The 72,089-nt window shown below is 24.4% G+C and overlaps 1 protein-coding gene across 1 annotated transcript; it reads right to left on the minus strand.

Annotated features, from left to right (window-relative positions):
- Positions 1-3,431: 3,431 nt before the first annotated feature.
- On the minus strand, positions 3,432-51,641 carry LOC147067691 (ubiquitin-like). Its single transcript, XM_085953444.1, has 2 exons — positions 51,306-51,641; positions 3,432-3,437 (listed from the first exon to the last, which is right to left on the minus strand). The coding sequence occupies exons 1-2, from the start codon at positions 51,639-51,641 to the stop codon at positions 3,432-3,434; spliced, it is 342 nt and encodes a 113-aa protein (XP_085809570.1).
- Between the last annotated feature and the right edge of the window lie 20,448 nt (positions 51,642-72,089).

Consider the following 72,089-nt stretch of genomic DNA (forward strand, 5'->3'; position numbering starts at 1 on the left):
TTCATATATGTAATTAAAAACCTTTAAAATTTTATAAATCCAATCTTCACATAGGCTAAAATAATAATAGAATGGCTAAATGTACAGTTGGGAAAAAATGTATGGTATTTTTAAATACGAAGCAATAATGAGTTTTTCCTGGCTATTAAATATTATCAGATATTGAAAAAATATATTACGGAGCATCACAAAGAAAGAATTGAGTTTATGTGTTAATTTTATCTAATCTTATTATATCAGTTCAATTTGCGGTTATTTAAGTTAAAAAGGTATAATTAATTTTTTATTTAGAATATTAGAATTAGTAGAATTCCATACATTTAATTTTAAAAAAGCTTTTCATTCTGATAATAGAATTTAATTTTGTGATTCATAAAATTTTAATGTCTTTTTTACAGTTTTAATTTCAATAAAAAAAACTATTTGTTGTAGATCATACAAATTTATTTTTAAACTAAACAAATCTTATTGTAAACTTCTTTTCATGCTTACAAAAAAAGTCAAAATTAGAAATTGTTTTTTACACAATCGTTTTTATTATGAAATTAAATACAAATACGCATGTCGTAAAATAGAAATTCAATACATTATTATAAATCTTCATGATATATTTATACTATCGAGTGATACAAATAAATTGTTCGAAAAATGTATTAATATTTAGGCTTTATTATAATATATCTTACTACCTGTTTTTAAATTATGAAAACTATAAATTATTGTATAGAATAAATGTATATTTTCGGATAAACTAGTTTAATATATATTTTTAAATATCGGGAACCTTATTTCTTTATTTTTTTTTTGGAATGATTCAATTTTCTGAATATTTAGAAGTTCAATTTTATAAACTTTAAAAAAAAATTTATATTATCTTTTCTTGATTATTTGTTATAGCATATACTACCGGTAATTTTTGGTACTAGATAATATTTTTTTAAAGATATATTAATAGACAATCTAAAGTTTTTTTCATTATAAAATTCATACTAAAATGTGTATTTAGCAGAATAGTAAACATTTAATGCATTTAAAATTTATATATCCAATTTCTTGATATTTTTTTTATTTTTATATTGCCAAATTATTCGATATAGGCGAATTTTTAAAATAAATTTTCATTAAAATATTCAATAGTTTATTCAACAGTATACAGGATTAGGAAAACCATTGAGCTAATAGGTCTTGAAAAAAGAGAGGTATCGAAGAAGATGTAAGGGAAGAGGGGATACCCAAGTATATAAATATAATGTGTGCACAGGAAAACCATTGAGCTAATAGGTCTTGAAAATGGTGAGGTATCGAAGAAGATGTAAGGGAAGAGGGGATACCCAAGTATATAAATATAATGTGTGCACAGGAAAACCATTGAGCAAATAGGTCTTGAAAAAAGAGAGGTATCGAAGAAGATGTAAGGGAAGAGGGGATACCCAAGTATATTAAATATTGTTTGAGCACAGGAAAACCATTGAGCAAATAGGTCTTGAAAAAAGAAGAGGTAATGAATGAAATTTAAGAAAGAGGGTATACCCAAATGTGTAAATATAATGTGTGCCAGGAAAACTATTGAGCTAATAGGTCTTGAAAAAAGAGAGGTATCGAAGAAGATGTAAGAGAAGAGGGGATACCTAAATATATTAAATATTGTTTGAGCACAGGAAAACCATTGAGCAAATAGGTCTTGAAAAAAGAAGAGGTAATGAATGAAATGTAAGAAAGAGAGTATACACAAGTGTGTAAATATAATGTGTGCACAGGAAAACTATTTAGGTAGAAGGTCTTGAAAAAGAGAGGTATCGAAGAAGATGTAAGAGAAGAGGGGATACCTAAATATATTAAATATTGTTTGAGCACAGGAAAACCATTGAGCAAATAGGTCTTGAAAAAAGAAGAGGTAATGAATGAAATGTAAGAAAGAGAGTATACACAAGTGTGTAAATATAATGTGTGCACAGGAAAACTATTTAGGTAGAAGGTCTTGAAAAAGAGAGGTATCGAAGAAGATGTAAGAGAAGAGGGGATACCTAAATATATTAAATATTGTTTGAGCACAGGAAAACCATTGAGCAAATAGGTCTTGAAAAAAGAAGAGGTAATGAATGAAATTTAAGAAAGAGGGTATACCCAAATGTGTAAATATAATGTGTGCCAGGAAAACTATTGAGCTAATAGGTCTTGAAAAAAGAGAGGTATCGAAGAAGATGTAAGAGAAGAGGGGATACCTAAATATATTAAATATTGTTTGAGCACAGGAAAACCATTGAGCAAATAGGTCTTGAAAAAAGAAGAGGTAATGAATGAAATGTAAGAAAGAGAGTATACACAAGTGTGTAAATATAATGTGTGCACAGGAAAACTATTTAGGTAGAAGGTCTTGAAAAAGAGAGGTATAGAAGAAGATGTAAGAGAAGAGGGGATACCTAAATATATTAAATATTGTTTGAGCACAGGAAAACCATTGAGCAAATAGGTCTTGAAAAAAGAAGAGGTAATGAATGAAATGTAAGAAAGAGGGTATACACAAGTGTGTAAATATAATGTGTGCACAGGTTATAAATCAAGTTAAGCTGGAAAAAAAAGGAAAAATTTTATACAAGAATTAACCCATGACTAAAAATGTTTTTTATTCACAGTGTAAAATTCCATCATTTATTCTAAACTAAAGGGGAAAATTAACAGCGTTAACCGCTCTTATCAGATCACCACTACGGAAAAATCCTTAGCATACCAATTTTTTTTGATTACATGCACTTACGTTCGAGAATCGAGTTAAGTCGTTATGGCGATACAATCAAGGGTATATTTTAGAGTATGCTATATTTTATTATGTATTTGCCTATTAGTTTAGCTGGATAAATACAGCTAGACGTTATTCTTTAGGTTTTTGGTAATTTATTAATTCCCTTGCGTGATAGGGCTGTAACCTTTGTTTATCATAATCCAAAATTCTAGATTATATTTGAAAAACTTACTCCAAACTACATTTATTTTCTAATTAATGATGGTTCAATGTATATTCATTGAAATTAAAATGTATTTCAAATTCATTTATAGGTTAATTTAGTTCTAGCTTTTTATAGTTGTTCAATCAAAGCTTTTGCTCTATATAATAGATTTGGCCGATACTTCTTTCCAACTCTACATGTTTACAACATTGCTCCAAATATATTCGTTAAAATTGAACACAAATTATTTATAGATGCTCTGGCGATTTCCTAGCTTTAAAACATATCTATAAAAAAATTATGCATTGTATTTAAATCATAAATAGTGTATATTAACCGTAAATTATTAAAATTCCATGAACTAACCATCAAAATATTTTCCCAAAGATTACAAATTGATATTTATTTAAAAAAATGGTTTTGATTGATGCAATTTAAACATAAATCTTTGCATTTTATATTTTTTTTTTGCATCAAACCTATTATTTACACCTGTAATCAAATATATATAAACTTATTAAAAATTAGTATTGGAAAATCATAGATAAAAAAGTTATTTTTATGTGCAAATATGTATTTTAATGAATTAATACAGACATATAAATGTCTTTGATTTATGAAATTTTATTTTTAATCCACCTAAACTAATATTTACTCCTTAGTCAAATATAAAAAATAAATAAATAAAACCACAAACTTGATGAAAATCTTTTGGATATAAATTAGTATTGTAATTCAGTTATACATAATTTTAAATATATTTTGAGAAAGAAATTATATTTTTAATACATCAAAGCTAATATTTGCTGCACCATGAGAAAATATATAAAATAATAGCATTATAAAGTATTTTCCTTCAAAACTGTTTTTTTATCAAAAAATTTGTCTTATAATGAATTAATATTTGATATTATTGTTTTTTATTCAAAATTTCATTTAGTAATAAAGCCCAACATTTATTCATCCAAACTAAAAAAAAGCATAAGTATCAACATTATAAAATCATTTTTCCAAACACGATTCTTTTTTTAAATTAAATTAAAATTGACCCTCTCTAAAAGAAAATGGAGCAATCCACGCAAATACTCAGGTCAACAAAGATAATACTATTTTTATCAATAGCAATACCATTAACAGTTTTCATATCTCCACGCCTAGTAAAGTATCTCTACTATGATTTCAAATTTCTCAAAACACTACAAATTCACCGCTTAATAACTGGATTATTCTTAACTACATTCGACATTAATATAATTTTTAGCCTATTAACACGATATCAAATTTGTTCAAACATAGAAAAATCCGATATCCAGCTTAAATCGATCGACGAGCGAGAAAATAGAAATAATAGACCACATGTACGAATATCAGACGAACTATTGTTTTTTACTATGACATTTATGATACCTCTTTTCTTTTCCAACATCATTCAGGAACTGACTACGTTTTCTGAATCGCTGAATATGGCATACATTAAGTTTTTTTGTAGTTGTATGCCAGTTGATTCGTTTATTAATTTCTTTGGATTTGATATTCGTGCTAAAACTTTTCCGTACTATTATTTTGCATGTGAACTCGTTATGACCAAAATGCAATCAAAATGCTATTATGGCTTTATTTATGCTGCATGCTATGTTCACTTAAGAAGAGAATATTGTACCGTTCCTGATTTTTTTGTTGACTTTATTGTGTATCTTGAAAATGAATACGACAAGTTTTATAGCGAATTTCATAGGCGTAGACGATTTGGAGGGCCTGGAAGACGCCTTCGAACTAAAAATTAGTAATAAACCAGTAAATTGCAAGATCAAAAATTAACATACTTATTTCTATATTTACTCATATTTATTATTGAATTTATATTATGTACCTAAATTTTAAAAATAAATCATGTCACTTAATTTTAAATATATCAAAAAAATATTGTATTCCTAAATTTAAAACATAACTATAAAAAAATAAATCATGCCGCTTAATCTTAAATATATCAGAAAAATATTGTATTCCTAAATTATAAAAATAAACAAAAAAATAAATCATTCACTTAATTTTAAATATAACAAAAAAATTATTGTATTCCTAAATTATAAAAATGATCAAAAAAATAAATCATTCACTTAATTTTAAATATATCAAAAAAATATATGTATTCCTAAATTTAAAACATAACAAAAAAAATATTGGGTCACTTATTTAAATATAAAAATATATATAATGCTGCAGGGTGGTATGGTTGAGTGGTTTACAAGTCGGACCCCAAAGTGAGGTGTCGCAGGTTCCACTTCCATCCACCCCACTAATTTCCGAATCAAATTTACTCTAAAGAAAAATACCCAAGGGGGCGGCCAGTGAACAATAAAAGATAAACCATAAAGCATCGACAAGCCATGAGAAATAGGAGGTTGCTGTGTAAGCCGTTGAACTTTGCCTCCAGAATGAAAAAGATCCCATACCGTTTAGCAAGGATATAGGTAAGTGTAGAGTGTGGTTGTAGCTTGTAACTCTTGGCGATGAACAGTAGACAGAAATTGATTCCCTCCACATAATGACTGCCGCCTATGAGAAAGGGCCCAATCTACGGTGCTTACGGGTGACAACGAGTACTGGGGGAGTTCCACAGAGAGACGCTGCAGTTAAGCAATAGTTCCTATTAGTATAAAGCGAACTTCCTAAAAAGTAATAGAAGTAAAACATAAATAAATAAAGTAAATTCGATTAGAATTTAAATGCTGCATAATTTTGTTTATAAACAAAAAATTTATCGTTCCCCTTGCCTAAATACAAACAACAATCTATTGTGCTCCTTGTCATAACATAGAATTAATGGACACAAAATGCCTCAAGTCGTATATTAAGGAATATGAATGCCAACTTAAACGGAAGTATCTGCACAAACAATGACATTGAGAAAAACACTTGAATTTATAAGTCTTAGACAAAAATGTATTAAGTAGGAACAATGAGCTTGAAAAGAGCGTGCTGAAAATTTGTAATATAGAGCAATCTAAAGTTTTACACAAGCAAACATCAAAAATTAAAAGAAAAATTAGCCCAATAAATAAAAGTTCATTATATTGCGTTGCTATATCTTAAGTATAAACAAAAAATATAATCCCCCTTGGTAAATAATAAACAATAAAAAAGGGATAATATAAAACACTTGAATTAATAAGTCTTTAAATCTGGAATAAAAAATACACAGGGAATCTTGTTTTAAAAAAGTATAAACATGATGCACATAATATATAAACATTTTTTGCGCTTGAAAAACCTTTGAATATAAGATTACCCCAAAAAATGTTTATTTTTATTGTATTTACGTTTCTTAATTCATATTTTTTTTATTACTAAAACGTGATTGGGCGAGTGCAAATATTGCAAAACTTCTTAATGCATCTTTTGATATCTTCCCCTGATCTATCCTCATCATTGATATTTCTTTTCTTCAATAATTTGGGTCAAAGTGTTTCTGAAGAGTTTGAGATTGCTGAATACGCCTAATATATCTGATATTTATGACACCTTAAAATATTTTAATACGATTCGTCAACCTCAATCCCAATTCATAGCACATGGTATAGTTTTTGTTTAGATTTGTAAGTTAACCTGATGAATCTGCCAAAATTGATGCATCTAATATTTTTTATTATAGACTACAATTAATTTTTAAGGCTAGTTATACTAGCTACACCAAAGGTAAAAAAAAATCTATTCTATTAATAAGGAAAAACCGGTCCATTTTGTTTACTTAATAAATCTGTTATATTTCAGTATAACAACTATCATCACATATAGATATTTTAGCTGATTTTTGTACTGTGTGGGCTCGGATGTTTTTGGGTTTCTTTGAGTAAGTAACGACATCTAGCAATGTAATTGTATCACTCCATAAATAATAATATAATCATTATAAATAATTTAGAGAACTAAATTTCCTACACTATAGAATTTTTATGGTTTTATTGTATTTATATACCGGATTAAGGAAGTTATCCTAAAATACCACAACGTTTTTGAAAAATAAATAATTTTTATCGATTTTGTTTAATTAATCGAAAATATATATAATAATAATCGATTATGTAAAATGAAATTCAAATAAATCTGAGCTTCAGATAAAGTAAGACTCTACTCGCCTTCGTTCACGTTGGGATGTAGAAAACTTTAATAAGATGTATAAAAAAGAAGCTTAAGGTATATAATTAAAAGATTAAGATAAAATAGAACATGAAATTACACAAAATGAAACCTTAGTAGGGATTAAAAACCGCGATTATTTATGCTGAATTGAAAACCAATACTAATTTATGAATAAAATCTAACATAAATTGTATTTAAAATCAGTAAGAAATTGAATTTTTATATAAAATATCAGTTATTTCGTGTAAGAATGATATTTTCTTGTGTTGAAATTCCCCAAAACCATATAAACATGTACCTTGCAGAAGGAATAGAATGAAATTCTGAAAGATCTAAAAACTTAATAACACTTATCCCATAGAAAATTTTAAATAATTTTGTTATAAACACTTACTCTGTAGGGAAAAAACAATAATAATGAAAGATCTCTCACTAAACACTTATCTTGTAGAAGAAAAATAAAATATCTTGAAAGGTTAAAAAACACAATAAACACTTACCTTGTAGAAGAATAAAATATATATTGTAAGATCTAAAAACGCAATAAACACTTATCCTTTAGATGAAAAATAATGTAACTTGAAAGATATAAAAACCCTAAAAACATATTCCTTAAAGAATAAAAGAAAATTAATTGTATTATATCTAAGCACGGCTTATAGAAAAACATAAATTTTATATTTATAACAATTATATGTATTTACTAAAAGATGACCAGACTCGTTTTTTAAGATCATTTATCTTATTTATAAAAATTAATTTTAACTTTTGTTATTCAGAAAATAGAGCATGCATCTTAATTCCTGACAGAAATCCTGAACTTTCTTTAGTATGTACTCATGTTTCTGAATCACATTAATCTTGGAGTGATTAATTGTTTGATGTCCTGCGAACTCTTTTTAAAGATCGCTATAACATTTCCACAATCAGAATAGATAATATAATCCTTATTCACATTTTTATTATGTTTATTCAACAATATAATTTTATTCCGGTCATCAACAACAGCTAACCGCACCTTAACCCTTCCAAAACGTTCAATCATACCAAAAAAGCATACTTTATAAACTGATTATCTTTTATAATATTTTCTCTCTATAAATTTACTTGCCTTATTATAGTATCTCTGCTTTAGAACCCATCGCTTCTATTTATTTTGATATCTTAAATAAAACCAGCAATAATATCTTCATAAGCATCCATACACTCTTTCTACCCATCTTAAAAACATATTTTATTAATTAAAACATACTTTTTTGCGCGAATAGCTCCAGCATATGGCTAATCCATATTTTATTTAATCAGGGCTTGGTATTTACATATTTTTAGCATACGGAATATCTAAAATCACATAATTTTTTTAGAACTATGATTCTAGGACCTTTAAAATTTATTATAATTTTCGTGGCACGTATTTTGCACTTTTTTTATAAATATTCAATTAAATTCACTTGGTTGGCATATTTTATGAAGAATTCAAAGTAAATATAAATTTAAATATCCAGAATACATAAAATATACATTGTAGAATACTCAAACATTATTTGTGCACATCAAAAAAAAATATTTTGATGTTTGATTATATAAAGCAGAGAAGATAATATTGTCTTTCTCCTCTATAATTTTGAATATAAATAAATCGATTGATATGTTCTAAAAGTATCTTGTTATAGTGTATTTAAGTGAATATTAAGCTTATTAAAGCAACATATATAGAGCAATTCTCAAATCGAGAAAAAAATGTACAAAAGACCAGTATAAAATTAAAAAAGAAAGCACAAAAAATATTTAAAATAATCAAAGTAAGCGAATCAGAATCTATATATTAGAAATAATTAAAGAGGAAATCGATTATTTGTTTTTTTATATTAATTTCATGCCACACACTGTTTTATTTACTTTTTAAGTGTGTTTTTTTATATTAATTTCATGCCACACACACTGTTTTATTTACTTTTTAAGTGTATTTTTCCGTTTCTATACAATCCAATGAAGAAGAAATGCAGTGATACAACATCAAATTAATATAAATTGGAAATTTCCTTAAATTAAATAGATAACAATTATAAATATAATAATATTATAAGGGTATCGAGAATATCAGTTATATATCAAAGGGGTGTAATATAAGTGAAAATAAATTATTCATTTATCATTAATATCAATTAATATAAAATATTCGTGCATTCCATATGGTTTTTAGGGAAATTCACGAGAAAAACAGAAGGTTTATGGTATAATTAATGATATGTATATGTTATTTAACCAATATAAGATTTTTGTAATATTAAAAATAAGAAGTCCCCATTTTTTTAATAATATATTCAAATTCTTAGAATGTATATTTAAAATATTCTATCTTTATAATATTGTAAAATATGACACAAAGAAAATAAAATTGCAACTAGAAAAACAGTTTTTCAAATATAAAAAGCCACAAAAAATAACCATCCTAGATATCCGATTCAATAAAGCCACATTAATAATTTATGTTCATATTATAAAATGGGTGGCCGAGTGATTCCCCACACTATTTTTGAATATACTGATTCGGCTTTTTAAATGAATTAAATGGCTTACAATATGTGTATTAAAAAATAAGAAGCTTTATTGCGATAGTCTACCAAGCGAAGCCAATAAACCATTTTATTTATGATTCTATCGAGTAATATAACAATAGACCGAAAAATTACAGATAAAAGAAAACCAAATAAAATGTGAATTTTAGGAAATATATTTGTGCCATTTCTTTTCTAACTTTAAATAAAGGTAAACCTGTCTAGCTTTTTTATCTAAAATTTATGAGTTAAGTTTATTTTTATCATTTTATCTATTTTGACGTGGTTATTCCGTTGGGAATATTTCACAACACCATGATACATCTTTTGTGATCTCCCCCTGATATATTTCATCAACTGATCTTCTTCACTCAAATGTGATGAGTTCAAGTGTCTTGCGTTTTTATCGAATAAATGGAATTTTAAGCAATTGACCCCAAATTTAAAAGAAAAGAACTATCACGATGTTTGAAAAAGAAGATGACTGTAGCGATTTAAAAGTGAATGTCTTAGAAACAGTACCAAATAATAGCGATAAAGGGGAAGAATCGTCTGTAAATATCGAAGATTCCATTCGAGCTCCAAATAATGAAATTGACATTCAGAATGAAGATGAAATGTCTGAAAATATATTAATAGCACAACCCAATAATTCAACAAAAGATCCCAACCTAATTTTGGAAAATGTATGTGAATCAAACAAATCAGAAGAAATAAATAAAGAAAAAATATGTGATACTGATGAGAAATCGGATGAAGATAGCGATATCACAAAATTAAACGAAATTCAAAAAGAATTATCGTGTAAAAATACCTTTAATGATTCAAACTCAATTGTAGTTAAAAATCTTGATTTGAAAACAACAAAACAAGATATTATTTCATTATTTAAGTCTTGTGGAAAAATAGAAAGAATAAATTTTGTTGTTAATAAAAAGAATAAGAATCATAAAAATACTATTTTGGCTAATGTGGAATTTGCAAAGAAAACTAGTTCTAATCTTGCTTTAACGCTGAATGAAACCGTGCTTAAAGGTAAAAAAATTTTCATTAATAGAAAGAAGATTAAAAGGTCCAATAGTGGTAGAAGAAATGTTTAATCGTTCTGTAAATAAACAGTTTCTGTAAAATTGGTATCTTTTTTTAAAAATAATATACCCATTTTTATATTACTTTTTTTATTTTTTATAGGAAAATTAATAGATCCAATGAATTATCATGTTGTTGATTTTATCAGTTAGTCTCGTTGAATTAATTTTTAACAAATTAACATTGTAATTTTAAGAATAATAAAAATGCAATTATTAAAGGTATACAGTGCATAAAATCAACCACATGGTAAATATTCATGGCATCTATTTATTTTCATATAAAAAATAAGATGAAAATAAAATCAGAGGTAAATATATATATTTATAGGAAAAATCAAGTAAATAAAATATCTTCTACTAGCGATCAATATATATGCTTGCCTAAAAAATTCATTAAATTACATCAGAAATAAATTATATATAAATGAATAGATATTACATAAATACCTTTAAAATTATACTTTCACAATTTTTATTCATTTTTTAAGAATTCGCCGCCTTTTTATTGTTATATTTCTTTCACATGATACAAATAATAATATTTATGCCTATAAAATTTTGCTGGACTAACCAGATTTATTTGTGCATGATAAAAAGAAAAATACGATCTCTTTGATGATAATACGAATAAGAATTAACGATAACCTAACCAATGTTGAAAATGTGAAACTGTAAAAATGCAATTTATTGACAAACGAACTCATATTCATCTATAAATACAGAACAAAAATAGCATTATATGCCAAAACATGGGATGACATGGTCACAAAATACCATAAGCCATATATTAAGGAACCGGGTATGCCGCTAGAATTCGAAGCATATGCACAAACAATAGTATTAGAAAATACTTGAATACATAAATATTGAGCGTAGAAGATATTTTGAGAAAGACAGTAGAGATGGTTTGATTGAAAATAGTATGCACAGAAAATCTGTAATATACAGCAATCCACGGTTTTCGCAAGCAAACATGAAATTTTTTTAAAAATTAGCCATTAGTTGAATAATAAAAAAATATTTACGTCAAAATCTAGGATAACTAAAGATAAAAGCCATCAGTATGTAATCAACACTATTAATAAATCAAAAGCCATGTATCTTAATTTTTTATTACGAATTCTTAACCAATAAACCTTTTCTTAAGTACGATAAAAATTAATAATTCAAATTTTCTTTTTTTTTGTAAAAGAGGAATTTAAGACAATTTAAATTCACTGGTTGTTGAATTCGATGCACTAAATCTTTTTGACAAGTTATGGTAAGGATAGTGTATATTGATTAAAAAAATATTAAACAAGATATTGTATTTATTCTTGCTGAGATGGAATTTATGTAGTATAAAAAGGTTTCATCGTCATTGTTTTCTTTTCTTTTTTTCATCTACATCCTGATTCTATAAAAAAATATCTCTGGTATTTTTTTATAATATAACAGAGCTGGTTTTTTGACTAAACTCATCGAAATATCTATTTTTTTGGATTAAATATATAATTTATATTTACAGGTGAGAGGAGAAGATAACCGAAAGTATAAATAAGCTGTGCGCGCAGAGAATTACGCAACTTGTGCACAAGAACAAAACTAAAGTATAACTATAAAATAACCCTGTAAAAAAAAATTCCTATATTTAAGGGTTATTTTGATATGTAATTTTAGATTTCTTCTTTAAGCACAACGCAATTTTTATATGGATCTGATCCTATCTATCCTATATACTAAATCCTCTTCTCTTTTCAAGACCTATTAGTTCAAGGGTTTTCTTCAATCCTATATTTTTGTATAAATATTTTTATTTATGGGTTAATTTTGGTATTGTAATTTTAGATTTTCTCTTCAAGCATAACGTGATTGATTTATCCTGGGTAAGTCATATCTATACTTTCAGCCATATCCTCTTCTCTTACATCTTACTCGATACCTCTTCATAGTCCAAGACTTTTAGTGTCTGGATTAAAGATAAAAAAATATTCATGGGCTAATTTGTTTTTAGCCATCTAAATTTGTTTGAACAAAACTTTAGATGACACCGTAGAGTAGACCATACTTATATTACTCTTTTCAATATCATCCTCTTTACAACCTTCCTACATGCATATCCACTTTTCAAGATTTATTAACACAAGTGTCTTGTTAAAACCCATTGTGTGTGGGTTTTAACTCTACTCATCTTGGAATTCTCAAAAAGAGTGGCCAATATAACTTATTATGCAAGCAAAATTAATTTACGATGATTCGGAACAAAATTAGACATTAAAAGAGTAAATTAAATTTTATTGTGAATATTTTATTTATCAATTGCGTTTAATAACAATATCTTTGATTTTAATTTTTAAAAAATAACAAGAAGAATATAACAAATATAAACTAAAACTATAGGATAGCCAACAATAAACTTCTTATCACATAATTCAAGATATCCACAAAAAACAACACTAGCAACATAACTACTCCAAGACAATGATGCAATAGCCAAAGGAACTTTAATAAAAGGAAAAAATATATTGATAAAAGAAAAAAGAACAATCGGCAAGAACGAATAACCCAGAACACTAAAGCATTTCGCAAGCTCAACCTTTTTAGCATTTGTTTTTAAAACATTTAACAAGAAACAAACCATGACACTGGAAAATATCGTGATGAAATATACATAGCCAAAATGAACCTTTCCATTAAATAGTAAACAAATGCAGTATAGGATCATAAATAACGCAGGTCCAGCAACATCGGATCTTTCTACTTGAATGTGGGGGTTTAATACCATCTTTGTTTCGTTATAGATCGTTTGAAAGTCTATTCCAAGTTCTTGGAGCAATGGTTCGTCTGTTGGAAGTCTTCCGATTATTGCTGATTTGAAATCTATTCTATCAATATAAATATCATGAAAATCCGACATGTTCATTTTTAAAATAGGGCTGGAATTTTAATAATTTTATGCGGATTAAAAATAGAATATGCAAGAAGCATATTATTTATTACTACTGCAGACGATATTATAAAAGTTAGCAGTACTTTAAAAAATATATGAAAATATTTTAAACACAAGAATAAAAATTCTATCATTTAAAAAAAGGAATCAAATACAACATTTTAAACACATGCAACACACTAAATCATTACAAAAACTAAATTTGACCTAAACAACCACGCAAATATTTTAAACATACGCATTTAATGATCAATACAAAAAAATATAATATATTTAATGCTCCGTGTGCTAAATTCTATATTACTCACCCAAAAAGCGAATAAATCGATAAAAAGCTTAAAATATATTTAATTACGGATACTAAAACCTTAATTATCTCGTTTTTATTAATAATTTATCTTGCTAAAAATAATTTTACCTTATTTTTTGTTCTGCCCAGAATGGAACACAGATTTTTATACCAGTCCAATATTATTCAATTGATATCGAATGAAAATCGTCTCGTAATCCTTAAATCTACTGAATAATAAATAGTTTTGATTTTAAAGAAACATCCATAGACAACGTTGAAATCCTTTTCAGTGGTCAGAATAAATTATTATGTTCTAAGTTGTGCCGGAAACATTTATTATTTTTTGATTCCTTTTTTTATTATTTATAATCCTAACTAACTTTATTCTTTTTTTTTACTAGCCATCTCCAACATTCCGAGAAGAAAAATACCCCCCTGAATGGACCTTATGCTTTCTAAACTTAATTTCATCTATTTAAATCACATCTCCTTCACCACTTATTTGATTAAATTTTCTATAATACTTTGGGCTGCTATTTTTGTAATTCTATCAATATTTCACATGCTCCTTATTCATCAATTTTTAAAGTTCATATACATAAATTTTTTTTGAGCTTTTTGTATTCACATTGTAATTATTATAAGAATGTTAATCTAGCCTTATATGAGATTTTTTTTCCATAAAATTATAGCTATTTTAGTTTTCACACCTCAGACAAACTACTCGATTCTCGTCACACCCCCAAATTTTATATTCACAACAACAATATTTGTAATTCTTTTTTCTTTGTATGCTTATTATTTAAAAAATAAATCACATTTATTCATGTTTTAGTCTTTTGTGTTACATCAAAATAAAAGGTAAAAAAAGTGAATATCCCAAAATGGCAGTTAACACACGATCAGCTTTTATTACAAAATAATATTCTCATCGATAGGTATATCTAAAACAATTAAATTTATATCCTTGATATTTTTTTTTACTCTTGAAATTTTTTAAAAAGTAGATCTCATCAAAAGCTATACAACATTCTTATTACTCAGAAGCACCAAAAATCGACTCGGTAATTGTAAAAAAAAGAAGGAATTACATGATATATTCGAATAAGAAGTACCAACACGTTATTATATTTTTTTGTATTTTTAGATGCGATTAAATTACCTACACCAATTTACCAAGATAAGATATAAAAAGGTATTTAGACATTTTTTATTTGCATCGAAAAGTAACTTTTTATGTATTTTTATATTAAAAAGTTGTAAGCTCATTTATTTATGAATTTTATGAATATAATAATATTTTTAGTCTGTATCTTCACTGTTAAGAATAATAATTTAGATTTTTTTTTAATTATGATGCAATATAATCACTATTTTTTTCTGCTATGGGTTAATGACATCGTCGAATTCTAATCATAATAACTAAATTTTATTTTATCTTTTGTATACAAAGGAATTTTTGGCTCGTTATATTCCTAAAATATTTATAACGATACCGAAGAAACATATTTCATGTATTAATACGATAAAAAATACTTGTGATGATGAAAAAAATTATTTAATGACCTTTAAAAACAAATAAGTATAATACTAAAAAGATCAATATTTTGTTGAAATTCCTGTTTGCTTCTATTTTTAAATGATAATTTTTAAAATTTTCAAAATTCAAGGTACACCAGAAATATTTTATAGACGAATTTATGATAAAAAAATTTAGGAATGTTTTAATATGAATATAAATAACATAAAAAATTAAAACCCTATAAAAATCGAGAATATATTATAAAAAACCTTTCGGAATATCCTATACATAACAAAATACAATACATATCTCGGATTCTACTTCATATTGTTAAGAAAAAATTGGGGAAAATCTTTTCTATCTTTTTAAATAACCAAGAACAATGAAGTGGCTCAAATTTATTTACGACCTCATTTAAAAAGCTTTTTAAATACTAAAAGTTTTTGGTGTTTACTTTTGGTTCTTACGATAAAGTTTTAAGCGATCTATAATTTTTTCTAATAAATAAATATTTAATCCTATATAACGATAATTGTCGCTTTTTTAGTAAAAAAAGACATTGTCAATAACTTTTTAGGGTTATTTTTGATAAATCGCTTCTTTTTATCACGTAAATTTTTTTAAATCAATTATATTCGTCTCTTATATCCTAGTTTTTGATAACTAGAACTCATATCCATCGATGATATATAATATAATGGGAAATAAATGGATAAAATCAACTCTATTATTTCCTGGGATAGCATAGCTTATACTCTTTAAATTTTTTTAAAGTTACCTATATTATTAATCACAGAAAATCCAAGTGTATAGCTGCATTTTTCAAATAAAAAAATTAGGAAGACATATGTGAAACGTTTAGGGAATCTTCAAGACAAAATTCAAAAATATCTCTAACAAAATGAGAAAAATGTATTTAATTTATATTGTGTTTAAGGATAATTGTTTTATATGTTGAAAACATATATAAAAAAATATTTATAAAACCAAAAATACTGTACAATACTTTCTTTGGCGCAAAATAAAGCGAATACGATAAAAATTTATTATATAACACCTTTAAAAAACTTTCAAATAAAACACGCTACATTTTTTTTAAGTTTTATTTTAAAAAAGATCATGTTTAAAAGCCGATCTTAAAGTTAATAATTATTTATATTTATGGGTTAAGTTTTTTATATAAATTTTATCGTTTGAGACGTATTCAACCCGTTGAAAACATTGAACAACTCTTTAATACATCTTTTGACACCCTTTTCTAATCTATCTTCATTAACTGCTCTTCATCTCTCAAATAAGATGTGTTCAAGTGTCTTGCCTGATCTAAAAGTAATTTAAATTATATAAAAATTATAGCATAAAAATATTATCATTAAACAGTACTTTCTTTTTTCACATCTTTCAATTATTGATATATAATAGATCAAAGAATGCATAGGCTAGATTTATCACATGATATAATGATTAAAAATTTCAAACCGTCTGTATTTTTTTTAATATTTACAAAATATCAAATCTTAAATATGATCATTCCGAATATTTTCTGCATAAATTCAATGCAAAAGTTTTATATTCAAATTAAATAATGAATTAATTCAAATCCAATTGCAAACTATTTATTTTTATACTCTTATATGGTTATAATAAATTAATAAGATTTTATCTATTCTTAGCAATTGAATACGGATAATTTTATTTTATATGTTTAATAATAATGCAGAAAACAATTTTTTTCCCAAACTACTCGATAGCTAGTAAAAACGATGTACAAACGTAAATTTATCTTTTGCATTACAAATTATAATAATTTAAAGATAATTTACACTTACTCAATACATAAGAAATTGGGCGTGAATACATATATATACATACATTCAATAGTTCAAATAAATAAATAAAACGAACTGATTTACATTGGTTTTACTTCAGATTTCGTCTTAATATAGTATACAATTTTATTATTCCTTGCTAATTTTTTTTTTGTATTTTTATTTATAATATGCAATTATTTTTTCCTAGTTGAGAAAAAAAATTAGCGATATTTACGATCAATTTTGAAATGATTTTTGACGGAAGAAATATGGTTAAATGGGCTTATATGAGAATATTTTTTCAAAGATATAAAAAATATATTTTATGAATCTTAAAAAGATATTCGCGCTGAAAAAAATAAAGTTTTTCTACGAATTTCGGCAGTAGAAACTTGTTTTTATTAGCCCAGAAGTGTATTTTAGAACTTTATCTCGCGAATAACTCTAAAAAACCAATAAAATACAAAAAGGTAAAAAATTATAAGCATTTAATTTATGCATTGATCTGGTGGTTAAAAAAACTATGCAGCAAAAAAATTGTATATTAAAATTTGATAATTTTTATTTCTTTAATAAATTGATAATGTTGAATAATAAAAAGAAACTGCTTTTATAGACGTTTTAAACTTAAATAATGCAAAGTTATGGCATTACTGACAGTTAAAAACATTAAAGAGGATATAATTTTACATTTAAATGACGGAGAAGACAGTTTTAATTAATCTTTGATCACTTTTTAGATGTACAACATATAATATGGGATGTTTATATATATACTTTGTGTGTTACCTATGTCTAATATTTAAAAGCTGCGATTTATTCATTCCCCAAATTTTACATTTTTTTAATAATGAATAAACCTTATATAAATACTATACCAATTTTAGAAAATTCAAGGACAAATCGTATGCTTTTTTTATTATGTAATACATATTATATATATATATTTTTAATTTTTATCTCTTTACGTTACTGACTATTCTTATAAAAAATTCTTTTGATTCTTGTAAAATTCTATATATCATTTACAATTCGTATTTTTTTATTTTTAATGTTGTATTATAATTCGTTGAAATTACATTAATCCTAGATGCCAAGTGCTGATATGTACTCGATTTAATTTTCATTTCATAATATATTATTTTTTGATTTGGTTCCTTATAATACTCGATCTATAGCATAAAATTTATGTCTTTTTAAAAATTCCCCATTTTTGTGTAAGCTTTTCAATAAAGCGATATTATTCGTAAATTTTAAAGCATTAAAGCCTTCTCAAATTTATATCTACTTTATTCATTTACAACGTAATAAGGTGTAAATAAAAAGCATGCAAAATACCTTTATTTTCAATGGTGTGATTACATGTTCGTTTTTTATTTACCATGTAATGTTTTTAGGACTAATTTAATTAGAAATAAAAAATAAGATCAGCTTAAATATAAACATCTAATGATTTTTAGAGCCAAATTTTGTTTCTTGTAGCTTCTTACCGTGTGATTTTTCTATATTTATATTTAAAATAGATAGACGAAGTGGAAACATGCATGTAAGCTCAAACACTATGCAAGACACCTGAGCAAATCATATTTGAGAGAAGAAGAGCAGTCGATTAAGATAAATTTGGAAAAGGTATAAAAAGATATATCAAGGAGCTGTGCAATATTTCCAATGGGCCATTCACGTCTAAAAAAAATAAAATTGATAAAAAGATACATAATTCATAAAAATTAAGATGTATGATTTCTATATTTACTTTAATTTAATTTACTTAGGCTACATTTTAATTCTGATTCGTCTAATGCATTAATATTATAAAAATTATAAGAAAAAATTAATTGTATGATGTAAAATCAATATAAATTCACAATGTTTTATTTTTTTGATTGTTACATTTGTATTTATAAAAACTCATACAAATAGCATCTTTTTTTGTATGTTTCTAGCATTGTGATATTTATAAAGTTCAAACTGTATTTTCTGATGAAAAACCGAATTATATTGATATTGGTAGGAAATTTATTTATGCTTTTCAGGAATTATGAATGTAATCAAAATTTTTATGTACCTAAATGGTCAGCTATAAAGCATAAGAACATATTATGCGATTAATGAGTTTCTTCTTCAAGCTTTAGTTATTTGCAGAATTTGTTAACCAACTATTCATAATTTCCTTATCAATATCTATATAAATTCGTTAATTTCAAACAAAAATAATTTTATTAACTGATCGAAGAAATTACTTAATCCTTTGTCATAACATAATTTTTACATAATATTTCAACTTATTATTAACATTCCCTCAATTAACAAGTTTGATAAAGTTTAATGATGAATCATGTTTTATCAGAACGAATTTGCAAAAAAATAGATAATATATGATTTCATAGGAACAAGTGAGATCAATGTCGGATTTTTATTCATGTAAAATTAAACCCTGTACGAAATATTTTTTCACATTATATGTTTTTAATTGATTCAAAATAAATATATTAATTGATTTTCAGTGATATTTAGCTTATATAAGCACCCCAAAAAATAAAACCCCATCTACAATAATTTTGACATAATAATTACTTGGATTCTATGATCCTGTATCATCCATTTTCATAACTTTATAAAAGGTGACTAAAGTGGTATATAAAAAAAATTACATAGTTCTACCTTTTAATATCATTGCTAAAAATTTTTGTTGATGCATATTAAAAATGTGTATACGAAGTAATCATACATAATATTAATATAAATGACAATTTTTAAGGTGGGTTTGAACCCATTTAAAAAATTATTTCTTAAAGAAAACACAACCAGCTTGCCATTAGACCAATTAACGATATTATAGATATATACATGGTTTAATATAAAAAAATCAACGGTCAACCATATAATAGATATTAAAGATCGTATTTTATGAATTCATATATTACGAGTATTTAAAAACTAGGATTATTATGGTTACTTATTGCTTTAGAACCATTTGAATAGCTCAAAACAACCAAAAGACGCAATAGTTATAATTCCAATCATATTTTTACAAAAATATCCTTGTTTTCTCTACAGTGATTTTTTTTGTTTTAATTTCATACTTTATCCTGTATTATTTCTACTAAGAGAACCTTTTTTTTTCAATTTTCTTCAATAAGTCAAGATAAAAATATCCGTTGTTTCCTATTTTAAAGATTTTTGCCCGTAAAAGATTTTGAATAAGACTTTATCATCTTGCCATTAGAATTTATGTAGATTTTTTGCCATTTTTAACTGTAAGAATGAAATATTATCTCACGCAACACCCTTTGTTCGATAACAAAAATCGAAAAGTTAATTCAAATATATAAAAAGATATTTAAATTCTGCTTCAGCGACTCATTAATAAATATTATTCTGGAATGCCTTAAATAAGACCCGTGTTTTGATAAAAATATAGACTTCAAATTAGTGATCCTCGTAATACGATAAGAAAAGAGCTGGTAAGAGTCCGCAAATATTTATTGAATAAAAGATTTATATAAAACAAGTTATGGTTATGCATATTAAGACAAAAGTAATAATTTCGAAATAAATATTTTTTCCATAAAATCTTGTGGGCAAAATAAAAAAACAAAAAGCAGGAGATAAACATAAAATCTGATTACCTATTGTCTGCTTTTGAGAATTTTTTTCGCATAAATTCTTCTGAACATATTTCTAAAATGTCAATTTTTTCTAATGATAGTACAATACGTCATAATTAATCACACAGATAATTCGTAAAAAAAGCATTTATAAGGTAATTATGCAGAATTTATGTTATACTCATCATATAATATACACATCATTCTCTAAAAATATAAATTCCTATAAACCAAGAATTTTTTTAGATAAATTGTATAAATATATATAAAATATATTTTTTTATATTAATTACAAGATATATTAGTACAAAAAAAAGAAGAAAATCTAGATATCATTGATAGAGTAAGAATTCAAAGTATCTATCTACCGAACAATATTAAAAAAATAATTTTAAAAAATATAATTCTAGGCAAAAATACCCTTATTTTACACCCGCGAAAAAATCTAACATCATATGTCATGCATGTGATCGTGTGGTCACCCGAAAGTGGTATATAAGATAGTTGTGGGTGTCAACAGAAGCTTAATTATATGGAAAAACAATAGCTAAGATAACTAAACTTAAATATATCAGCTATAACGCAGAAATGTGTTAATAAAGATCGTTAATAGAATTAAAATGAAAATCGTATAAAATACACCCTTTTTATTAAAAATGTAAATTTTTTCGAATAGAAAATAAAAGCAGAAAGAAAAATTCACCCTTAAATGAATATTTTATATGGTCCTATACCTATCTGTTTGTAAAATACCTTATTTCTTTTCTATCTTCATTATATTTTATTTTACTTAATGTTTTTATAATTTTGCATTATGTTTTTTCAATTTTTTATAAATTGTCATCTCCATTTATATTTTTTAAATTAGATTTTTCATATTTTATGATCTAGTAATTATTAGTCATTTATATAAGTTTAAAACAACAATTTTCGCTTCTCTAGACAATTAACAAAAAAATATATTTTAAATGTGTTTAAACAAAGTTTGACTGTTCAGATTATCAAAAGAGACAAATTTAAGATGCAAAATGCCAAAAGTCTGGCTAATAATAACATTTAGAATTTATACAAAGAAGTACTATAACACGGTTTAGCATAATACACAATTAAAGTGATTTGATTGTATGATAATCCAGTTCATTTGTGTTGTTTAAGTTAAAAAGTTATTTTATATATAAATCTATTAATTTTTTGCATTCTATGGTATAGTTGACACTTAAAATACATATGGAGTTTGGAATGTAACGGTTATACGTTAAATTAAATAACGTGTTCCTTTTTAGGAATATTGCTGAAATTTAATAATTGACACCTCAAAATTTATGTTTGATTTCCATGCAAAATAGAAAAAAGGTGAATGAAAAGATCAAATCCTATAATTTTATAATTTCGATTTGATTGATTTTACACACAAAAAAATAATGCAATTTATAGGCGGGTCTACATCATATTTTAGTTTTATTTTTACAAGATCCATGGTAAAATGGATAACTAATTATTAAGGATATATTCGAAAGGGGATTATTTTATAATTACCCAAAATGACCATTTGATATATTGAATCCATTCATAACTTTTTTTGCATAATCAATATAAAAATCATCAAGAAAACTTATATTATATTCTTATTTTATAGTTTAATTGTCCTAAATATAATAAGCAAAAGAAAATGTTTAAAACGAAAAGGTTATATATAGCAGATTTGGTATTCTCAAGACTTCATACGTTTTCTATTTTATTTTTTATGGTTACTAGTTTATATACATGAATTAGTAAATTTAAAAATTTTGTAGCTTATATTAATAATAGCAAAATTCTTTTTTTATCAACTTCCTGCTTTCTAGAAAAAAAATACAGTTTAATCATAAAATATCTCTTATTGTCATTTTAGAATTTAAATTTACTAAAAAAACTCGGCTAATGATAAAAATAAAAATTTAGAATCACTTGTTTATGGTTTTTAAACAAAATTATCGCATTGAATGGTTTATTTCTTATATTTTTAGTGATCTTTTATTATTAATTGTGTTATTCATAAAACTAATATCTTATCTTCAAAAAATACCCTTTTCATTTCGTAGTAATAACCAAAGCCTTCTTTTATTAAAGAAAGCGGCATTTAATAAAATTTTTTATACACATAAATTCTTTTACTAGTTTATACATGGAATTATAAAAATTCTATATTTCAAATTTAAATGTGATATAATAATGTCAAATCATCATAAATTATGGGTAAAAAATGCATAGTATTGATCTTTTCTAATTTTATTTTGATATTTTTATGATATTATACACTATTTCAGGGTTTTAAAACAAAAATTTTAGAAATTTTCCTATTCAAATTGATATTTGTTTCTATTTTTTATGTTGCATAAAGATACCATATTCACCAAAGACATATGCAACTTTTAATTATCTTCTTGATATGATGCTTAATGTTATTTTCTTTTCAAGCTATCACTTTGACCATTTTTTAGAAAGCTTGTTTTTGAAAAAACCTGGTGTATGATATCAGATCACAGCTAAAAACAAAAAAACATTTTCAAACAGCATTTTTTTGTAAAAAAATAGAAGGAAATGAATACTTATTTATTTTAAATGCATAATTATATAGTTAATATGGTCTTTGAAAGAATATTTTGTTCCTTTATTAATCAATAGCCTATTATTTAGAGAAACTTGTATCACTCCTGTTTGGAAAAACATGATAAACTAGCGCTACAGTTAAATTGACCTAAACAGCGTTATCAATATTTATAAGTTATTAAAGTTAAAGATTTTGTATATATGTTTTAAAGGCAAGTATAATTAGAAGTTTCTTCTTATATTAAATAAAAGATGGGGATTTTGCAAAGAGAAATAATTAGGTTTTTATGCAGATTATCTTCACTAGTTTACAGGTATATAGTATGTATTTTTATCATGCGAAGTTAAAAAGATACATTTTATGTTTCTAAAGAAACTACATACAGGTCAATTCTACATATCAGAATTAAGATAGACCACCCTATCTAGAAAAATTTTTGCATAGAAATTTGGTGGGTTATTGATAATCAAAAAACTTTGATCATTTATGGTTAATATGTTCTATAGGTAAAAAAAGAGTAATTCGCCAGAAAATAAAACCTTTTCTTATTTATTTTTTTTATTTTGGTTTTTACTGCAGTTAATATTAAATTATGCACATCTTTATGATTTTCATCGTATGTTGTTTATAATCATACGTGAGATAAAATTGTAATAAAAAGCTAAAATATTTTAATCTGTTCGATTTTAAGATATGTATAGAATCGCATTAAATGAAGAAAATCTATTTCTTAATGGCATCAAACTAATATTCGCATAGATTATTATTTTCGTGCAAGATTAGGTTATTGAAGTATAGAATAAGAGCAAGATTTTATACTTATCTTTCAAAACAAATACATAGTTTCTTCCAGCGTCAATTTTAATATTTTTCTAGCTTTTTTTCAATTAGCGTTCTTTCTGCAACTTACTAGTATTTTAATTATAAATTCAATACTAAACACCATCACTTGCAAATAAAAATTTCTTTGTTGATATAGACATATTATATCAAATCAAGCTTTTATATCGACGTCTTAAGGGCAACCAGAACATTGATATGATTTCAGTTACGAGACGTTAGTTTATAGGGTTTAAAAATTTGAAGCGAGAGTATATATTAAACAGTTATGAATTTACAGCTTAATAAGCGATGTTCTATTTTAGAAACATAGAAATTACACTTTAGAATTCGATAAAAAAATATTCATTTTTTATGTTCCCATCTATACCACTTTTAGTAAAATATATTACCCATAATTTTTTATTTATGGGTTAAGTTTCTTTTATTCAATTTCATGTATTGAGACGTATTCAGCACATTGAGAACATTGCACAACTCTTGATATATCTTTTGACACCTTCCCTAAATCTATCTCATCAACTGCTCTTCTTCTCTTAAATGTGATGAGTTCAAGTGTCTTGAAATATATTACCGTTATTAAATTTATATGTTCCAATATCATGTATATTTGATAATCCCAACTAAATTGACTTTTTTTCCCATAAATATCTATTATTTCGGATAAAATACATCTTCTAACATATTCCCGTATTATAAGTTGTATTTCGAATAAATAATCCACGCTTGTTATATATATTTTAAACTTTTAAGCTGATTTTTCAATGATTATTATATCAATATTTACTATTTGAAATAATACTTTTAGCTAAACAAAATCAATATTTCCACGTAACATTTGTAGAAATTAACCCTTTTTTGATACATATTATGAAGGTATACCAAGTGATCATTAATTTCTAGTTTTTAATCGTTTATTACATTCGTTTTCTTATATATAACATGATCCACAAATTGTGGCATAAATTCTTTGTTAGAGCATAAAACAGAAGCTTCTATCCAAACTTTTGCATTCTTAAAAATTATAAAAAATATTTTAAGCTATCTTTGTCTTTACAAATGTTGGTAACAGAAAAAAACTAGCATTTGTGTCATTTTCGCAAATAAATATTATCCTCAAAATGAAAATAAAGTATTATCAATATAATTACTTGTAGCGATTTCGTAAATTGCTCGTAATACCAAGTTTTATAATTTCATTTTTTATAATTGGTTGCATCTATATATATATTATGCTAGAATCATTATATATTAAGTTCTATTACTTCATATACTTCTTAAATAAAGTTTAATAGGTCAAAAAATGTAATTAAATATTTATTTTTTATAAAGCCGTTAACTTTTGTATTTGTATGTAATTACTGATAATTTTAAACATGACAAGCTTTCTTTAAATTTACTGTGATTTAGAGAGCATCTAATAATATAAAAATCATCTACAATTTTATGATACCCTTTTATTTCTTGTATTAATATAAAGTCAATTCTCGCGATTGAGGTATATTTTCGAATACACAAAACATTGATATTATACACATATGTTAAAATATATTTGCGGATTTGATGATTCTCATACAATATATATATAAAATGTGTGTGAACAATGGGCTTATGATAAATGAATTTTATTATTGTTTTAAATGTTATTTTGTTATGTATATCGTTTTTTTTATAAAATCGGTATAGTGTAATAAAAAAATTTTCTTGTCTTTATTTTGCTTTTTCGATGATTTTTTACAGAACGAACTTTTCATTACATGATAATTAACATTTTCCCAAAAACATTATTATAATACTTAAATTTCCACCATACAGAATTTCAGGCGATAAAATACTTATTTAAACAGCAGAGACAAAGTTATGAAGTTTTTAGAATTTAGCATTTTTCTATCATTATATCGATTTTACTATTTATCAGGATGTATTAGGGCATATTATTTATTCAATTATATTACAAAAGCTTTTATATATTTTTTTTTGCAAAATCTAGTTTTTTATATTCCGCTTAACACTCAAAATTTGTGTTGTTAGGGAATGAAATACAAACCTGATTTATGAAATTATTATGACTATCATATATTCTTTTTATTTTAACGGCGCTAAAATACTAAGTTATGGCAATAAAAAACGAGTTAAAAAATTTACTAACAAATACAATGTCACCATGAAAATTATCTGAAAATTTTTAGAAAAATCACTGGATTTTTATTGCGTTCATACTTAACATAAACAAAAATGACTATCTTTGTGTGCATTATGCCACATTTTTTATGAATTTAAATCATAGGTTTACTTGTGAATAGTATTCACTGTAAAATTGTTCAATAATTTCTGTTCACATAATATCGAATGAAAAAATTTGTTTTCATAAATTGTAGTAATATAAAACTGGGTCTGTGTGTTCGTTTTGTGCTCTTAAATCTATTTGTTTTCGGTATAACACACAATGTGCATTCTATTTGAAAAATAATCATATTTCTAGATGTAAATATGATTTTTTTTGTTTTTAAAGATATAATTCTTGTGTTATATTTAAATTAAAAGGTCAAACAGTGCTTCTGCGCGTGATTTATTTAATACAGTGGCATTTCAATACAGCGGGAAAATTTATTATATTTTCATAATATAAACCTGACTCTTACACATATTCTACGTATAAATTTTTTTTCGAATTTTGGCATAGTATTTATAAAGGATACAATAACGTTTGCATTATTATGAGTTTCTGCGTAAGATTTCATTCTTTTAAGTCAATACCACAAAATTTTACATGAATTTTGTCACTCTTCTTATTTGAATTTTAGACTTGCGAATTTACTCTGCTATGCATTTATTCAGCTAATAAAGTATCGAATTTGCTTTTAAAAATAGTACTAACATATTATAAATTTTGACGGGTTCAAGCAAAAATAATTTCGACTTTTCTTTATATTTACTGTAGTAAAGCAAGATATGAAACACTTGATCAAAATTTTTATTTAATATAACTTTTTCTGATTTTATTGCAGAAAAATAAAATAAACATTTATAGTTCATGGATGAAGGCTATCAAATATAGCTTGTGTTGCTCCTGTACTATAGCAATAGATCTTAAAAGTTTTTTCCTGAGCCGCGTTAAGCTTAAAATATATAATTATTACAATAAGTACATCAGAATACGTATGTTTTTATCACTAGACATTTTTTTGGGTTTTCTGTAACCATTAAGATTAATCTATAAAGCCAAGGTACATTTTAGTATATTAAAAAATACATTTTGCAAATATATTGCAGATCTTGCCCCCAAAACAGAGTTTCTTATAAATTTTCGACTTAGCTTACGCCTCATATCTACATTTTATGATAAAAATTAGATGACATTGATGCTCGAAAAGTTCATACATTAACTATGAGATGTGAAAGAATATTCAAAAAATTTCTGAATCGTTTGCTTTAAATTAGATTCAAGAAATTTTTATTAAATAAATATGTAATTCTAACTTCAAGGAAAAAATTAGATAATCTAGTCTTAAAAGATGGCATATCAAAATTTTTATAATATATACGTTTCATTTTTATATTTTATATATGCAAGAAATAACCTTTTCGCTACAAAATACAACAAAAAAAAGTTTTATAATATTCTAAATTCTTTTTTATGGAAACCATATAAATTTATATAACTTTATAGAGTTTTGCAAGCTCTCACACCTCGCAAGACAATTATACTCATCTTATTTATGAGAAGATGAGCGTTTTTGAAAATATATTAGGGGAAGGTTAAAAAAGATGCATCAAGGAGCTATGCAATATTCCCATGAACTGACCACATCTAAAAAAATAAAATTTATAAAAAGAAACTTAACCCATAAATAAAATATAAAATGAAGATATATAGGTACTATTTATATACTTTTATTTACATAGGTTACATTTAGATTCTATTTCATCTAACACATAGATATTATATAAAATATAAGAAAAAATAAATAAGATAGTTAAAATCGATACAAATAGCCTTATTTTTTGGATTGTTTCATTTGTATGTTGTAAAAACTTATACAAATAGCATAATTGTAATCTTATATTTTTAGAACTGCTATTTTTATATAGTTTTATTAGATTTTACTACTGAAGACACGATTCATAGATGTGTGGAGTATTTTTTTGCCCTTTTCCTTCATTTATTTTACGATTAAAACTATTCATTTAATCTGAATTTTTCAATAATAAATGATGAACTCGAAATATTAACATGAAGTTTTCAACAACATATTATGCGTTAATAAAATTCCTTCATAAAGCCTTAATTAGTTGCTGAAGTTGTTAAGCAACTATTCATAATTCCTGAAAAGCATAAATAAATCAATTTCCTTACCAATATATATATAAATTCGTTAATTTCAAACATATATAATTTTATTAACCGATTGAAAAAATCACTTTATCCTTTATCTAAACATAATTTTTATATAATATTCCAACTTCTTATTAATCTTTCCTCAATTATTAAGTTTGATAAAGTTTAATGATGAAATATGTTTTAATGAAATGAATTAGCAAAAAAAGTATGACGCTGATACCGGATTCAAACGCAAAATAAATGATAATGCATGATTATCTAGAAAAAAGTGGAATCAAAGTCAGATTTTTATTCTTGTAAAATTGAAGTTTCCACAAAATAATTTTTCACATTTAAATAGTTTATATTGATCAAAAATAAATATATTTACTGATTTCCAGTAAAGCGTGGTATGGTTGAGTGGTTTACAAGTTGGACCTTAGAGTGAGGGGTCACAGGTTCCACTTCCACCCACCCCACTAATTTCCGAAACGAATTTACTCTAAGAAAAATACCCAAGGGGGCGGCAGTGAGCAATAAAAGATAAAGCATTGACAAGCCATGAGAAATAGGTGGTTGCTGTGTAAGCCGTTGAACTGGGCCTCAAAAATGAAAAAGATCCCACACCGTTCAGCAAGGATATAGGTAAGTGTAGAGTGTGGTTGTAGCTTGTAACTCTTAGCGATGAACAGTAGACAGAATCACATTCCCTCCACATAATGACTGCCGCCTATGAGAAAGGGCCCAATCTACGGTGCTTACGGGTGACAACGAGTACTGGGGGAGTTCCACAGAGAGACGCTGCAGTTAAGCAATAGTTCCTATTAGTATAAAGCGAACTTCCTAAAATTAATAGAAGTAAAACATAAATAAATAAAGTTAATTCGATTAGAAGTTTTTTTTTGATTTCCTGTAAATTTTTAACTTACATAAGCTCTCCGAAAGACAAAATATAACCTAAGATAATTTTGTCATATTAATAACTTGGATTCTATAATCCTAGTATCGTTCAGTATCTGTACTTGATAAAAAGAGACTAAATAGGTTTTTAAATACAATATTAAATAGTTCTACCTGTAATATCCTTACTGAAATTTATGTTCATCCATATTAAAAATGAGCATAAGAAATGATCATATAGTATATTAATATACATGGTAATTTTTATTTAAGGTTTGAACCTATTTATCATATTAATCCCAAAAAAACACAACCAGTTTTGTATTAGACTAGCGTAACAATATATAGATATATACACGGGTTTATATAAAAAAATGTACGGGCAACCATTTAATAGACTTTTAAGATCGCATTTTATAAATCTAACCATAATGAGTATTTAAAACTATGATTGAAATGGTTACGTATTGCTTTAGAACATTTGAATAGCTCAAAACAAACCTCAAAACACACTAATTATTTTTAAAATCATATTTTTACGTATTAATATCTTTTGATCTTCTACAATGAATTTTTTTTGTTTTAATTTAAACTTTGTCCTGTATTTTTTTACTACAAGCGATTTTTTTTATAATTTTTACTCCTAATTAAAGTCAAGTCTGGATAAAAACACCCGTTGTTTCCATTCATAAATATTTTGTGCATGTAAAAGATTTAGATTAAAATTTTATCATTCTACCACAAGAATTAATGTTAATGTTTTTGCTATTTATAACCCCAAAAGTAATTATTATTTATATACAACACTCTTTATTCGATAAAAAAAATTTATCAATTTTACTCAAATGATCAAATAAATATTTGCTGTCTGCTACAGTAACAGATTCATAAATATATTCTAACATTCCTTCAGAGTAACCATATAGAGATAAAAAGATAAGCTTCAAATTAGTAATGCTCAAATCAACCCTAATACGAGAGCAGGTAAGAATAAACAAATATTTTTTGTTTAATATATATATAAGCTTAGTAATGGTTATGTATATATCGACACAAAAAAATATTTTTGAAATCAATGGATAATTTTTCGATAAAATCTTGATATACACAATAAAAAAACAAAAAACATAAGATAAACATAAAATCAGATTACTATTGTTAACTATTTTTATTTATCTGCATAAATTTATCTGAAATAATTATTTAAAATTCAATTTTTTCCCGTGATGGTACAATATGACATAATTAATCACACGCAAAAATCTTAACAAAATTACTTTTTGTAAGAATTTCATATAATAAGGTGTTTTATTAATCTTTAAAAATACACCACATTCTTTTAATTATAGATAACCTATATATTAAGAATACTTTCTAAAAAATTGTATGAATATATTATAATAATAATTTTTATATTGATTTCTAGATCTATTTGTACGAGAAAAGAATAAAATCTAGATTTTATTGATAGAATAAGAATTCAAAGTATCGATCACCCGACTAATATTTAAAAAATAAATAATAAAATATAATAATGTTGGGAATAAACTTCCTTAATTGAAACCCGCAAAATCTAGTGGCATTGTCATACATCAGATTGTGTGTAAACCCGCGAATCGTATAATAAGTAGTTGTGGGTGTCAACAAAAACATAATTATGCGTAAAAACAATAGTTTTCATAAGTAAACCCAAATATTATAGTCTCTCGCCCTAAATTTGTTGATGAAGATTGTAAATATAATGGAAATTAAAAGGTTTTTTTAAAGATATAGTTTTTTAGGGTAAAAAAATTTTCTCAAATCAAAAATAAAAATAAAATCTTCCCTTAAATAAATATTTTATACGATTATGTATTAATCTGATGTTATAATACCTTATTTATTTTCTATTTTATTCATTTTCTTTTCGATTTTACAATATGTATTTTCAATTCTACTTTATATATTTTCTATTTCACTTTATGTATTTTAAATTCAATTTTTAATCTTTTATATTCCACATTATATCTTTAAGATTCTACTCTTTATCTTTTCAATCCAGTCGTATCTTTTCAATTATACTTTATTATTTTCTATTCTTTTTAAGTTTTTAGAATTATACTTTATATAATTTTGGATTACTTATTTTTTTATGTTTTCATATGTTATAAACACCAAGTTATGCTCTCGAGAAAATTAAGAAGAAATGATTTTATAATGTGTTTAAACAAAGTTTTATATGTTCAAATTATTCAAAAGAGACAAATTTTTCACTGATTATATTTAAAAAGCTCAGCTACCAAAAAATCCATCAATTTATGTAAAGAAATACTTAAACACTTTTAATAGAATTCAAATTTATTGTATGTATAATCAAATCATTCTATTTTTTTTTAGGAAAAAATTTAAATTTATATAGATATTTATGCAATTTTTGTATTCTATAGTATAGTCGACTTTTTAATTACACTTAGGATTTGTCACGTAAAGTAATTCGTTAGAAAAATTAACGTGTACTTTTTAGGAATATAGCTTTCTCTACTAATTGACATCTCAAAATTTTCATTTGATTTCTAATAAAAATAATGAAAATGGTGCTTGACAGGATTAATACCTTGAATTTTTTAATTTTAATTTGATTAATTTTTCCATGCCAAAATATATCAGTTTATACGCGTTTATCATAATTTAGGTATAGATAATATTGTAGTCTAATTTTTTGAAGATCAATGAAAAAATATATAAATAGCTTTATAAGGATATAATCAATAGAGAGATTATTATATAATTATTCAAAATGGCGTTTTAATACCTTTAATGTATTTTGGACATTTTTGCTTAATCAATAAAAAAACCACCTGGATGTCTTGTATCTATTCTTATTCTATAGTTTAATTGACTTAAATATAATAAGCAAATACGATCTTTAAAATGGAAAGATTACTTGTCACAAATTGCGTAGTTTATAAACTTCACATGTTTCTTATTGTGTTTTTAATGGTTACTAGTTTATATATAAATACAAAATGAAAATTTTGTAGCTTAAATCAATAATGTCATAAATCTTTTGTTAAATTCCTTTTTATCCACTTTCTGCTGTTCTATAGAGAGAAGAATATAGTTTAGTCATCAAATATGTCTAATTGTTATTTGAAATTTTACTTTTACGAAAAAACACAGCTGATGGAAAAATATTATCAATAAATTCAGAATAACTTTTTTTACGCTTTTTAATTAAACATATTGTAACAGATTCTTAATTTCTTCTATTTTAGCGATCTTATATTATTAATTGTGTTATTCATAAAACCAATATCTTATTGCCAAATCATTCCCTTTTTATTTCATAGTAATAACTAAAGCTTTCTTTTATAAAATAATGCGGTGTATTATTTATTTATACATATAAATTTTTTTTTAGTTTAATTTATGGAGTTATATAGAAGCTAAATTTTCATATTTTACATAATATAACAACGTCAAAACATAAAAAATATGTTTAAAATATGTACCATTGCTCTTTCTAATTCATATTAATATTTTAAAATAATTATACACCGATTTTAGGATTTTCCAATACTAATTTTAGAAATTTTCCTATTTCTATTTGTTTATATTTTTTATGTTTCATAAAGATACTATAATTCACAAAAATAGTATTAACTTTGCAATTATCTGCTTGATTTATGCTCAAGGTTTTTTTCTTTCCAAGTAATCTCTTTGACCATTTTTTTAAAAGCCTGTTTTAAAAAAAACCTGGTGTATGATATCAGATCTCAGCTGAAAACAGATAGATCATTTTTGAACAGCATTTTTATAGAAAAAACATAAGGAAACGATAAACATATCATTTTAAAATGCAAATTTTTATAGTGTACATGCTCTTTGATATAACAATTTTGTCACTTATTCAATCAATAGCCTTATTTTTATGAGACTTGGATTCCCGTTCTTGGAAAAACATAATAAACTTGTGCCGAATAAAAATGACTTATAAGCGCGAAATTGATATATATAAGCGATTAAATCCATGATTTTGTATATCGTTTGTAAAGGCAAGTATAATTAGAAAGTGTCTTTTTTTTTGAATAAAAGATAGGGGATTTTCTGACGCAAATAATTAGGCTTTTATGTAGATTTACTTCATTATTTTACAGCCGTAAATGTTATGTATTTTTTTCATGCATAGTTATAAAGGTAATTTATGTGTTACCAAATAAACTACATCCGGTTCAACGTTTTATATCAGAATTACGATGGGCAAACCTGTCTGTAATAATATGAGCATATAAATTCGGAGGGTTATTGTTCATCGTTAAACTTTGATTCTTTAATGTTTTTATGTTGTATACCTTAAAACAAGAAAAATCCACCATATCATAAATCATTTTTTTATTTATTTTGCATTTTGGTTGTTACTGTTTTTATTTTTAAAATATTCTTATATTGTTTTATGAAAACATGTTTGTAAAATTTAAGTATAAAGCTAAAATATTTTAATATTTGGGATTTTTGATACGCCTAGAATCCCATTAAATTTATTAAATTAAGTTCCTAATGGTCTTAATCTAATATTTAAATGCATTATTATTATTTTAAAATAGATTTTGAGCAATATTACGTTATTGAAGCATAGAATAAGCAAATAATTTTTTGATATATCTTCTAACATTAACATTTTATTCCTCCTGCGGCAATTTCGATATTTTTTAGAAAATTTTTATGCTATTGTTTTTTCTGCAAAGATACCAGTATTTTAATATGAAATTCAATCTTAACACCTTCATATACAAATATAAATTGATTGGTTGACACTAAGATATTATATCAACATAAGCTTGTATTAAGACGTCTTAAGTGCAACCAGAATATCGACAGACATTCCAAATACGATACGCTAGTTTATAGGGTCTAAAAATTTAAAAGCGACTATATATATAACAGTTATGAATTACAAGTTTATAAACGATGTTCCCTATAAATAAACATAGATATTACACATTAGAATCTGATAATAAAATATTAAATTTTTATGTAATATTTATGTAATATTTTTTAAGTCCCACCCAAACCACTTTTAGTAAAATATATTACTAATTGTTTTTTATATACGGGTTAAGTTTATTTTTAATAATTTCATCTATTGTGAAGATTGAACAACTCCTTGATGCATCTTTTGGCACATTCCCCTGATCTATTTTAGATAACAACTCTTCTCTCTTAAAAGTGATGGGTTCAAGTGTCTTGAAATATATTACAAATTATTTTTATTTATATGTTCCAATATCATAGATATTTGACAATATAAAGTAAATTTACTTTTTCCCCATAAATATCCATTATTTTAGATAAACTATATCTTCAAACATAATCCCGTATTATAAGATGTATTTTGAATAAGTAATCCACGCTTGTTGGATATATTTTAAAGTTTAAGCTAATTTTCCTAACATTTTTTATATCAATATTTATTATTTTAAATGATATAGTTGGCTAAAAATAATCGATATTTCCCATAACATTTGTAAAAATTAGCCCCTTTTTAATACTCATTATGAAGTTATACCAAATGATCATAAATTTCTAGTTTAGATGGTTAATTACATTCGTATTTCTATATATAACATGATCTACAAATCGTGACATAAATTCTTTGTGAGACCTCAAAACAGAAGCTTCTATCCAAATTTTGCATTCTTAAATAATTATAAAAAATATTTTAAGCTTTATTTGTCTTTACGAATGTTGGAAACAGACAAAAAAACTAGCATTTATGTCTTTTTTGCAAAGAAATGTAATCCCTAACATGCAAATAAAGTATTTCCAATAAAATGTTCTTTCGGTGATTTCGTATATTTCTAGTAATAACTGGTCTAATTTTCTGATTATTTTACCATTGGTTGCATCTATAGATATATTATGCTAGAATAATTATATATTAAGTTCTATTACTTCATATACTTCTTCAATAAGGTTTTATAGGCCAAAAACATGTTTTTTTTATATTTATTTTTTAAAAAAGTGTTAACTTTGTATTTGTATGTAATTGCTGATAATTTTAAACATGACAAGCAATCATTATATTTTTTGTGATTTAGAGAGCATCTAATAATATAAAAATCATTTACAATTTTATGATACCCTTATATTTCTTGTATTAATATAAAGTCAATTCTCGCAATTGAGGGATATTTTTCAATACACAAAACATTGATATTATACACATATGTGAAAATATATTTGCGGATTTGATGATTCTCATACAATATATATATAAAATGTGTGTGAACAATGGGCTTATGATAAATGAATTTTATTATTGTTTATAATGTTTTTCTTTGTTTTATATATCATTTTATTTCTTTTTTTTATAAAATCGGTATAGTGTAATAAAAAAATTTTCTTGTCTTTAATTTACTTTTTCGATGATTTTTTACTAAACAAACAATTCATTACATGGTAATTCTCATTTTCCCAAAACATTATTATAATACTTAAATTTCACCATACAGAATTCCAGGCAATAGAATACTTATTTAAACATCAGAGACAAAGTTATGAAGTTTTTAGAATTTAGCATTTTTACTATCATTATATCGATTTTACTATTTATCAGGATGAGTTAGGACATAATATTTACTCAATTATATTACAAAAGCTTTTATATATTTTTTTGAAAAATCTAGTTTTGTTAATTCCGCTTATTACTCAAAATTTGTGTTGTTAATGAATTACATACAAACCTAATTTAAAAAATTCGTTTTAACAACCATATTATTTTTTTATGTATCCCGAGCTAGAATACTAAGTTATGGCAATAAAAAACGAGTTAAATAATTCACTAGCAAATGCAATGACACCATGAAAATTATCTAAAAATTTTTTAAAAAGTCACTAGATTTTTATTGCCTTCAAATAATAATTAAAATCAACAAAAATGACCATCTTTGTGAGTATTTAGCCATACATTTTTTTAAATTGATTTTGTCGAATTCAAATCATAGGTTTACTTGTGAATACTAATCACTGTAAAATTGTTAAATAATTTCTATTCTTATATGTTCGAATAAAAACAGCTTTATTGAAAATCTTTCTTTTCATAAATTGAGGTATCATAAAACTGGGTCTATGAGTTTGTTAAGTGCTCTTAAATTTATTTTTTTTCGGTATTCCACACAATGTGCATTTTATTGGAAAAATATTCATGTATCTAGATGTAAATATGATTTTTTTTGTTTGTTAAGATAGAATTCTTATGATAGATTTAAATTAAAGGGTCAAACAGTGCTTCTGCGCGTGATTTATTTAATAAAGTGGCATTTCAATACAGCGGGAAAATTAAAGCATATTCATAACTTAAACCAGACCCTTACACATATTCTAAGTTTAAAATTTTTTTTAATATTGACATATAATTTTTGAAGTTTGAAATAACGTTTGCATTATTATGAGTTTCTGCGTAAGATTCACTTCTTCTAGGTCAATACCACAATATTTCACATGGATTTTGCAACTCTTCTTATTTGAATTTTAGACCTGCAAATTTACTCTGCTATGTATTTATTCAGCTAATAAAGTATTTAATTTTCTTTCAAACATAATATAATCATAATATAAATTTTGACGGGTTCAAGCAAAGATAACACTTGTTTTTTTATATTTACCATTAGTAAAGCAAGATATGAAACACTAGATCAAAATTAATATTTAATATAACTTTTTTTAATTTTATTGCTGAAAAAGAAAATAAACTTGTTAATTCATGGATGAAGGCTATCAAATATAGCTTGTGCTTCTTCTGTACTATGAAAATAGACTTATAGTGATTTTTATTTTGCCGAGTTTATCTCAAAATGTGATAAATTTTAGAATTTATACAATAAGCACATCTTCATACACATGTTTCATGACTAGGCATTTTTTTGAACAATATATTAAAAAAACATATTTTAAAATTTATTTTTTATGTTTTCTGTAACTATTAAGATTTTTAGATATGCAAGCCACATTTTTTCATATATAAAAATACATTTTTGTCGATATATTATAGGCCTTGACCCCAAACAGTGTTAATTTTAATTTTCAACTTAGCTTTCCCCTTTCAATTCTCATTTTATCATAAAAATTAGAAGTATTTGAAACTTGAAAAGTTTATAATTTAACTATGAATTTTATTTTTTATTTAAAAATTTCCGGAATCGTTTGCTTTAATGTAAATTCAAGAAATTTCAAGAAAAATAATATGTAATTCTAACTTTATGGAAAGAATTTGATAATCTAGTCTCACAAAGATGGCATATCAAAATTTTCTAAAGCATATACGTTTCATTTAAATCTTTATATATGCAAGAAATTACTATTTGGCCTAAAAAATACAACATAAATAAAGTTTGATATCATTTCCGATTTTATTTATTGAAGCTATACTATTCCACTTTATTGATAAATATAACATTAAAGAGTAAAAATAGTTACACATATAATTGTAAACATATTGAAACATTTTACAATAATGAAAAAGATTGTGGCTCTTCAAATATCTTTTAAATGCTTGAATATACAATATATAATTAATTTATAATACAATATCACAATAGTAAAAATCAAATTATATCATCTTTAATTAACAGTAAATTGAATTTCTTATTGCAATATAAGAAGTTATTTTACGTATGAAATCAAATTTAATATGAGCGTATTTGGGCAAAAAATTATAAAATAATACAAAAAACTAGGTGATCTATAGATTTCACGCTATAAAAATTAAAAATGCCTTAATTAAGAAAATTTATATAAGTTTGCAAGGTTTTTTCTTCAAAGATGCAGAAATCCGAAATAAAGACTATTTAAACATTACTTTTACGTTTATTTTGCAAGAATATTATGCACAAGCAATCGAAAATATCTATTTGCTATTTATACTTTTCTTTTATTATTCATTCTAAATTCTTATATTTTCAAGATTTAATGTATGTTCTTAATTCAATTTATATAAATATGCATAACAAACAGAACTTCAATGCAACTTAACCATGAAAAAATAAATAAAGAGATCAAAAGTATACATATATCAAAGACTTTATCCAGTAAATTATTGATATTTAGATCTAAATAGAATCATAAATTATTAATAAAGATTACAATTGAACATTTAAAAACACTATGCACATATATTTGCCTTTATTTTCTCGATATAAAGGTTTTTACCCTTTCAAAAAATTATAAACTTAAATATTTTTCTAAGTCTATATTCTTTATAAAAAATTTAAAATGGTTAGTTATAAAACATGTAAAGGGAACTACGATTTTTGAGAAAAATTTTCATCAAGAGGGCAGACAGTAATTTTTATAGGAATTAGAAGTTTATTTTATTATAGATTCTAAAGTTGAGTATCATCTCCGAAATGCTTTAAAAAAATGGAACTTAGTGATTTCAAAAAATTATATGCGATTTAATTACTTAGGTTTTCTCTTTTTAGTTCATCAAAAATGGTTAAGAGTGAAGGATAAGCATCAACTCATTATTTCCGACACATAGACCGACTCTTTAATGTTTTATATGCTTTTATTATATTATTTTTATTTCTAAACACATTTTTCTTAATATTAAAAACACATTTTTTTGAAACAAAAGGTTTACCATAAAATCACAAATCAATTTTTCGTTAATATTTATTATGATAGTTCATGTCTCGATCATCCGAAACTATTTAATATACCTTTATTTAGTAATTATCTGAAAAAAAATATTTCAATAAATTAAATTTATAATAGAAGATGTTGAAAGACATATATTTATTTTTTTTAAGATGCTTGTACGATTTTTAAATGTGCCGAATTAGCTTTCAAAATAAAGTGGTTACATTTTTTAATCTCCCACATTAACAGAACCATGCTATATACGCTGAAGCATTGTAAATAAAATTTCAGTAAGATATGATCAAAAGTTATAGTATGTGATTAAATAGATGGTTTGTGTAATTGTCCGGTATCAACGGTAAAATTTCATTTAAAAATATTCTACATACAATTTATGCAAAATTTTCAATCGATTCTCTAAAATGGAATACTTGACAAGCATCATTTATTTCTAATTAACTTTTTTTTATACCCCACTTATTAATTAAAAACTAATAATTAAAAGTCTAAAAAGTTATTAATCATAAAAAATAACGATTGTATTTCTAAGGATTACACTATCTTGGTAATTGTCGGGGTTGAAATCGATCTAAACCCCCCCCCCCCAAAATATACATGTGTCAAAAAAAGAAAAGTAAATAAAGCGGAAGAGGGCGCAATAAATCATATGAACTTCAACTTATTGATTACAAAAAATAAACCAACCATTTACATATTTCTCTTAAATATGAACTACCCAATATAAACACTTTATATGATCACATCATACAAGATAGATCCCTGGTTTTTCCCACCGTTTGTACAATGTAAAATTATCCAGATTGACTTATAGGCTGTGTTTGAGATATAAAATCCATTTTTTGATAATATGTGGATCTTATGGATATTTCTTTCTGAAGCATTACCATTCAATTATCAAGAATTTAAAATTTTAAATAAATATTATAAAAGTTAGGGATGTCATAAAAATTTCACACATATGATTGAAAAAAATTGATTATTTACTCTTCTAGAAAGGCATTATTAGCAATAAAATGTGCATTTTGGTATAAATTTTTTTTCGAAATGTAGATTTTCGCTTTTAATGTTTATTTGGTTTTTGTTGACTCTCTTAGGTGTTGCTTAGGATAAAGAAATAAGAAATCAAAGTATTAAGCAATACTTTATATAGTCCCGACATATATTAATTATATTTTTATGATTTTATATGCTCAAGCATCAATAAAATTTTCTTAATATAAGCCAGTCTAAAGATTTGGAGATTTTTAACTATATATTTTGACTAATTCTTGGACAGAATTTTATAATATCCTTTAACAAGACAACCTACGAATTCTGATATCTAAAATTAGGTTAATGATTTTTACATTTTTATATTTTATATTTTACAAAAAATATTACTACAATTAAGGTGTCAAATTTAGTTTTATTTTTACAATTCGATTATTATTTTTTTAACCCATAAATTTGGGAATTTTAGATTCTTACTTCTAAGAGCCTTATTCAAAAAAATAATTAAACTATATTACGATATATTTATGATTTTGTAGCAGAATTATATATAATTCTATCTGTACTTAAAAAATTATTTGTAAAGAATAACATAAGTTTTTCAAATATAGATAAAACATTCACAAAAATAAAATTGAAGAATTAAAAAATATGACGTTTCCAATTGAAAAAGCTTAAATAATCTATTTTTATGTGTTACCAGGCTTAAAAATACGAAAAATAGCGAAAAACGGTAGCTGAAGAATTTTTTAGGTCATGAGATTTGTGTTAAATATATAAGCTTGAACTATATTTTATAATTTCTGCCTATTAGAATCATGATTTCATCATTTTTCAATTATTCACTTTTTTTAATATGAACAGATAATAATTAATATATTTGTAATTTCACAGTATTTCATCATTATATTCTTTTAGCATTAATTGACCCTATAATTTTTTAATATCGCATACGTTTGTTTTTTTAACATTCAAATTTTTTCGTACATTCCTTGAAACAAAATTGTCTGTTTATAAATATGAATTAAATTTATTAAATTGAAAGTAAATATATGTCATATAGCTTTTTATTTTTTCAAAAAAAAAATTATAACGGCTCTAATAGGGTGCATAAGTAAGGTTATTCACAATATTTTTTTCAATTTTTATATAATATGCCACTGTTTTATTCATTACAATTAAATATATCAATTTAAATACTCATCTGCTTAAAATAAGGTGAATTGCGCTTCGAAAAGAAAAAGGCAGAAAATTTTAAAATTTTAATATATGAATAATTTATTATATTTATTTTGAAAATTTCAGTTGTTTGTGATTAAAATATCAATATATCAGAGGATAAATGATTTTTAGTTATTTTAAATACGATTATAGATTGAATTGTATACATTAATGAAGTTTCAACGCTTAATACTTATAGTTTTAATACTATTATTTTAGTGATCGATTAAAATAATTTTATTTAGGAAAGATCTGTGATAAAAAAACAGCTAATATAATATTTATCTTTTTTTTGCAACATATAGCTAAGATTTCATTTACTAATTAAATGTTTGAGATCAAATCTTAGACCACAATAATTGGGGAATGATGAACATTGATTTTTTAGTGGTTGTTTATATTGAAAAGATGGTTCTTATTACTACATTCTTTTCAATACGGAGAAATTATGTTTTATAGAATACGTGTTTTAGCCAGATTTATAAGAAAAATACAGAGCTATTTTGTGTTTTATATTTGCCTGACTGGTGGCTACTTTTAGTGGTGGAAATTTTCGGCTTAGAATCTTCAAATTAAATGTGTGGAGTTCGGATCCTAATCACACAAGAACATCATAGATTACCAAACTGATAATGTATGCCTCCTAGCAGCGAGTGATATAAGAAATACGGCTAGGCTGACACATAGTAAATTTAGGCATTCGGCTTAAAAATCTTCTTGTTATGGCGCTCATTTCACTTGGCTCGAGTCAGGAACCCAAATTTCAAGTATTCTAAACCATATTGGTATCATAGAGATGTTTTACCGCAGCGGTAACCTGATTTGCGCATTCGATAGCGTTAAAATTCGTTTTATTTGCCCATCTACTGTCACAAAAATTTTGGACTAAAAATATTTATAGTCTGTGGAAAGTCTAAATACATTATTTAAAGTTCAAAAGGGTTGTATTTTTGACGCAATTTTCAATAATAAGCAGAAATTATTGTGAGAAACATCCGAAAAGATATTGTTTAAAACACAATGTTTTTTATATTTACTTTATAGATTCTTTTCTCGAGTAGACAAATGATTTTTCCAACAAGCAATAGTTCTAGTACCTATATGAAATATATATTCTATTTTATAAATTGATTTTCACTGAACAAACCTTTAGTAAATTGAATGTATTATGTAAATGAAAAATATCATACTTTAGTCTTCCGATTTTAAAGTTGGCATTTACATAGAATTACCTATTTATATAATGTGGCGATTTTTTGTTTCAAGTGTCCAAATAGACAATTTATTAATAGTTATATTGAACAGAATAAAGTATCAAACATATCATTATTAGATAATATCAAATATTTCTCATAAAAGTTATTTATTTATAATGTTTTTGGTTATATTTGCAACACAAACATATAATATTCACGCATTAAATTAGTTAAAATCGAAAATTATAGGATAATAGTTTCATATTATGAATGCATGACTTTTTTTTATTTCAAATGGAAAATATACAATTTAAACACATTATAATTGAAAAATATAAATTTTGGTGAATAAGAGTTAATAAAGTATGCATAAATGAAAGGAATCGAAGTCACGAATCAAGGCATATGTTCAAACTATAGGATTGAGGAAAGCGCTTGAACTAATAGGTCTTGAAAGAGGAGAGGAATCTAAGAAGGTGTAAGAGAAGAGGATATAGCCAAGGGCATAAATATTATGTGTACACGGGAAACAAATAAGTTAAGCTTGAATAAATAATCCAAAAGAAAAATACCGCAATAATCCAAAAATAAAAATTAATTTTGGAAAAATATTATTCGATAGCACCTTATTCTCACATAAATAAACCTTAAAACAAAGTTTCTGTATTATATTCCAAGATGATATGGTCTGCTAACATAATATTGCAAAAGACCTCTAAAAGAACACGAAGTTTCAAACCAAATCTAGGCATATATTCAAACTATAGAACCAAGTAATATCATTGAATAAGCATTCTTTATTAAGAGGTGAGATATAGAAGAGGATGTAAGACATACCGAGATAGCCAACATTCCCTTTTAAATTTATTAACAAGAACTAATCAAGTTAAAGTCGAAGAAGGAAAATTTATTGATTTGACACAAATTAATTCAAATTAACTTAAATATTATTAATAAAGAGATAATTTTTCTGCTTCAGATGTCAAATAGATAATCACTGCATAATATTACCGAAAGATACTAATGATTTAAAATAGTGGTTTGATATTGATAGAATTTCAATAATTTTGTGCTTCACATGTTAGTAATTTATCTATTAGTTATGGTCTAATTTATATTTTTGCCATTTAAATTTGCTGAAGTACAACACTAGATGGCTCTATAGAACATGTTTACCAATACTTCTTTCAATTTAATAATTTTTACAATCTCACATAATATATCTTCATCTTTCAATGAGTATTAATTTAGTACTTTTTTTTAATTCCATTGTTTATGTATATGCTTTACTTGAGTCAGAATTTATAACTCATTAATATTTGACCTTTTATATTTAGTGGCCACGCGGTCTCATTTAATGCGTATGATACGATTCGAATTTGTAAATAAAAGAGATTTCATTTGTTTCTAAATCGTATTTTTTTAGATTCACATTTTCGCAATAAAATTCTAATCTGTCATGTATGGTAATATGCTGAATCCTATAGTAATTAAACAACACATTTTCAATTATTTATTTATATGTATATTTTTAATTTAACTTTTATATTTTCACAAACAAAACTTTGATACAATCCTTGAACCATTCTTTATCAAATATTTTATTATTATCTCTTCTTCTAGTATATCCTCATCGGCCCCATCTTCTCTCAATGCATATCAGTTCAAGAGTCTTTCTCAATCCTTTGGTTTGATTAAACAACACATATAATAAAATTTTCATATCCGTAAAAATCAAATAAATGTTTGAAAGACAAATTTAACTCTTTGAACACAACCGCCTCAATAGATATATTCAAATTCTTCGAAAATATTTGTAACTGATGGTTTTTCATTTCTTATTATATTAAAATAAATTATCGATATAGATTTTTATACTATTATTCTTATTTACTTCTAAATATTTATAGAAATTATATCTAATTGGTATAAAATTTAATAAATGGGGAAATTATGCTTGAAAATTGATTCAAATGCCAAAAAATGAACATAAATCTTAGATGTCGAGAATCCAATATTTAAAGTAATTGAAACTCAAGTATATTTTGCCCAAGGATTCAGATATCTTAGAAGAAAATTAACACAATTTTTCCAATACATCCTTTACCCGAATAAAAAGAATGATATTATCAATTAACCTTTGAAATATACAATAGAAGGTATATATGAATAAAAAGAAGGCCTTCTAATTATAAAAACAGCGCTTTATATATGCCGCAAAAATTTATCGTAATTAAAATTCTATTATCAAAAATTTAGAGAACTAGACACTTGTTTATTTACAATAATTGTCTAATCAGCAAATAAAATACAAAATTTTCCGTCTCGTTTATATTAATATATACTGAATCACATAAAAATTGTTTATCTTTATTTAATAGATAAGAAGTTGCTGAATATATGCCTAACAAAAATAAAAGCATTATTTTACACAGGAAATGTATTTAATGATTCTTTTAAATATATATAGATTATGAACAGATAAAAAAAGTTATGTTGTGCCATTTTTAGTTATTTTAAAGATTTAAATCTCTGAAATATATAAATTTGTTGAAAAGAGTAGTAAATCTGGTAACTAAAAACAAGCTGAAATATGAAATTTTTAGATTTCCATAAAAAATACAAATATAATTGAAAAGATCGTATATCACAACAATTCGAAATTGTTCGTCTATCTTGATTCAAAGTATTAAAGTAAGGTCTAAGATGATCCATGATCCATCTAATATAAATTTTTTGAATGTTTTTCATTCCCAAATTTATATTTTAGCTTAAGATCCATGTTAACCATTTCCAAAGACATATGTTAGCGTTTATATTTATAAAAAATATTATTTATGTATAATTTGTAAAATTTTATATTATTAAGAAAATTATTTATGTATAATCTGTAAAATTTATATATTATAAAGAATATTGATTTTTTAAACGACCTTTTTCTATGAGCCTTCGATGATAGAAACATTTGTTTTTCCTTTAAACAGAACAATATAAATTTAAACAGAATTTCTATCTATAACAAATATAAATAATAACAATAAAATCTTTGCAAAAATCTTATGCTATTAATGTTTTTAATAGTTTCCTCAATTTTTGTTTTGTGGTAAGAATTCTTTGCTTCGGTTGATACTTCGAAACGCTTCATTTGTTGAATTAACTATCGTAAAATCCCCTCTATAAGGGATGGGAGTAGAATATATAAAATTTAAAATATATTTTTCTGCATAAAAACACAGTTTTAAGTATAGCCATCCAATACTGTATCTCATTTATAAAAGCATGAAAATATGTTTCTAGATCATTGCAATTAGAAATTTTGCTAAATTATTAATTTTTATGGAAAGATTGCGATGAGAAATCTAAAATATTTTTCTAGAAAAACCTTATTGAATTTTTCTTTTTAAAATTTTAAAAAGAGGTCAATTTAAATCTATTATTTCTTTTTTAGAAAAACTTTATTGAATTCATATTTTTTCTTTTCGTAAAAAGACTGCGATGTAAAATCTATTTTATTTTCTCTAAAAAAACTTTATTAGATGTTTATCTGTAAAATTTAAAATAGTTTACTATTTTTAAAGCTTGAGATTGTTTTTTATGTAATCATGCAAAAATATTGCGATGTAAAATCGTAAACAGTTTCCCGATAAACTCTATTGATTTACATATTGAAATATAAAAAGCGGATTTTCTATGGTATATAAATTGTAAATTTCATAAAAAAAGCATTTTTATACCAATTTTTTTATAAAAATTGTGTTTAAAGGATTATAATTCCCATTTCCATATTTTTAGTTTTGATGGATTTAAAGAAACCAAAACAAAACACACAAAATAGGATTTTTCTAAATTCGACTTCTATAATCTATTCTTTTGTTCTCCGAAATTGCTCAATAAATTTATTGAGGAGTATCATGCGTTAAATGCTATGATTATTCCAATTAATAAAAATCTGCGCAAAGAGGAAAAATTACATGCATTGATGATACCAATGAATTTTTTATCTAGTTCTTCATATTCATGTGTCTGACAGAAAAAAAGTTATTTTCTTTGTTATTTCTTGGAATTAAACGTGCATTTATGCCTGCCCAGCATCTTTAATCGAATCAGAAATAAATACAGTCTGTTTAGCTATAAACTCTACTGAATTATTTACATTTTTGTTTTTATAGAAATATCTATTTTAGCAATCAGTATAATAATAATTTCTTTATTATGCCATGAAAGATCTCTTCTTTAAGCGTTTATTTTTTTTATTTTCATTAACAATATAATTATTTTTCCGTTAACATTCATATAAAACATTCAAAACCCCAAAACTAAAGGAATCTTATGGTACCTACGCCTACTAAACCTAGACACATCCATCTCAACCACACTTCTTTCGCCACCCAGCTGTTCCAATGTTTCATAATACTTCGGAAATGATATATTATTTAATTTTATATACATTCCTCATATTTTTGTCACATCGATTTGAAGTTCATAAACATAATTTTTTTCTGTATTTCTTGAATCCACATTTTATAATTATTAGAATTATATATTTTGATGTTTAATCTTAATAAATAGTAGCTTCTTCCCAATTATAATAAGTTTTTTTGCAGACACTCTAAAGAAAAACTGTTCTTTTCTTGTTAATCACCAGCATTTTAAATTCACAACGCCAGTAAATTCAATTCTTAGCTCTTTTGTGTTTCATCGAAAAAAAGGTTTAAAAACAAAAAAGTGTAAATCGTGAAATTTAAATTAACTCTGATCTGCTCAATATTTTAATGTCTCGTAAGATAGACAAAAGTATTCAAAAAGAATATATGAATTAAAAAAAACAAAAGGATATTCACAAGAAAAGCAAAATGCACAGAATCATTTATAAAACTTAATTAACAAAGTAGATTGATTAAATTCAGTATTTATAGCACATAGACTCTACAGAATATCATTTTAAGAAATATTTGATTTTAAACAAAAACTATGAAATATTTTGAGTTCCGTCCACATAAACCTAAGTATTATAAGAAATGAAATTACCTAAAGAAAGAATGAAGTATGATATTCTTGAAAACAAACATGCTATCATCTAATTAAATGCACATAAAGGAACTATAATTTACACAATAGTTGCCACAACAAAAATACAAAAAACGATAAATTTCATATATTATCATTAAAAAATAAATCTAATGGTACAATAAAAATAAATCTAATGTTACAATGAATTCTTTCAAGGAAAACAAAAAAAAAGAAACTGATTTTTATCAGTGTGTATACAATATTATAATCACCAATAAATATGCTCGTTTCAAAATACACCAAAATATTGCGAATAAATGTATGAAAATTGTGTATTTAATTTCTATTGGTTAGTAAATTCAAGTATTACCTATATCATTTTCCAAAAAAAAAAATATGAATAGGCGAAAATATTTAATTATCCGGATGTTAAAATCAGTATTATTTTTAGTAATATGTATATCTTTTCATCAGATATTAAACGTATAGTCTTTGATTAAAATTTTTTTGAGATAATTATCTTTTAAAAATGAATATGAAGGAAAAAAATATATAATTATATTATTTAAGGATTCAATATTTTAAAATTGTGTAATTTACTTCTTAAAACGACTAAAAAAGATAGTTTCTGCTTAATATATTGCATTTATGAATTAACAAGTTAAACATAATACCTATTTATTGAAATACAATTAATACGGGTTATTATGTATTTAAAAATATAATTTCAATCTCTAATTTATATTTTTGATGAGCAATCAATTTAGACTAATTTCTAGACATAAAAAATGACCTTAATTTATATTTATTCGATAAAAAAACAATTATTTATACAAATCTATGATTTTTAGCGCAAAATAGTCGTTTTGATGCATCAAAAAAAATCTTTATATAATTCGCACTGCAGTTGTAAATCAATTTTCGGCATACTATAATAGATTATATTTAAGTTGAAAAATATGTGCAAGATATAAAAAATAAGACAAAATCTTGATACTAGAATACAATTTTTCAATGATTTATTAGAATGTGACTTAGTATAAGGTTTTTTTGAGGGAGGAATCATTGAATATTATCCGTAATATTTTATAAATCCAGGGTATAATATCGAAGGAATAACTTTAAAGCACAAAAAACCATACAGTGTATCCTTTTAAAGATTTTATTTTACAAAAATATATATAAATCTGCTGATATTATCTTGTTTAATATATCAAGCAGATTTATAGTGCTAAAAAATATAAATATGAATTTTTTAAAACGACGATATATTCAAAGAAAACAGTATAATGATGTGTGTGTTTTTTCCGAATTTCGTATATCCAGGCATATCTTTCAAGCAGAGAAAAATGTTTTTGTATGATCAATTATCTACAATCAAATAATAGAAAAAAAAGAAATGATAATATATGTTTCTATATTTTTTTTTCTTTTCTAAAAGGTAATCCCTAACATGTCAAATCCAATATTGTATTCGAGAAATAGCATAATTATGCCGATATAATCAATTTAAGTACAAAAAAAGTTATAAAGGATGCAATTTTTTTTAATAGATTATACTAAATCAAAATAATCTAATAAGGGTATTATTTTAGATTGTGTTAGATAAATAGACGAATCCATTTATTTTATAATTTACTTAAATTTGATTTTTAATTATCAAAGAAGCCTTTTTTATTAGATTTTGATGACATTATATTAAGGTCTCAGTGATAAATTTTACCTGAATTGAAAGTAAGAAGTCTTTTTACTACCCAACGACTTTATAATAGAAATAAATAGTTGCGGAAAATGAACTGAATTATATAAAATAATAAAAATAAAGAATTATTGCCATAATTGCGCGCAAATTTATGATATCTAATATACTTGATCATTTAAATCGGTGTCCGTCATTGAAATTGAATATAATTTAAGTATATTTACCATGATATTGCCGCAATTATTTATATGCAATACAAAATATCATACAAATTAGTTTATAATGTAATAAAACATTAACATATTATGCGCGCATGGTTTTTTAGTAAGTTTTTTTTGCTAATTCTATAATAGATGGGCCATATTTTTTTATTTTCTCGGTATTTACGTAATAATAAGTAAAATCGAATATGTATTTAATTTTCTTTTATTCATGGTTTATCGAATTATTTTTGTTTTTAAATTTTTTTCGTGAGTTTTATGAATAATAAATTTTAATTTCAAATGCGGTATAAACATATTGGCCATTCATATAAGAAATATTAAGTATCTATAAATATCAAGTTAATTATTTTGTTTTTAACATTCAATGCAATTACAATTCTATATTCTGTATAATTAAAGTTTTTTTATGTTAAAATTTATAGAAGAACGCTTTTTTTACATTTTTATAGATTTATGAAATATAAAATATGAGATAAATTTACCATATCTTATTCATGCTTTTATCTTTAATAAGTATGTTTATTGCAACAGGAGCCATTGCCTAATTGCTACATCACCACATGAGCTCTCTCACTACATCTTATTGTCCGTAATCAGAGTGAGCACGGCTCTTTCTCAAAGACGACAATCAGTATACAGATGAAATTGGATCTATAATTTATACTCGCCTGCTTAAGGAATATAATACAGTCTCAATCTTCTCATTTCTTATATCCATGCAAAACATTGTAGGTTGTTTTTTTATATACCGGGACCTGTTCGATGGCGTAAGCAACAGCATCTTATTTATTAGATTCTAAAATCTTAAACAGTAATATAATAAAATATTGAAATCAAAAACTTACCTGTAATTTTTGGATTATTTTAAATTTTATACAGATTTATGAAATATAAATGAATATTTTTTTTAGGATATTGAAAACAGAATATGTTTATTTTTAGATTTTATTAAAAAATAAATTGATATTAATTTTTTTTAAAAATGTAAAGATGAATGAATATTATTTTTAAATATATTGAAAACCGAATATGTTTATCTTTTGTTAAAATCTAAAAATAAATTGATATTTGTTTTTATTAAATCGAAAACTGAATAATATTTTTTTTAAGATGCTGGAAACAGAATATGTTTATTTTATTAAATCTAAAACTAAGGATGTTTATTTTGCTAAATTTAGTTGGCGAATTGTGAATATTGCGAAACTTAAAATTGTGCTTTTGCCTATTTGGAATAATGATGAGTAAATTATAAAAGATATACGAGTGAATTATATTCAATTTTAAAAGAAAATGAACATTAAATGGTTATTTTACCCATAAATTTTTTTAAGGAATTCTGATTTATATTTTTAAATTAATTAGTACGAGCATTGAAATAAAATTATAAATACAATAACTAATTCATATAAAAATTAAAACTTGATTAATTTGGCATAATTTTATAAATACAGCCAGATAATGTTCGAAAAATAAGAGTTTTTTTGTTAGATAAATTTGAGTCTTATAATATTTTTTTAGGCTGAAAAGATTTTATGGTAAAATTTATATTTTAAAGAATAACTATATTTTAAAGAATAACTATATTTTAAAGAATGACTATATTTTAAAGAATAACAATCATAAAAAGAATTCAGACAAGAATATTTAATTATTTCATGCAGCCTCAACGAATTCCTCGAATTTGGTATCACATCTGCAACAATATTCGAATTTTGCATTAGTACTCAAAAAGGTTCCAATACCACAATTAGAACAGCTCTTAGGTTTAATTCTTACTGTTCCATCATTCAATAAATCGAAATGTTTAAGAGCAACAAGTTTCTTTCGTATTTTTTTAGTCTTGACTTTTTTTGGAGTAGTGTAAGTTTTCTTCTTCTTCTTTTTACCTCCACGAAGTCTGAGAACTAAATGAAGAGTACTCTCTTTTTGAATATTATAATCGTTCAAGGTACGTCCATCTTCAAGCTGCTTTCCTGCAAAAATCAGTCGTTGCTGGTCTGGCGGAATTCCTTCTTTATCTTGTATCTTTGCTTTTACTGTCTCGATAGTGTCATCTTGTTCTACTTCTAAAGTGATGGTCTTACCCGTTAATGTCTTGACAAAGATTTGCATTTTTATGGGTACGAAAATCTCAAAAATAAATTATGGAAATGAATGATTTTTGGGGCATGATTTATTTTACATAAATTTGAAATTTCTCTTTTAAATAGGGATGTCTCATAAAATGGATCGTATTACTAAAATTTTTGTTTTATAGGTTTAAAATGTTGATAATTAAAATTCATCGTATAGGAGAAAGTATATATTCAATTAGAATTGTCTAGGATATTGTGAAAGATAATTTTTGTAAAATTAATGACCCGTCAGTCGGATATTATGAAATGCGAATTACAACTAAAGCATAAACACAAACAATAGGATTGAGAAAAACACTTGAATTAATAAATCTTGAAAATGGAAATAAATATATGGGGAAGGTATTAAAGAAAATGAGACAAAAGAAGTATAAAGGATTGAGAAAAACACTTGAATTAATAAATCTTGAAAAGAAAATATACATACATGAGGAAGGCATAAGAAAATGAGACAAAAGAAGTATAACAGGATTGAGAAAAACACTTAAATTAAGCAGCCAAAACGAAAAGATACTTACATAATGAAAGTTATAAATATGAGAAAATATAAAGACATATTGGGCAAGTCTGCTCTAAAAATAATATTAAATTTTGATCAAACAAGTTTAAAATTTACAAACATAAATTAAAGGATAAAAATAAATAAATTATGTTGTGAAATATTTTATGGATATTCACAGGACTGTCTATATACATAATGTTACTAAAATTCATCTTCCAGCAACAATAATCAATGAAATCAATTTTACTTAATATTTTGTTATTGGTTATTTAACCTTTTGATATAAATTCATCTTCCAGTAAAAATTATCAATAAAATCAGTTATCTGAATATTTTGTTATTGGCTTTTCGCCATTTTGGTATAAATTCACTGTCAGTCAAAATAATAAGTGAAATTGTGTTATAATCTGAACATTTTGCAGCTATTAAGTTGTAATTTACTTAGATTCATCTTGTATCAAAAATAATTTTGAATTCCGTTATTCTGATTATATAGTTTTACCCAATTCGTTTCATTTTGCTTTAAATTAATCTTTAAACAATGAAAATTTTGGTTTATATGGTATTGATCATTGCAATGCCTATAAATTTATGATTTTATCTTATTTATACTGCTTACACATGATTAAAATCTGTTTTTGTACTATTTAAATTTTGTAAATGTTTATTAAGTTGGCATATATAAACATATTTTTCTATATTTTTAATCCTCAACAATGCATTCATTTTGTATTTTGTAAACTTTTATTAATTTGGCATCTATAAACATATTTTTCTATTTTTCTATATTATTAATCCTCAAAAATGCATCCATTTTGTCTTTTGTAATCGTTTATTAATTTGGCATCTATAAAAAATATTTTTGCACTAATTGTATCATTAAAACTTATTGTTATCTTATCTGTATTTAATTTCATTAAAACCATGTTCCAACACCAAACAAAAAGGATATATCAATTATTAAATCACACCATATTCAGAAAAATACTACATTAAATTATAATAATATGGATATCCAAGTTTTAAATTGTTAAAAATAAGATGTTTCGTTTAGTTAAAAGACAAAAATAATAAAAATGTTTTCGAATTAAGAAGACCTCAAAGTTTTATAATGTTATGGTAATAAAATCAGAATGTATTTTGGGGCTAAATATTAGAATTAGTTTCATTTACAAAAATAAAAAAGACGCAAACGGGTATTTTACTTAAAAAAAATATAACTATATGTATTAAAAATCAATATTAAATATTAAATCACAAAGGATAAAAGATTGAATATAGAAAATCTTTAATTAATCTTTAAAGTATTTTCTATAAACAGACTTTAAAAATTTATTTTGTAAGTTTTTAGGTTAAAGAAATTTTGATGTTAGTACAATATATGTACTCTGAAAACTGAATAATGCCAGACACAATTAGATAAAGTCAAAAATAACAGTAAAAATCCGATATATTTTTGAACATATAGTTTTAAATTTTGATTTGTTACATTGATAACGTTTCACAACAAAACAAAAAAAAACGGAGCCACGAATATCTCCTTTAAAAAAAACCAATAAAGCAATACAACTTTATTTAAAATTTAAAAATATAAAAAAAAATGGACGACAAGTACAGCCAACATCATTTTCAAAAATTTCTAGAAAAGAAAGAGAAAAAAAAAGTGTACAGTCCCATACAAGACGAAGCACTTAAGCGCGCCTGCCAATTAGAAGACAATACGCATTCAAAAGCCGAACAAGCTTATCAAAAACTTCACCAGAGTTCACAAAAACAAAAAATAACCAGTGAACTTTTAAATTCACAAGGTGAAAAACTTGATGAAATAAACGATAAATCTCATCAAATAAACATGAACATGAAAGAATGTAACAGACTTTCGGGTGAAATCAAACAAGCTGGAAAGATTTTTGGATTTAGGATACCACTAGTCAGCAATGTAAAATCATATTTCTCTAAAGAAGCTCGTATGGACAGAAAACTAAAAAAATTAAACAGAGAAGGTAGACTAACTAACTCAGAAGAACATGGGAAAGGCGAAAACGGCGATGAAAATGATAGTAACGAGTTTACAGGAAAGAAAAAACAAAGGGGTTCGAGAGATAACGAAGATCTCACTGGGGAGGAAAAGACAGACGATGAACTGAGAGCCATATTAAATGAGTTAAAGGGAATGCAAAAGGAATCTAATCACCAAAAAAGAATTATCAAATCCCATAAAGGAAAAATTGCGGAAATTTCTAGAATGAACGAAAATTCGGAACATTATATGAACACTACAAACAAAGAACTTAAAAAACTCTGATGATTGTTAATATTTATATAATACCTTATATTTATTATAATGGCTAGAAAAATATAAAAGATTGTTTGAATTTGATTTTGGTAGCATATAAGATTTATTTTTGCTCTATTGAATGTTGAAATTTAGAATATTATAAAAAAGCAATATTTTACAGCCTATACACATACCGAAATAATTGTTCCTTGGATTATTAAGATACTATAGAATTTATCGAGATAAAAATATCGATAGTTATAGCATAATGTTTTTATAATATATTTAACTTCGAACAGTCATTTCTCAGCAATAAAAAATTACGAATTACTGCACCATTCTTGGTCTTTATAATATAATCGATTTCGAACTTGTGATTCTATTTTCATAATTTTCATCTTTCCATGATTTTATAGTATTAAAATAAAAAAATTTATTATTCTTAGCTTAATTTTTGTAAAAAAACATGTCTATAGAAGCTAATATGAAGTTCACGAAGAAAATAACAAATTATATCATTTTTAACATATAAATTTGTAGAACTCTTGATTGGAACACTAAATAATAGCATTTAGTGACCAATTAAAGATTAGATAAAAATAAATATTGCATTATTAATGACACCATAAAAAAATATACACAATTTATGGATTCAATCACATTATATATAAAATAATAATCGATCATTACATGGCTTTATTTGCTATTTGACACCTATTATCGAATATTTTCAGCCAATGATTTATTAAAATCGGGCATCAAAGTTAATAAAGCCAAAAAATAAATGAAAGTCGAAAATAAAAAATTTAATTGGACCTATATTATACGTTTAATGCCTAAATATAAAATATATTCTTTCTAGTTTGAATGTTACAACCTCTATTTTCTAGGGGGATATATTATGTGAAATGTTTTGATTTTTAGTTTTATTAGATATTTAGATTATATCTTATTTCTCACCCAAAATCTAGCAAATATAAAAATTACATAAATGAACTAAAATCAGAAAGACTATTCAGTATAATAATTCAAATAAAAAACTAATTATAATAATCAATAATAAAAAGTAAAAATAATATGATCATATTAATAATGAAATGAACAAGTATTTGATATTTTTAAGTATATAATTATTTAAAAAAATAATTGACTAGAGCAATTAATATTTGCACTAGAAGCTAGATTTATGCAAAAATTTTGGATATATGGTTGTGTAATTGACTTTAATTTAATTAAACAAAATGTAACTTGGAAATATATATACAACTTAGACAATGTCCCTAGAAATTTTCGAATGAACAAATATATTACATAACACATAATTCAAAGAAAGTGATATTGGATTTGTGATCAAAACATATATAAAAACCACAAACAGTGGTTATATTGACAGTGATAAAATTAAATTTACTAAAGAACTTTTAAATAATAAAAAAAATTATAATGTCCTTCAATAAATGTTGTTTATCCCATAAAGAATCCTATTTATGCGTAAATATATATTGATTTCTTAGATTTACAAATATAAAAAACAGAATTTATATAAGATATAATTTTCTACTGACATAAACTAAGATAAATTTTAATAGAATATAATTTTGAAATCATCAATTTGTTATATTATCTATATGAACACTAAGAGCCGCGCCATACAACATGAACTGAACTATCATTATCATCGTATCGACAATAACACCCAAAGTTTTTCTTTTTTTCGCTCCAATTCTGATTTGCGTATTGAATACCACAAAAGAACCATAAACCAGATTGTAAGTCAAAAACGAAATAAAATTGGTTTTTATAACTTCTGCAAGAGAATTCACCCCAAATATGGTACCAACTGTACATGCAACCGTCACAAATGAAAAAAGAAAAAACCCAGAAAATCCTTCCATCGAAAATTGTCTTTTAAAAATATCAACAAATATCGTTCCTGTAAATATTATTGAAAAAAACGCCATCGGCACAAACGAATAAAACACCCAATCAACAATATTAGCAACAAAGATTGCAAAGTATGCAAGAAAAACGATACCATATAGCAACAGTGCTAACTCTCCTCCCCTCAACAACCTTATATTTTTAATAAATGGTAATTTTTTTCTAAATAACTTTCCACCAAAATAAACTGACAATAGCATAGACATACCAAGAAAAAAAACATACACAAGCTTGAAGTCGACTGCGAAATCAAAAATATATAAATAAAAACAATATAAAAATATCTGTAAAGATATGAAGTCAGTGTAAAATATCTTCGTATTCTTGTTTGAACACTCCTTACCGATCCTTTCATATTGAAATTCACATGTGTTGTATATTTCATCATCAATTGCAGAACATCGTTTTCTTTTGCGCAGATGTTGATCTGGAGAAGGCGATCGTGATGGTGGTAGACACGGGAGACTCCTTTTATACATATCTTCACCTACAGGACCTTTTTGAATATCACACTTTGAGACATACTCTTCTTTAACTATATCTATTACCGAAAATTTATTTTTTTCTGCTCGGTCTTCAATAAAAAGTGTTTTTTCGTTCGCCTCCATAAAATTTTATAGAATCAAGGATCTATGGCATTATATTTCTTCGAAATTTCTAATGATATATTTACAAATCAGATGATTATCAGATTTTTTTCAATATAAACAAAATCTTATTGATCATTTGATAATGTGATGGTAATATAATACTTTTAAGCAGATTTACGTGAATTCAAACTAAATATAAAAAGTTTAAGAGAAGAATCATATAAAATTCGAAGATATATAATTAAAATTAGAAAAATATTTAAGATTAAAGATTATCGAAGCTAAAATTTAAAAAATTTAAAATATAGAAAATAAATACTCAGCAATTATTCGAAAAGAAATTTAATTTGTGCTCTGAATACAAATAGTCTTAAACAATAAAAGTTCCTCGATTTGGGGCATCCATTTAAAATTAGACTATAAGGCATGCAAGATATTTATACTATATAATTATATTTTATCTCACGATCATAGAAACACCTTAAAGATCTTTTTATATTATTATTTATCACAAGATTTATTTGTATGGATATTTATTATATTAGATACCTATCGTAGCAAATTATAACGAATAAAATAAAATTTTAAAATAATTCATATTTATTTAATATTAAAACCAAGATTTAAATCGGGAAAATTTTTTTTAAAAAGAATTTATAAGAGATATCTTTTCACCAAAAATGACCTAATGAAATTGCTGTACTTTTGTGTAATATGTATCGGCAAAAACTCACCTATATATTTTTACTCTTTAAAATGGCAGATATTCACGCTAATTTAATATTCATTACGTAAATTTATAAATTGACCAATAAATCGCCAAAGGAAAAAACCAACCAATAAAAATATCACCAATTAAAAACCACTTCAATCATTTGTATTATTTGTAACTTGATCTCAATGAGTCACTTAAATTAGATGAACTTATGCTCAATGGTTTATATTTTAGTTACCCAATTACAAGGCAGAAACATCGCGAAATCCCTATGTATATTCATATCGAAATACTAGATTTCTCTAGATTTTTGCTACTAATATAGGTGCATTATCCGCCAATTAATGTATTCAAAATATTTTCGGTCATATATTATAATCAATTTGGGCATGTACCCGAAGATGGAAAAAGGACGACAGCTAATTTTTGCAATATGATTATAAAACACAAAATATTTAACAATCAGAATAGAAATTCGATAGTCAAAAACCACTTTTTTCGTATATTAACATCCCAAATTCAATCAAATTTAGCATTATTCCGCTATTTCCTAGTTTTCTCAAGAAATTGATTCGGGCTTTATTAATTGTTAGAGCCATTTGTAATATTAAATCATAAATTTATTGAGTTGAACCAGAAAATGAACAAATACATATGGTTGACAGAACATTGAAAATATGCTATTATAATTATTTGAATCGTGACTATCGTCTTTTATTTATTTTAATAAAAGATTCAGATCAAAGGAATGGCGTGTTTTTATATTCATAATCATATTTGTTTCATGATGTATTTCTGATTCCTAGCTCTGCCATAAAGCTGAATAATTTCCATTGGTCTGCCACACCTAAAACGTAAAGCATCGTTTATTAAAGCTCAAAATTTACGCTTCGAATTATACTCTAATTATTCGAATCTTTTTTTTTCTAAAGTCTTGTTGAATAAACATGAATTTAACTTAGATCAAGATAAAAATAGGAAAATATTATATTTTTATGATTTTTCTATTCCATATCCCCGTGTAAAATCTTATAATTTATTAGAATGAAAGATTTGAAATCTATATTTACTTTACTATGATCAAAAGATCACAAATAAAATAGATTAAGAGGAAAATATAATGATTATTAATTAAACTAGGATTAAATTCGGAAATCACAACTTGTGTGAAAATATTATTTAAATATATCGAACCAAAAACTATTAGGGTAACTAACACAGAAAGTTTCGTTTCGAATCTATTTCATAACTTTTTTGGCTCAATATATTCAATAAACTTTCTTTCTTAATAAAAATAAGCTTTACTTAATATTGTAGCTAAAATTATTCTATTTTTGCACAAGAAGTATTTTAGTTAGAATTTAACAATAAAATAATGTTTTTTTGCGCCAAACCAATATAAATTTTTTATTTTTATCAAACTTTTCTCATTATCTTTTACAAAAGTTTGATTTTTGAGTTATTATATAATTTTAAAAGATAAAGTTCCTTAACAAGTGCTAGAAAAATCATTCATATAGACATACTGAATACAAATTATAAATGTATCTTGGTACACTGTAGCATTAAAAATAATAAATTTGAATTAAAACGGTAAAGATAGCTGGTGTAATTGAATTTAAATTGTAATATATAAATTTTTTCATAATAGCATGATTGAACCCATAGAAAGATTTTACCCGGGAATGTTTTCTATAGAGTTAGAACACAAAAATCTCGTTAGAAATAGCTTTTAAGAAAATAATCATTCGAAGATTTTGAGGGAAACGACAAGTTAATCAACAAAAAAATCGTAATTTGTGAGTTATGTGTGCATATATATTCAATCTATAAAGATAAATTTATCTACAATTCAAGCTTCTCATCTCACATAATGTAATTTTTACAGATTTAGTATTCAAAAATATATAAGATCGCAAAGATGTTTAAAAACCTAATATTATAATTATATTGTTAAATATATAAATAAAACTATTGAATATTAATTAAAGAAAATAAAACCAAAAAAATACACACATACTTCCGATAAAAACACCTTGGAAATAATTTTTATCTCTTTTAGGATTAAGAATTTTCTATTAACTTTTAAATGAACACTTGATACATAAAAATTCAGGTCTAGTCAAAATTTTAATTCGATATTGTTGAAAATATCCATAGAAAGCTAAAAGGTATTCGCATTTTTGAATCGAAAGATTTATAAAAATTTTGAAATTAACTATATAAAAAGACGAACAACAAAAAAAACAACGACATAATTTATAAACGTGTGTTAAAATGGGTAGATAATTCTAGACTATTTAAAATATAATTTAAAGAGACCTAACTTATTCTTATCTTTTTTCAAAAAAACATTTTCATTTTCTATATATTCTATTGAGAATGAAGAAAGAAAGCCTTAGATTTAAAATTTTTTTCATATAAATATTTTTTTATTCCAGTGTGCAAATAAAAGAATTATATGTAATTGGATAAAAATTCAATCCAAGACATCTTAAATCGTATTTTCATAGAATAGTCGTTCAATTTAACAGAAAATTAAATCTTTCGTTACGATATTTCTTTTAGCATCGATTTTCTTCGACTATAAAATAATATAATTAATTTAGATTAGATTAGTAAATGTATCAACAAGATCTGAACGTAAAGAATAAGAGAATTTGTCTGTGCAAAGGCGAGATTAAAAATACTTTAAGCAACAAGTTATTTTAAAATACCATTACAATAGAGATAAAAATAAAAACGAATAATAAATGCAGGCTTTTTAAAATTACGTGGCTCAAGATAAAGGTAAATAGATCTAGACTTGATTTATACATACAAACCATGTGCAATATAAATATGTAATATTTATTTATGATATTATAAGGTGAATTTCGTAAAAATCAATTTAAATTTAAGCTAAAGCCACATTGAATTGAAAGATTCATTTGAATATTTGATACTTTAATATTGTATAGATAAATCGAACTTTTTAAAGATATATTCTATTATGTCTACATTAAAATAAACATCAAAAAAAATTTCTTCTTAATCATTTAAATACATCATTATTATCTATTTTTAATATAAAATCATCCTATCATTTTAGAAATCATACAATATAAAATACAATTTGGATCTACGAAGAAAATTAATACCAAATACAATGATTTATAAATTTAAGAATGAAATTAAACAATTCAATCCTATGCATTTATTTTTGCTGTGATGTTCATAAATCTATTTTCTTTTTAAGTTAGAAGTGTGCTCGAATTCATATTTTTCCTGTGTATAATTGAACTATAATATCACAAGTAATCTTAAACTTATTATTTCCAATAAAATCTATATTTCCACGCTTTAGAAATCTCTTACACATATTCTATAACTCTCCTATTTTGTTTAAGGCTAATATGCCCAATACTTTCCTCATTCCCATAGCTTAAATTCTATCTATGATAAAAAATTAACTTTATTTGTAAAGTAATCATAGTAATTATTTCCGTGAGGCGAAAATTCAAATTCATTTTTTTTCGCTATTATTATTATACATTGAAACTAAGTCTGGAATAAATGAACAGCAAAATTTTAAAAAATATTTTGCATATTTAATTTTATGATGTGTATATTCTTGATACCCTAGATAATTAAAAAATACATCTAAAGATAGTAGATACTGAATTTTATTTTCTCTTAAAATTTTATTTGTACACAAAATATTACAATGGAATGGCTCAGAGAAACGATCTTAATTAGAAATTCATTTCCATCACGTCATTTCTTATAATTCTTCAAGCAGCGAGTTGTTGTTTTTGCGGAATTTTTTGAAATACTTTCAAAAGCATCTAATAAAAATTAAAAATAAAACATATAATACGATTTTCTTTTTTCCGTATAAATGATTATTTATATTTTTGAATTAAACATTTCAACAATTAATTGATTTCTTTATTTTTTCCAAGTTTATTCTATGTGTTTCGAAAGTATTACCGAATACTTAAATTTAAAAGACATTTATTTAATTAATACATAATAAAACTATTAATTAAGGACAATTCGGGCTGTGTTCCATTTACATTTACGATTAATTCCGTAGAGCTAAAATACAATCCATGGATATTGGTTTAAAGGTGTTAGCCCGAAAAAACATATAAACAATGTAATTTGAATATAAATGATTAGATTTTTTTAAACAAAACAATATACATATTTTGATATTGCTAAAGTTTAAATTTATATATCATGAAAAATCACTGAAATTTATTTATGGACCAATTTGATTTTAACTATTTAAATTTATTCTGTGAAAACTTTATATCGCTCTATAGAACGGGTTCGCATGTTACTTCTTTCATTTTCATCATATTTACAATCATGCCTATTATATTTTCTGCTAGCAAGACTTATTAATTCGAGTTTTACCCACAATTCTATTGTTTGTACATATTCTTCAGGCAATATTAAAAACTCTTTAATATTAGACTAATGCTACTATTAAAGGCAAAAAGGTATTATAGCAGATTTATCCCGGTGTAATTTTTATATAACTTTGTATAATAATTTCATGATTGAAAAACTTTGTTTAATCATAGATAACCATATGTTCGACTAGAATTGATGTAATGCGAACAGACTGCACAGATAAAATCTTTAAAATAGTAATAATGACATGATTATTTTGTGGATATTTGAAATATATGATTTTTTTAATGATATAAATCGATTAACGTGAATTTTTTATACGTTTTTTTTTCTATATGAAATAACTTTAGATTTCACTGAAAATTTTAATATATCATAAGTTTAATGAAAAAAAATTACAAATAAAAAAAGGACCAATAAACTTTTTTAAATTTGCACAAACTTAATAGTTCTCTATTTATAGTAAATATGTTTAGTTATATTGTCCCCATTCCCATTTAATCATAAAAAAATTTATATAATTTAAAACACAGTGTGGCATAAGTTAAGAATTTTTTCGATTCTTAAATTAAATCGCACATTATTCTCATAAAATTTATCAGTCGATAGATGTTACATATGCGCTCTATACATAATTAACAAAAAAATAGCAAAAAGAGGATTTTATATATCTTCGATTGTTACAAGTAATTTATGCACCTTTAAATTTTAACAAATATACAGTAATCTCCTTTTTATCATATAATTGATTGATTTTATGAGCACAAGCCCATAATTTAATTAGAATAGATTCTCGATTTTTTGAATTGTGCACTAAAAATAACTTTTTTTGCAAAACAAAACCATCACGGCCTATTAAATATAAGATTTATTTTGTTTTGGCTTATTCTGATTTCATTGTATACTGGTTGAAACAACATTAGCACACATAAATGCATAATGAAATGTTATTATAAAAGACCAACACGTTTCTTTGTTATGCTCTAAGGCTTTGTGGGAAACCAAACTTCTATAGATGCACTGAATAAGATGAACATAATGTATAGAAAATTAGTCAAAATAAAATAACTCTGTGTAAAACGTTCGCTTGATACTTTCACCAACGTTATCAAAGATAAAAAGTCTATATTTTAGTCATATACACAAATATTTTTGAATTTATGTTTGCTGTTTGCCAATAAATTTTAAGAAAAAAGATTAAAGCGCCTTAACACTAAAAATATGGATATATTATACATTTAAAACATTAAAGTGCGTCAGAAATATTGTATACAATTAATTAAAAAAAGATCCTAAATTTTTAATCAATAGAACTTCTATATGTGCGTCTGAATATATCAAAATACATGAAATGATTATATATATCAAGTTAAATTTAGAATTTAGGCGCAAAGGCCCGTATACAAATAAAATATCAAACCCTTAATTATGCTACCTGATTTTATATGTAAATAGCGAAAAATTTTTAATGTTGCATTGATTATGTTTTTTCAACTCAAGACAAAAATTTAGCAATTAATATTTAGTAGAAACTCTTTGTAAACAATCAGGAATCATGGGTATGTACCCATTATTCATGAAAACATAAAAATAAATTTTCAAAACAATAACTTTCGAAACATTACATAGCTACACCGTATAATTTTTATGATGCTATGTGAAAACTTAAAGACATAAATGAATCTAATCGAATAAAAAAAAACGGAATTACAACTACCCGAAAACTTTTGGCCCGATTTTGTTTTCATCGAAATTATTAAATTATAAAAAACAAAAAATATTATTATATATAAAATTCAAAGCTTTTTTTTAATTTTAGAAGAAACAACCTCCAATAAAGTAGATTTTATTTTAAACTATAAAAAAGATAATATAACTAAAATGATTTTCAAAAGGTCTATACAAATTAAATTAAATGTAATTTTTTTCTTAATGTATTTCTTGCGTTAATACATTTAAAATTTATTTAGTGCCATAAAATAATTATATATTAGCATTTATAAATTATTCTGATTATCTGCACAATCTCATGACCTAATCTATGACAACAATCGGTTAGTTACATATTTATATTTATGAACACGTCACAAGGCATATCTAATCATTTTATTACGTGTTTACGTCTTCAACTTGTTTTTATCGTTCATATTTTTAAATCATCAGCACGAATTCAACATAAGAGTTTATATAATAATTCCTGTATCGTATGGTTTAAATTTAAGTGAATAAAAAAACACTATCACCAATAAACTATAGTTAAGGCCTAAATAAGATTAATACCAATTCTAATGGGTAAATTCTTCTATACTATTGTAAGATTTCATTTTTTAGGCATTTCCAAGCCAATAATTTCGCTTAAACTTAAGGGTCATACAGAATCCCCAAATCTGATAGCGAAATTGACTAATTATTAAAGATATAGTTACAATGCCAGCCCATAAATACAAAGGTATTTGTCTATCGATATCAAAATGTGCATTTAAAAGATTCAATTACATTTTTATACCTATATTAGCAACGCAACTTGTATATAAATTAAGATAAAAAAATAGGCTATTAAAATACGAAAATACCTATGTGAAGTTAAATTGTATAGCAGATGTGGTTTTTTTGGATCTTTTATTTTTCTTTAAGACGGATGGATGTAATATAAAACATACTAAGATGTTTATCGGCATGTTTGAACAGCTAGTTTTATGCATATTACTATTTTTTTATATTTCTGGACTTATATACGATTAAAGTAATCATAAAAATAGTTTTTTTTATAATTTAATAATATAAAATGGTAAAAAATGTAGAGAATATTATAATCTAAGATTTTGAGCAAATAAAAATGATATCTTACATTTATTGATAAACAAAATATTCACTGGAATTATAAGAAGGAATGAAAATCCCAATTTTTCAATAAATTTTGATGGTAGATTTTATTTAAAAGAATACCGTATTAAGATATATAATAGTAAGTAAGAGTTCATTAACAATAAATTTTTTATCCCTTTTTAATAAAATAGCAATTCACGCCTCGTATACAACTAAATATAGGGTAAGAGTATATTATTAGGCAAGATTTCATAAACACAGCAACACACTCAAATCCTTCAATTTTTGCGACCAAAAAATTAAAGATTTATATTGAATAATGATAAAAAAAACACATGATATTTTTCGAATAAATTATTTGTATAATACATATTCATAACTCAGTTTTAGATTTTTCAAAAAAATTAGCTCTCTCCTTGAAATCTTATTATTGAATGAATATGGTTGATCTTAAAAATAAAAGAAGAAATGGGTATATAAAGATATAGAAAAACAACCTTTTAACTATAGTTGTTTCTGTTAAAAAGAAAAGATGATCAAATAGTTAGAAAAATATTCATAGAGAGCATGATGCAACACCGTTTGTTAAAAATGCTTTGCAGCACAGATAAAAATAATGTTATTTTTCATATTTATGAATAAAATCGGTTTATTTTTGCATTAGTCTTCTATAATTTTGCATATTTAGACTACTACGAACATCTAAGATTATGTTTCTAAGAATTGTGATGTTATAATAAACAAGAACAGCAATACTTGGAATAAACCAAGTTTTAATATATTTAATATTCCTCTAATCAAATAAAAATACCTTTTTTACGAGGGAATTTAATTTTTAGCGATATTAATTGGATGCCCTAAATTATTTTCATACAATATAACATTTGTGAGAAGTGAAAATATACCAGTGATATTTTTCGGTAAATACAGTGACTTATTTGCTATAATGAAAAGGGCCAATCAAGATTTTCAATTAAATTGGTTCTTTTTAAACCTTTGTCATCTCTTTTATTTGAATTAAAATTATTTTAGGGTACTTTAACAGTTTTTATAGATAATTGAATCATTGAATAAACTCTAAAAATAATTAAATCTGGTAAAAATATCAATGATTTTTGTTTGATATATAATATGTTTATGAGTTCAATTTTAAATAGAACACTTCAACTTTGTATCCAGGTTTAAAACTAAATTAGAATAGTTCCCGCAATATAAAAGAATGCAATTTAAAAAATTACTTTTATTTGCCCATGTTTGGATGCATTTTATTCATATGCTTAAAATTCTTTACCATAAAATGCACAAATTTGATTATAAGTGAGTCATGTCCCAATAATTCAAAGATAGAAATAAATTATGATATAACTGAGCCTACACTTCTGATATTAAAGATGGATAACAAAATATTTCCATTCCTCAGAGATATCAAATTTATGTTTGGATTTGAACCTGTTAAGATAAAAAGAGGCAGAAAATATACACATTACATATTGTATAACAATCAAAATCATGGCAAACAAAATCTAATTATAGATTGTGTAAAGACATTGCAAAAAGTATGGGAATATGGTTGGGAAGATGAGAGAGGGTTGTATATAGGATATACTATATTGTCATTAACGAATATAATCATTCAAAATGAGAATATCCTGCAAGATTTAGCTTATGTTCCGGATTTTACAGTACCATTTCTTGCAATTAGCACATGTGGTTGGGGCTTTGCTGTTATTTTTGGTATTACAGTTAAAAATAGAATTAAAAATAAATTTTAATTCATATTGTATTTTGCATTTATTTTTTTTCATCTGTAATTTATCCATTGATTTGCATTTTTCTTAAGGTGCAATGATTCATTCATTTTTTGCTTTTTAACTCGAATTATCCTTCCAGGCCAATTATGTTAAAGTGTATTTATATGTTGATAATTACTCATTATTTTTTTGCAAATTGGCTTGAATTTATCTTTAGGTTTATGAATAAATTTTTTTATTATTATCTGGGATTGTTATGTTGATCAAATTCCTCAGATTTTTAAATGAACGAAGTACGCCTTATTTACACTATAATGATTATTTTAATTTTTCATTTGAATTCATGTATAATCTAATTATTTGACTGTTTTTTAGTTTAAAAAATAATAATTTGCTATCTTTATAGATTATATATTAGAATTATAAAGCTTGGTATAATTCATTTTATTATTCAAGCCATCTGTTTGGCGATATGTGTCATAATAATAAATTCAAGACATTAAAATGCGTTTTTTATGGATTTACAATCTTATAAAATGTAAATGGGGGTAACAGTGTTTTTTTCAGAATAACGATACATTGATTCGCTATACTTAGAAAATAAAATGGATTACAATCTTGAGTAAATGAAAATAGGAGTAAATGTGTTTTTTTTATGCATACTGATACGTTGATTTGCCATATTTAGAAAATAAAATAAAATATAAAAAGATTTTCGCATCTTTATTAATTTTTTTTGTAAAAAAAAGCATTTATTTTTTAATCCCGAAAATATGCCGAATATCGATTCATGAGCTCAAATTTATTCAAATATTTAAATTTCAAAAATAAGATAAATTTTGTATCCTTAAAAAATAAACATGTATTTTTAAATGTCGAAAAAAATAATTTCCCTATTTTTAGGTTAAAAAGTGTCTCTAGATTGCATACCAAATTTTAAAGGGCCTAGCCATGTTCATTCAAATACTATAAAGATAAATTGAAGTTATCCATTATTAATTTAAAAATAAAAGGTAACCAGATAAGATTCCGCTATTAAAAAGGATCTTAGTATGTTATATTATTACATTTATCTATTTTTATCGTGGCATCAATAATATGATTTACAAAAATTATTACCACAAGTTTCTTGCATTGTCAAAAAGATGTAAATACAATCTACGAAATGTTTTTTTTTCAATTTAATTTAAATATACAATCATAGTGGGTTTTATTTATCATAAATCATAATATTATTTTTAATAACTATTGATTCGTTTTGCCAAAAAAATTTAAGGGCAAAAAAATACACTCTCTGATTTGATAGAATCAATTATAAACAAGAGCAAAAAACCTGATGATAAATATATTTAATAAAGTATAATAGAAAACATTTGTTCTTATTCGTTTAATTTATTGCTTAAATGCGGATTATCGTTGGTAAAGCTAATTTTTTCAATTGAATTCATAAGGGGATTTATAAAGGTGTATAAATATAACTTTAGACACTTATGTGCAAATTTACCATACTGTAAATAATCACAAAATTAAAATATAATTTTGTGAATTTATATTTTTTATACTAAAAAAGAGATTCTTTTGCGAATAGGTATATATGATATCCAAAGATGTACCCGACAGGGCAAATTTTTGCTTATACAAGAATATAAATTCTTATAAAATGTTTTCTTAGATTATTACATTTCACCGGGTAATACATTTATCTTAGAGCATGCCAACTCATTTTCTCCTGGTGCATTCAATACAAAAGTATCTAATATCTATCTGTGATTTTTAAGTTTTTATAAAATATATTTTATTGCTTATTTCTTACACTATAATACCAATTATCACATTTTTGTTAGAGTTGATACCTTTTAAAAATCAAACGTAACACAATATTTTTTTTCTAAAACTTATTAAAATCAAAGAAATATCTGGGCTTAATTTCTGTTAAAAAAAAAGGATTATAATGTGCCTAATCGAATTTTTCTCCTAAAAAGGAAATATTATAAACGAAAGCAAGCATATAATATCGGCTTTTATAAATAAAACCCCTTCTCTAACTAAAATTTGTTCGAAAATAACCAAACTATGCAGACATTGAAAAAAACCACAATTTTTATTGTATTTTATTTAGAAAAAAATTTATTATAAGAGCATATTTTTATGAGAATATGAAACTCAAAAGTATTCTACACAGATTCAAAAATTTTTATTATTTGTTATTTGAAACAAGTGATTTTATGCATCATTCGAATATAAAAAAATTGATTATTGTATGTAGGTTCAAGTTTGAGAGATACTAAAAGATATTTTTTGTTTTTACAAATATTTTATCTATTTAATTTATCCTACAGGGTGATCTGATCATTAGAATCTGTATGTGAAACTAATATCAATCGAATCAATATAAATTAGCAATTTATTCGCTAAATTTTATTTGTGTGATAAATTTCAGCAAATAATAAATCCAAATATCAGTATCATATGTCAACATATTTATGATATTCAACCAATACCGCATTTTTAATGGCAAATAACATGCAATAAAACAAGATCTGCGATATTTTAGGGATTTGTGCACACATTTAAATTTCTTAGCAATAAACTTAGTTTTATATGCTTAAGAGTTTTTATTTTATATCTTGATACTAAAAACGTAAAAGCAATTATTTAGGTTCTTTTTTTTCTGGAATTATTCTATTTTTAAATTTATTTTATAACGAGCTGTAATTTTTATATTTAATGGAAAAATCAATCTAATTATTGGTTACCTAGACTTCATATATTCTTCAAGTGTATACTAATCACTTCAAAAAATCTTTAATTAGAATAAAACTCCGTCTTTTTTGAATTTTAGTATAATATCAAGTTTTTTTTATTCATATTGCAATAATTAAAAACTATTTTAATGTAAAAAAAATGATGGGTTTGTTCGCAAAGATGAAATAGCCATAAAATGTAGGTTTTTTTTATACGATGGCTAATTATAAAAAATATTATGTTAGTTTATTTTTTCTATTTAGATTCTTCTCTTTTCTTGTACGGAAGTAAATATTATAAGATCATATTGAACGAAGTCTCATATATATTAATAAGACACTCGATTGGAAAAGTATTGGAAAGTTAAGTAGGCAAAAAAAGATAATTTCTAAGATATAATAAAAAATAACTAGGGTGAAATATAAAAATAGGCAAAATTGAAGCGCTCAATAGTCGTATTGAACTTTAAAAGAAACAACAAAGCGCAAAAAATAAATCAACTCACAGGTAAAAAAGATGGAATTTGTTAAAATTATCTTTAAGAAACAGTTCATGTCAAATCAAAATATTTCAAAATTGTTTATATAAAATTTCAAGATATAATAATGAGAAATCATATTCATACATCTAAATTAAGTGCCCTCAGAATTCTGGCATTTAATATTAATAAGGTCATCTATAATTTCATTCCTTTTGCATTTAGCTTGAGCTATCAAAATCTTTATAAGAAAATATATGGTTTATAGAAATGACATGTCCAAAATTATGTGCTAAGATTAAATGGATAAAATTAAGCAATTCTTAATATAAAACGAATCATGTGTTTGCATGAATTAATAATGACACTTATTCGTGGCCTTGATCTCTTCTTTTTGGCTTGAAATATCTTTACCCAATAGATTTACACAAAGAATAGAATTAATATTCAAGAAAACTAGCTTTTATAAAACAAAAGGCGAATTTTCATGATTTTTATAAAAAAACATCGATATATAATGGTCTTATGTTCAAATAGCTTTTTGTTCCGAATAAATTGAATTTTAATATTATTGCGTAAGTTCAAATCATTTTCTTGCCACTTAAATAGCATATCTTTTTATCTGTATAATTTTTTAGACACTAGGATTATACATATTAATGGCGATAGCGCTTACAAACTTATATATGCGAAAAATAAACTACTAATATATATCAAATAAAGAGCGTATAAAAATTTTGGGTTATGCTATATTTCATAAATTGTTTGGGGAATCAATAACATCATAAAAAATGTTCACTTCATCTACAATGTTTTATGTCAAAAAAAACATTTTTTGTGGTTTTTTTGTGTTTAAAAGCATTTTTTTCAATCAGATTGTTAACATCGAAAAATTTATATCATCAAGGAAATCAAAATATCAAGCTATGAACACAAACAAATCCGTCATATATTGCTCCTATATATACTTATATAAAGACCTCCGCGTCGGATCCGAATATAATTAACACGAATAAAGTAAGATCAACCTTTTAAAATGCTCATAACTTGCATAGTAATAACATACCTAACCAATTTATATTTAGCTTATTTTATTTGTCGCAATTGTGTGATAAAACTTGCCTCATTTTTATATCTTCATATTTATCCACCTGTAGCAGTCTGATAATTTTTTTTTACTAAAAAGAAGTTCGTCGATAGAAAGTTTTTTGAAAGATTTCAAGACATCATTTACATAAGGTAATTCATTTTCTGATAATTTTTTATACTATCAAGCATAAGAAAATTTTGTTAACATTTTAGCTCTATGGAAAATTAAACACCATTTATTCCCAAGTTGTATAACTTTTATTAGAAATAGTTTATTACAATATAAACCTTCCTATAGGTTTGCAGGAAAATTCCAGCATCATAGCTTAAATTTAGACAAAATTCCTGTATTCAATACATCAGAGCAACCATAGGAGTTAGAGTATAATAAAACACCGATTTATTGCAATATTTTGTCATCAATAATATAGAATAAATAAATACAACAGAGATTCAAAACTTTTCTCATTCTTGAACGAGATAATGCACTAAGTTTTAGGAACTTTAGAATAAAGACAAATAGTTTTATTTTAATTCAGCAGTATATTATCAAATGATTTAATATATTTTGATTAAAAAAAAATTAAAATTTTCATTAAAAATTGATTAATGTACAAAGAAATATTAAAATGATATCTTTTAAATGATCAAAGTAAATAATTGATCCATTAATTACAAAACTATATATTGTAAAATGTATGCTATAGCAAATGATATATTTTGACTTTGTTTTAAGGATAATACGGGTTTTAATAGCATTGGTTTTTTTAGCATACATAACATTTGGATTCTATTTGCCGGAAAACACCGGCCTTATGACTTATAAAAATAATAATGGATCTGAGGTGATATGCCAAAATAACAATTCGGTTTTTTCAATAGCTAAGATTGAAAACGATGAACCTGAATTCGGAAATGAAGATATGTTTTTGAGTTATGGTATAAACTCACATAGCTCAAAATCCTTACAATCGCAAAATAAATTATTGAATAGGGAAAAGAAGAGCAGACCTTATGGCGCAAGAAATCGAAATTATTTATTTAATAAGGGTTTTAGAAGTGAGAATAATTATAAGAACCGAGAAAGAAGATTCAATATCAAACCA

The sequence above is a fragment of the Rhyacophila brunnea genome, unplaced genomic scaffold, assembly GCF_057557595.1.
Source record: "Rhyacophila brunnea isolate RB1 unplaced genomic scaffold, BYU_Rbru_1.0 scaffold_32, whole genome shotgun sequence".
NCBI lineage: Eukaryota > Metazoa > Arthropoda > Insecta > Trichoptera > Rhyacophilidae > Rhyacophila > Rhyacophila brunnea.

What these genes read in the sequence shown, in the direction of transcription:
- LOC147067691 (XM_085953444.1), bottom strand. Translation starts at nt 51,641, where the DNA reads ATGCAAATCTTTGTCAAGACATTAACGGGTAAGACCATCACTTTAGAA.